Genomic DNA, 72,089 nt, shown 5'->3' with positions numbered 1-72,089 from the left:
GGTGACAAACAGCGAGGTTATTCAATGTCAAGGTTTTCAACTAACAAATAGCAAATTTTCAAACCCCTTTATTTTTAGTTTAAGCGGATGCAGTTTTGCAAATAAATTAAAGTTTTTAACCTCCAAAACATGGGAGCAAAATGATCAAAACGTGAGAGGAGCGCTCGGCGTCGGCGTTTCACGTGTGGTGCGCGCGTCTCACGCACGCTCTGCGCGGTGGAACCGTGTGGTTGACTGGTTGTGAGTATGAGGCTGTCCAGTGGGTCCCACGTTGCCCTGGGGCCCGCTGGCAGTGAGAGGTGTGAGTGTTCTAGAGAAAATCTAAAATATAGCCGTCTGAGACTGTGATTCTATTCCAACTTTGCCCCCCTCTTTCTCTATTTTTTAGGGAGAATTTTCAGAGATGGTCAAAAGAAAAAGGGTAGAGTGATGTTTATTCTGTAGTTTGGACAAGGTGCCAAAGTTGAATTCAGTTTGGGCGAATTTTGGGAGGATGCCAAAGTAGGCTCCAGAGAATCTGTAATTTCCAGTTTTTTGGTCCATTTGAGGAATTTGTTTGGCCTACCAAAGGATGTAATAAAATCTAGCAAAAATTCCAATACGCTATATGTTAATATACATATAGAAACCATCTATAAGTCATAAACATAAAATAATAACGAGTATCAATAAAACAATATGAAACTGACTTCAATCAGGAGCCAGCTGGTTCGACCATCTGGCTGGCCGGTTTTGTTATGAAATTATTGGGTGATCTCATACGTATATCTTACATGAGATTGGCAACCAAAGATTAGGTAAGGGTTAGTGAAAAATTAGCACATGCTAATTGTGCTTGGTTGTGAAGAGACACCTCTTCATAAGGGGACATGTTCACACTATGTTCACATCCTCTCCTAATCTATAAATACTTGTAATCATTCATGTACAAACTACAGGTGAATACAAGAGATTCCTCCTTCGCTCAATCTCTCGCTCTCTCTCGTTTATTCTCAACAGGTTTAACCACATCCACCAATCTGGTCTAACCGGCATATCCTGCCCGTTATTAAAGCTATCTCTATTTTTTTAGATAATGAAAATAGATTACATCTCCGGCTTCTGTTACAAGACACACAGCCATAAGTTTAATAGTAATAAAAAGGTAAAGATAAAAGTAAATTAAAATGAGAAATAAGGTGATGGGACATGTTGTCAAAACGACAACTGCATACGTCGAAAGACGTGGTCACCCAACAATGGTTGGAAAAGATGGAGTGTATTAAATTTTTAATTTCACTTGGGGATCCCCCCATTACATGGCCCTAGGGGACTATTTATAGCCCCATTACAGGTTCTTACTACTAGGGTTTAGGTTGTAAGGGGAATTTACATGATTACTCTTACAAAAGGGACATTTACAGGGGTACATGATGATATAGGGGCTCACGGGTCCCTGATGGGCCGTCTGGCGATCGCCGGCCCTATTGCCCCCAGGCTTGATGGGCCGGAAAGGCTTCCTCGGCCCTCGCGGGGGCGAACTTGTCAAGGCGAAGTCGTCCTCCTTCGGCAGATAGTCTTCGCCTTGCACCCTTCGCCTGAGACGCCCCTGGCCTGGCGCTTGTACGACTCTTCGCCTTGCGCCGTTCTTGCTCCATAGCCTTCGCCATGGGTTTCGGCAGGTTTGGTCGAAGGGCCTCATGCCATCCGCCAACAGGACAAATCCCCAATTCCCTTTTATTATTGACTAGCGTTAAACCATATAAATTTTTTTAGCTAGCAATTCTAATGGAACTACGCCACCCATAGTGGAATAAAAGAACCTTGGCTACCGATTCCAAGAGTGTAGCAGCATTGCGCATAGTATCCTGCTCCTCCTGTGGTAGCATTGTAGATCGAAAGTGGAGCCAGTAGGAAAACATGAAGATAACCTACATAGGGTTAGATAATTAATTGTTTACCATTAAAACTTTATCATTGTGACAACGCCAAATTGATCAATATACAGCACTAGCTCCAATTAGAATCATCTTCTTAATGGACCTAGATTCCCCTCTAAGTCAATTATCAAAAATGTTTTTGGTGTTACAGGGTGGAGGGATATTAAAAGCAAAAAAACACACATCTCTAAACAAACCGAGTGACATGACACATCTCAAAAAAATCACTTCTCTAATTATCAACATCAAAACCATTATAAATCACATGCCAATTGTTCATCACCAAACAAATAAGCTTTACATGCCGTCCATGCATGCCTTGAGAGAGTTTTATTTTTATATGCTTGAAACACAAGTTATATATATAGCAGACGCGATGTATTGCGTTTATTGTTTTCTGCGGAGACACAAGTACAAACGTGTGCATACACATAGGATATATAAGTACATAGTCGGACATACGCTCTGTGGTTCTGGACGTACGGTGTTTGTCGATCGGTCACGGCCAGCGATCCTGATGGCGCTGTATGCCCTTGCGCGGAGCAAAGCGTCTCCACGTCGTTTTTACGATTCCTCGGATTCTTTTGAGTAGCCACTGGCCGGCAGTGTCAAATGCCTCTCTTACAGCGCTGGGACGACGAACTCCTGCAGTGCGGCCTGGACCTGCCTGCACAGGCACAGCCACAGCTTCTTCGTCTGCACAGGCACAGCCACTGAAGACGCAGCTCGGTTTTCTGCACGGCCTACCTCGGAAGCAGAATGGCAGGCAGCCATGTGTTGGCTGCCATTAGTAACAGAGATCGATGTTATATAACAAAATGAGTTCACTATATGTACTGTACATCAGCTAGCTAGATTTTGGACAAATTAACCTTTGCGACTACAAATATAATACATGCTGTGCATGCAGTTCTGACATCAGCTAAATCAAACGAGAACAGGACTTATATATAAAATTTAACCCATATATATGCGTAATACTAACCTTGGGTGTTGGATTGATCAGTTCAGTTCCCATTGCATCACATAAGCGCGCGCCCCTGCACCGATCTTCAGCGGCCTAATAATGCTGATCGCTTTTGGAGTTGGAGAGACGTATATATGAGAAGTATCTAGCTAACTGTACTATTCGTATTTTATAGAATCTCTAAAAAAAATGACTTGCTATAAGCTAGCAACATAAAAGCTAATTAACCATACAAATCTAGACTTAATTCTCCTTAACTAGCTGTCTGTAGCTAGCTAAAGGACGTGATGCTATGCTAAGCAGGCAGCTGTTCACAAAGGCATATCCGTCGCTGCGCCGCGTGGACCTGCTTAGTTTTTGACGATACCACTTTGCAAGTGCTCATCGATCGAGATCGAGGTTACCCACCAAGCGTACGTACGTTAATTTGATCGAGATTGAGGAGTGGTCTGGTGGGTTTCCAGTTGCACTAAAAAAAGTACTAGTGGGTTACTGGGTTTCCAATTTTGTGTTTCAATTTGCTCAACACAATTTTGTTGATCTCCACTAGCGGGCACTGATTGGATGAACATAGTGGATGGTCCTTAAAGCTCTTCCAGCTCTAGGAGAAATGTTTAGTATCGAGCATTAATTGTGGCTTGATATGCTCATGCAACCAACATATGATCAGTTAGTTGTAACTTTTTTTTTAAAGGTAGACTAGTTCGTTTGCAAATACAGTTATCTTAAAAAAAACTTGGTCCTTCTAGTGTATAAAAATAGAGTATATATATAATTAATGCTAGACAACCATTACATAATAGACTCTTAATTGGAGGACACAGCTATTAACTTAGTGGGGGGAACTAATGTTATATTCATCGGTAGCTGGTCATCTGTAACAACTATAGAATCATTTGCAGTGATATAATGTGTAACGGATGAATATTTAGGCCATTATAGATAGATGTAGAGTAAACACCGGTCAGTAATTACTAATTAGTTGTAATGGTTCTTATTATAGGACCGTTATAGTCTTATAGATGTGGTTTCTGATCATATGTAACATCACTTAATATATGAGCTGTTACATATGCTAAGGTTATCTGTAACAGCTTTAAATGTTTGACCCGTTACAGATGACCTAATAGCATCTATAATGGATCAACAGTTAAGACTCGTTACTGACTTTTTAAGTCTCTCGATCCCTTCAATATGAAAAAAGAAGAAAAAAAAGAAGTCTTTGGAGATTTTTTTTCTCCTTCGCCTTTGTCTCCTCCCCTCCTCTTCTTCCCTCCATGACACATTGCTCGCTCATTGCCAGATGCCATCTCCCACCTAGAGCCAAACAACACCTCCCCACAGCTTGTCTGCTAGGATCCAGGTGGATGAGACGATGATACATTACAATTTGTCGGGCAAGGATAACGATGATGTTGAGGTGGCTATACTGGCGTAGCTACGACAACTTCCCTACCACATTCAGCCTAGTGGTCTATTCCATGCATGGCCACTGTGATCATGGGGCTAGGGCAGTCAACGCTGGCGGAGCAAGCACCAACATATATCGGTGATGTCTATGAGTGCTACACACCTCTTAGAGGTGGTGTTGCAATGCCCTTCCCTCACCATCATGCATCAGGGTGGACTTTTTGGTAAAAATATAGTTCTAGATGTCTGGAAGAGAGATGGCGACATCTTAGATGTCGCGACCTTATTCGAAGCATCGCATTAGAGATTTCCTATTAGTGTTGTGTCCTTGATGGCGGATTTCCTGTCAGATCAACTTCGATGGATACGACGGTGGTAACATCTAGACGAATGTATGATTTACATTTTCTTTGACGTCAATCATTATTTAGCGGTGATTTGAGCAACATAATGATTAGCCGTTGATTTTGGATATTCTTTTTTGTTTGAGGAATACAAGTACTGCATATAATTTGTGAGCTGCTAGGAAGAAACAATGATTATGCGGCTTCTAGCCAATCATAGAGAGGGATTTCAATAGTTGTTATATGTTTAGTTTTTAGTTTTCTTGTTTTTAGTTAAGTTAGTGATTTTGTAATGGGTAATTATTCATCTTGCACCCTCTATAATAATTGGTTTAACTTTTTGAAATTGAATGACAAAATAAATTCCATTACTTTAAGAAGTATCGTCTAAATAATAATTCGTTGTAGCACCCTAACTTAGTCAGCCAGTCAGCCCATGTTGCACTTGTCGTCGAAAGGTGAACACTCTATCTAGGTGATAGACTAAAATAGTGAACTTATGTATTGATTTTTTTTAATGTCTTAACCGGGTGCCTCATAGAGGTTATTTATAAGTTTACAAGCTCTCCAGCAAACCCTAGGGTTCCATTTGCATGTTTACAGGAATATTCCGGTATTTAGACCATCTATTAAGCCTATTTGGTCTATGGTGGGATGGACATGGTCCGCCTTCTGGGTTAGCCCTTCTTGAAGGCCTTTCGATGGAAAAGCTTGCCCTAAGCTTCGAGGGTGGCCTCACCGGCTCCATCATGCTCCACCTGGTATCGCCTCGCTTCGCTATGCTTCCCCACACCTCGCCAGCTGGCTTCAACATTCCTCGTCTTTTCCTGCTTCGTAGCCAACCAGAGAGCCTAATTACCAGTCTCCAATAGTGGTATATATGGTAATATTGGAGGTGAGTGATGAATTTGTTGGAAGTGTAGGAAAAAACAAGTCGAAACTGCGGCAAGGTTTTTTAATTCTAGGTGGTATTGTCTTTTGCTTTATATTTCTATTTGAGAAAATTAATTAGGTCAATACCATTCTAAAAGATGTGGCTGTGTACATCAAGATGTGGCTGTGTACATCATTCGGGATGTAGAGGTCGGGTTCTATTTAACCCATTATCTTAAAAAAAGATACTAAAATATGTGTACATTGCAAAATACCAATCACGTACATGAGATGACAACTGGGATTTGGACAAACACCCTAATAGGTTGGCCCGTGTCTGCGTCTGCAAAATCAACCACCATTTCCGTATATGGCTCCTTAAGATACCCACATGCAAAAACCATTTTTTCCAAATAGACCACTTAAGACGTCCACAGAGAAAATAAGGTTATTTTTGCATGCGGGGCTCTTACCTCACCCGGATCCAAAACTACCCCTCCTCTTCCCACTCTTTTTTTATTCTCCCCTCCCTCCCTCCTCTCTCTCTCTCCCTGCCTCACCCACTCCTCCTCTCTCTCCCGCTCCTATACCCACTCCTATCCTCTCTCCCAGCCTCATCCGCTCTTCTTTCTCTCCCAGCTCCTCTTCTCCCCTCTCCTCCCTCCCGACGGCAAGCACTGGCGGCGGAGGTGCACAGCGAGCGAGGGCGGCGGCGAGTGTGGGCAACGGCGCGCGGCGGCCTCCTCCATACTCCCCCACGCATGGCGGTCCCCTCCGGCGTTGAAGGGTGTAGGATCCGGCAGCGGCACCACCCTCGGGAGCGGCTGCTGAGATGGTGGGCGGTGACTGCGGCAAGGGCGGTGGATCTGGCGACTATGGCGATGGCGGGCATGGGCGACGACAGTGGCCCCCTTGGCTCTCCCCCGCGCGGATCCGGCGATAGGCTCGAGCGGGAGGCCGGTGGCGGCTCTCCCCCATGTGGATCTAGCGGTGGGCGGCACAGCGGCGGTAGGCGTGGGCTCTGGCGGCGGCATGGATCTAGCCTCCACGCACGCGGATCCATTGCCGGCGACAACGGGAGGTACAGATCCGGTGACGGGCTCAAGCATGAAGCCGGTGGCAGCTCTCCCCGCGCGGATCCAACGGCGTGTGGCACGGTGGCAGCAGGCACGGACCTTGGCGGCAATGCTGATCTGGCCTCAACGTCGTGGAGATAGGAGAGACTGATCCGCCGGCGACGATGGCGGCGCCGGCCGGCTGTGGTTAGGGTTAGGTTTTTGTATTTTGGAATTATTTTTTTTTATTTTCCATTTCCGCGTGCGGACAGCTTAAGCCACCGCACACAAAACTAGTGATTTTCGTAGACCTTTTGGTGCGTGCAGCTTAGCCATAGCTGCACGCTAAAACCTTTTTGGGCCATCTGCAAAAACTGTTTTTTACTGGTGGCCCGTATATGTTAATGTCACGTAAGATGGTATTTTTCATCTTTTTTGATTTTTTTTCTGTTGTACTAAACAAATTGGCCATTGTTGTTTTTGATCGGCTGTTATACTTGTTGATAGCAAAACTTCTTTGTTTCCTTGATTTCGTCTATATTACTCCTAGACTGTTGTTGCTTGGTGCAACTTTACCAAAGATGTTAGGAGTGTTAAGTGTTTCTTAGAAATTGGGAGTAGACAGTCCCATTGATAAAAACTAAGGATGTGTTCGGGGGAACTCACCTCCCATGCATGTAAAACAGAGTGACGTATTTTTTTATGATTAATTAATTAAATATTTATTTTTTTAAAAAATAGATTAATATGATTGTTTTAAAGCAACTTTCCTATTGAAAATTTTTGCAAAAAAAATGTAGTACCTCCGTCCCGAAATACTTGTATTTTTTTTGAGTCTTTTTAACATTTGACCATTCGCCTTATTAAAAAAAGAAACTATTATTTATTTTATTTGTAACTTGCTTTATTATAAAAAGTATTTTTTTTAATATTTACACTAATTTTTTAAATAAGACGAATGGTCAATTGTTGCATGAAAAAGTCAAAGCGACATCTAATTCAAGACGGAGGGAGTACCGTTTAGCAGTTTAAAAAGCGTGCGCACATAACACAGGGAAGGTGAGTTGGGACCTTTCACTTGAAAGAACAGCCAAGGCCGTGTTTAGTTCCATGCCCAAATGTTCTTTTGACGTATACGACTACATATTTGCAGTATTAAACGTAGTCTAATAGCAAAACAAATTACATAATTCGCCTGTAAACTGCGAGACGAATTTATTAAGCCTAATTAATCCATCACTAGTAAATATTTACTGTAACACTACATTGTCAAATCATAGCGTAATTAGGCTCAAAAGATTCATTCCGCAATTTACATGCAAACTGTGCAATTGGTTTTTTTTTCGTCCATATTTAATACTCTATGCATGTGTCCAAACATTTGATATGACGGAATTTTTGGAAGTTTAAAGGTAACTAAACACAACCCAAGTATTTGGTGTTAAACAAGTGCTGGTCAACTACAGGATAGATACAGATGCAATGGTATATTCTTTTAGTTATACAGATACAGACGCAACGCGGTTTGATTCAGTTATCAATATTGCTGATAAATATTATATAGGCCATAGGCGAGTACTATATTTTTTTTAGATAATGAGGCGAGTACTATATAAGAAGCAGTAGTGTGTTCGAACATACCAGTAGTACTCATTTACACAAAAGAGCTATCTAGCTCTCCCTGAAGCTCTCCTGAGCCTACCTAGCTAACTGTTCTGGGAATAATGCCGTTAATATCAGAACGCCACAGTAAGAAGGTACTCCCGATCAACGCTCTACACACTATCGATCGCAATTGCTCTCTTACTCTAACATTTCTCCATATCGATATCTTCTCCTTTAATTTGACGAACACATTAATCATATTTACGGCGGTTTAATCGTCACCTATTTGCTGGTCACAGGACTGTTGCCTTCCCTACTGTCAGAAGGCCGCCCCGTGCGGCCGGATACACTGCCCATACTTAACAACAACGGCCGCGGCGAAACCCGACGGCGGCACCGATCACAAGAGGACGGCGGTAATTGTAAGCAGCGCGCAGCCGGCGCGGGCGGAAAGGACGACGACCGGCGAAAGCAGCAAGCGGAAAGGACAGGGCGGCGAGGCTCTGAATGTTCACGGAGCAATCGCTAGTAGCGCCGGCGGCGACCATGCAAGGAAGCGCTTCAGGATGTGGGGTCTGTGGTGACCCGCTCCATAGACGGCCGATGGGAATAGCATCATCAATTAACATCTCGATCCGCAGGATTGGCAAGAAGTACCTAACTAAATGCAAATGTATCGATCGAACGAGAAAATTAATTCGTGAAATAGGGGCGGGGGATTGTATTTCTCAATGAACCGAATTAAGTTATAAGTTAGGCATCCATCCCGATTTTTTTTAATCTAAACACATGCAGCCCTTTTATTACGTATTTGAGCACATCATATTCATAATTCCATTTCTAAACATGTATATGTAAAGGACCACGTCAATCCCTCAATCTAATGCCTAAAACAAAATAAATGGACCTTTTGCAACCTTGTTTCTAGCAATAACGTCCACAAGTTAGCAGCCCGTAAATGTAAACTCATTTATTTATGAAATAGTAGCAATTTTTTAGGTCTATTAGCTTGCTATATTCAGATTATACTTAAAAAAATGTGTAACAATGATTTGTAAAAGAAAAATAACATATTTTGAACCATACTTAATATATATCAAACATTAATACAAAGTATCAAAACTCAATTCAATGGCCTATTATTTTGTTGGACATTATGTTATGGAACAACGCTTAGATATTATGTTATGGAACAATGCCTGTACTTGAGCATCTTGTCTACGGATTGAAATATGGGTTTGGCGTGCTTATATTTAGAATTAAACTGATGCATGTGCTTACATGTAAAAAAATCGGGGCATCCAGCTCTATAAACAAGATTCATTCCGTACTTACGAATAAAGGCTACCTTTTTTTTTTCTTATTTACCATGTATTAGTTTTGCCAATTTTCGTTACTCATTTCCGTCAATTCTATTAAAAATCAATCCGTTGTTAACCGTAGGACCCACGCGTTTAATTCTCCCTCCTGCATAGCAGAAGTGGGGTATTGATCATTAAGCGGATTATCTACTTGATAAGGATAAATTAAATATCTTAATAATTAAAGTTAACAAATAACTTAGAATAAGTGATCTAAGTAATATAATAAAAAATGTTTTCATAATAACATATATTTCGAAGCATGGAGAAAATTATTTGCTTTTTTTATAAAAATAGATTCCACAAAACAAAGTGAAACATGTGGAGGAGATCGCACTGCCACGTGTGGGAACAAATGAAACTTGCGGCATGGCTGTCTTCGCCGGAATCAAATTGATTCCGCATAGAGGAGGCCAGTGAGGTGCGACTGCTGGCCATGGGGTGGTGAGGCTGCTAGGGGTGGGGAGATGGAGGAGGCGACAAAGTGCACCGGAATTAGCATGATTTGTTGACTGGATGGCGGTGGCTCAAGCTAGCATGAGGTAGGCACAGTGTGGTCCGAGACATTGCAGCAGCGCGGAGTGGCAACCTTGGCGTGGTTCGTCGAGCTACTGGCAAACAACATTTGTGTGGTCCTGAGACATTGCGGCGGCACGGAGTGGCAAGCCTGGCACGGTCCGTCAAGCTACCGGCAAACAACATCTGTGACGCATGTGGGCACCACACATCTTCCTAAAGTCTATGTCCCCGGCGTCTCTTTGCAACCTTAAGGATGATTCTCAGGTTGTAAACCTAGTTCCAGATGTCTAGAATAGCGACTTGACATCCTAAATGTCGTGAGCTTCTTGAAGATGTCTCATTGAAAGTCCCATGTTGGCATGGCATCATTGATGGTTGTGTTCCTATCGAATCAGCTTCGATGGATAGGCGTTGGCAAGATCTGGGTGACTGATTGTTTACAGGTAAGTTAATTTCCGACATTATCTTTGTTTTAGTTCGATTGTAGTCACCGATTGTGATATGTGCGCAATTCGATCACACAACGATTGGTCAAGGATTTTAGAGATTCTGCATTTGTCTTGTGAAAGACAAGAACCGTATACGCAAGTTGTAAGCCATTGGGAAAATAATGATTACGTAGATTTCCACTTATCGTTGATGGAAACAGTTTGTCTTTGAAGTGTATTTTAGTTAGTTTTCTTGTTCTTAGTTAAAATTTGATTTTATAATTTGCAATCGTTCGTACTATAAACCTGTAATAATAATTGGCTATAACTTTTTGAAGCAGTGGCCAAAATATGTTCTACTGTCAGAAAAAACAAATTTGTTTTGAGAATCAGGTGAAAACGCTGAAAAGGTAATACTTCTTCAGTTTTTCCCAAAATATGGTACCACATTTTGTAAAGCTGATTTCAGTTACTTTTTACATTATGTATGCCTGCTACTTCTTTTTCTATATATATGTGTGTAAAATTATGTTTTAATCTCCATTTTTTCAAATAGGTAATCAATTGATCTAACCCATCATAGTTCTATTATAGTGTGCACTAGAAAAACTACATTATAAGTATTTAAATATTAATAATTATTCTTAGATAACGGATAAAATCCGGTCTCTATATCCAAAGTGGATATACACAGCCAAAATATTAAAAAATATAGTATTAGTTTTTAAAGTTAGAATGTAATTATAGTGTAAATATATATGGCATTGTTCACTACTCCATCTTTTTTAAAAAATAAGGTGCTCGGAAGGGAAGTCATCAACTAGTAATCGCACTTTTCATTTCCTTGCTTAGCTAGATTCCACCATGTGCAGCTTCGATTTGGTCACTAACATGCAGCACACGTCGAGATCACCATAGGAATGAATTAAGCTAATGAATAGAGCAGCAGAGACCACGATAGTGAGCGTTTGTAATTGTTTTGACTTCCTTTTTTTTTCTTCTTCTTAATGCAATGATACTTAATATTCTCTGGTATATTAGAGAAAAAATAGAGCAGCAGAGAAAATAAGTAAGACATACGCATACAACGTGTTAGTAGTAAAATGAGGGTGCAGGGCTGAAGGCAACGATGCTCTCAGGAAGTGGCGTACAATGCGCGTCAACGAGAGTTTAACTAGATCATATCCTTTAATTCGCATTGTCGATCTATCGATCCCATATATTAAGATCTCGTATGTTATGACTGATCACCTCAACGACACAGTACACACTTGAACAAATGCGTCCATCGATGAAGACAAGAAATCCTAGCTAGGATCGGAGGAAGTAGAGGAACAGATTCAGAGTTCACAGAGCGACAGCTCTAGCTATCTCGCAGCGCATGACATACGTTACGCTCGCCGGCCGATGTCATTGATCAACAAGGTACGTCGTCATTGATCACTGTGTGTTTTTGGCCTAAAAAATGAGTTAGCTATCCAAGTCTTTCCCTTTTTTTTTAATCCTTACATATACATTGACGTAGCCATTAGAAGTTTGTTTATAATTTCTTTTTCACTGCAACATAACCGGAAAATAGGCAATTACTGCCGGTTCGTTGTTACTTCCTTTTCACTGCTGGTTTCAAAACCGACAGTCTAGAAATACATACTTATTTTCAGGCAATAAAAGTAATAATAATGTTGCTTTCTATACATACTTGCGCACATACACTTCCACTTCAACAAGCAACTGATTTGGGGCAAAGACAGCGTTTAAACTTCCATGCAGTATGCATATATATACACGATTCGAAACAAATTCAACCTGCATGGAGAAGTATATACATATATTTCAACTTGCAACTGATTTGCATACATATACAATCTATCAAAAAGAAAAAGCGAGACAGAGAGAAGATAAAAAGAACAAACATACTCCCTCCGTTTCAAAATATTTGACACCGTTGATTTTTTAAGTACGTGTTTAACCATTCGTCTTATTCAAAAAAATTAAGTAATTATTTATTCTTTTCATGCCATTTGATTCATTGTTAAATATACTTTTATGTACACATATAGTTTTACATATTTCACAAATTTTTTTGAATAAGACGAACGGTCAAACATGTGCTAAAAAGTCAATGATGTCAAACATTTTGAAATGGAGGGTGTACATCAGATAAAAAGAACTCACGCAAATGCAGCCGACGACTGAGCAAGCACGCCTATCGCCGTCACCCCTCCGCTTGCATCTTTCATCTTGTGATCGCTGCCCTCTGTGAGATTTGGTCCCTGCCTTCGGGATCTAGCAGGGTGACATCATCTTCGGTGGAGTGGCCGTTGGTGGCATATCGATCGTTGGGGTGCTGCGGTAGCTAGTCACCATCAGATGCAGGGTGGACCAATAGAACAAAATGAAAGAGGAGTATCACTCGCTTCATGTTAACGTGAGAGTGGATTCTAATCCCTCGACGAAATATCCCTTCGTGTAACTTTTTCTTGCCAATTTAATACAAATAGTTTTGAAAAATTCTGAACGTAGAGTATATATAGTGGTATCTATCGGTCTATCGATCAAAAATCAAGTTCAAATTTAACTACACATTGGGGAGTGGGGCTTTCATCTGGGAAGCAGATGGGCCCAGGCATGGATGCAGCCTCTAAGGAGGAAATTTGGCACCTCCATGTGCTCCTATATATTTGGCATATTCAGTAGCCCAGACTCTCAGTCCCTACTCCTTGAGCTATCCAGCTGTAAGTCAAATATAATGGATCCGGTAACTCTAAGACTGAACGACCTTCCTATGTCTTAAAATTTTAACTAAATCTTATATTTGAGAGCAATTTTACCATCCAACATTTGGTACCTCAGGATAGCACAAATTTTTGATAACTCAAGGTACTTTCTAGTGTAAAATGTGGTACCTTAAGGTAGTAAATGTTGGATGGTATATATAATTGCTCTATATTTGAACATCAAATATTTGTGACCGATGATGGGATTAGTTTATAAGCCCTTGCTAAACTATATGCCCAGAATAATATTATGTTACACAGAAGTCAATGGCATATATATTACCAAATTCAAGAAGCTAGGTCACACTGCATCACGCATTTTCCTAGCTAGCTACTCGCTATATATTGCGATATTTGCATATAATAATCAAAATTTCCCTTTGACTCTGAATAAACTTACCAACTACACTGTACATGGGATGTCCCTTTCAAAAAATGTTTGTCAACAGAGCAGAATACTGGAGAGGATTGCTCAGCTCAATTGGCCAATAATGCCACGCGGAGCGTCAACAAGAGATGTTTGCATAGACATAAATCATGGACTCAGCAACATCTCGACAACATTAAGTTTGAACCGCAAGTGTTCAGTCTACCGTATCCCTGCCCATGTACGTGAGTTGGACAAGGCTTATTATGAGCCAAGGATGGTATCTATCGGTCCATATCATCGAAAAGAGAAGCATCTCCAAGCTATGGAAGAGCACAAATGGCGCTACTTGAGAGATTTCCTCTCCCGGGGATTGGTGAACGAAACTGCCGATCATCGTATGAGGAGGTACACGGACATGATAAGGAGATTGGAGCCTGAAGTTCGTGAGTGCTACTTTGAGAGCACTGACCTGGACTCGAACGAGTTCGTGGCAATGCTTCTTCTCGATGCATCTTTCATCATCGAGTTCTTCGTGAAATGGTTTAGCAGCGAGGACGACCCACTGTTTTCGGTCAGCTGGAGCTTGCCTCTCCTCTTGAATGACATGCTGATGCTCGAGAACCAAATACCTTTCTTCGTGATAGAAAGATTGTATGATATCTCTACATTTGATCCAGATCGTCCAGAAGACGCTCAACCAAAGCCTTCTCTCATTGGGATCATCACGGATTACTTACGAGGGATTGAAGATGCAGAAGTGCGGCACGACCGAGAAAATGTGCATCACATGCTCCATCTCTATCACTGTTGCTTTGTTCAGCCACTCGAACTGCCAAGAAATGCAAACGAAGAAGGTGGAAATGCGAATAATATTGGTAATCCCTTCCTGTTCTTGCCCAAGATGATCCCATGCGCAACACAGCTCCGCGAATTTGGTGTTCACATAAAAAAGAACAAGCATGCAAGGAGCATGTTTGATATCTCCTTCCGGAACGGCACACTCGAAATCCCTCGCGTCGCCATTGAGGAGATGACAAGGTCCAGGTACATGAATCTCATTGCATTCGAGCAGTGCCATGACAACGGCAAGTATCTGACCAGCTATGCGGTCTTCATGGCTTACCTCATCAACACTGCTCAAGATGCTATCCTCCTGCAGCGCTACGATGTCATCGACAACAAGCTAGCAAATGAGGAGGAGGCCGCCAAGTTCTTCAGCCAGCTCCATGCCTGTTCCTACATTAACTATGACGAGCATTACCTGGCCCCTGTGTTCAGAGACATCAATACATATTGCCGGCGATGGTGGCCCAAGCGGAGAGCCAGGCTACGCCACGACTACTTCGCCAGCCCATGGGCAGTTATCTCGTTCTTGGCAGCACTGATCTTTATGGGCTTCTCAATCTTTAAGATAGTCGTCATGATTTTGAGTGTCTTCTTTCATTTCCACGAAAGAAAGTGAGTTCATGCCTTGAATTGTACTGAAAGGATGGTTATATATATATGTGAAATCAATGTTTTGATTGACTTGTTTTGTGATCAATATTTGGCATATGAATTATATTGGTTTTAATATTTAGTAGATAATTGGCGAAGTGGTTTTTTCTCTCCATGTGGGACTAGCCGGACCATGAAATGGGTGTCAAACAGACTGGTGGTATGGCTGCAGTTGGACCGGCTAGCTCCCGATTGGAGTCAATTTTGGGTAGTTTGTTTGGATACTAGTGATTGTTTCATGTTTATGACTTCTAAATGATTTATATACTTATAACATACTATTGTGTGCTAATGTTGAGTCAAGATTGGAAAAAAACTTGTGCTCTAATATGGTTTCCTGTTTGTTCATCTGTAGGTGTATCTTGATGCCTTGAGTGTTATCAGTAATGGATTGGGAGTCTTCTTGGGAGAAGTTGATGTCCAGACAATCAGGAGATTATATAGGATGCTTAGGCTAAAAAGCAATGCATGTGGTGGTGAAGATTTTATATGGCATACAAGAGTAATTGTGTGCAGGAGTTAAATTTGGAAGCAATACAACTTTGGAAAGATTGAAGTTTGAATTGTACAGGGATAAGTTTTGTCTTGCAAGAGTAGGTTTCTATGGGTTAGAACTACTTATCCAGCATGTTGTATTCGTAGCTTTTGGGCTGCTACCTCAAGGTATAAATAGAAGAGGGGTTGAGATCTCTCGGTATCGATTTTGTAATAGACTGGTTTTGAGAAAAATTAGAGTTTAGCCTAGGTTTTAAGTTTAGTCAAAAGTTAAGAGAGAAGTGTCATTATTGCACTTTATAAACACAATTAGAAGCAATTAAGTTCATCCACTTTCAAGAGTTTATTTATTTGTGTTTTTTTTCTGTCTCACCGATCAGATCGGCTACGCGGCAGCGATAATTAGGACATGTTAGTGAGAAGCCATATTAGTAGGGTAAACTAACAAACTATCTCTATCAAAGTGATTTAATATGCAAGTAAGGATCCACTTGTAGGTGAGATAAAATATATTAATTTTCATAGATTGTATTTGGACTAAATATTCCAACTGGACTAACCTGTCATACTATGGGTCTATACTACATGGAAAAGTATTACATACCAAAAGTATGACACTGAAAATACTACTTGAGCCTACTTGTCATACTCTAAACCTTAAAAAAAACTAGAAAAACTAAATTAAACTATGTAGCCTTATCAGAAAAGTTTTCAACCAATTCTGATTTCAGATGTATAGTAGCCTTATCATATTTTTCTGTTTTCGAGGAAAATAAAATCCAAATTTATTTATGGTTCCGAAAAATTCCAACTGCCATTTTTCTTTTCTGGGCTTTTCAAGTAGGGAAGAAGCTATATAAGTTCTACGTATGATTATTCTCATCAGGGAAGAAGCTATATATGTACGGAGTACAAAACATTCCTTCCATTATAATTGCTACTCTCTCCATTATAAATCGCTTCGACTTTTTCCTAGTCAAACTTATTTAAATTTAATCAAATTTATAGAAAAAAATCTATAACATCAAACTAGTTTTATTAAAATTAAAATTTAATATAGTTTGATAGTTTGTTTGTTTTGTGTTGAAAATATTGCTATATTTTTCTATAAACTTGATAAAACTTAAAAAAGTTTGACTATGACAAAAATCAAAACGACTTCAAACTTAAAACGGAACGAGTACTAGCGAAATGTCCAAACATATACTTTTTCTCCCTCACCGATGAGAACCCTCCCCCACAGCTCGCACATAATATATAGTACCACATCTCCAAACAGTTGCCACCCCTGGAATGCCTGGATCCATATATATATTGTGCCGTTTCTAACTGGCCTAAGGAGTTCTCATCCAGCACAACCCAAGTTATTATCCAACCTCTTCCATTCCACCCTCGGACCTGTGGCATCGCAGATATCTCATCTCCACCTCTGACTGTTTTCTTCTTCGGCAGAGCAGCCTTTTTAGGCTGCTTGCTGGCCGACTCATTATCACTGTCATCGTCATCATCGCATATCATTTTCCTCTTCCGAGAGCCCGCTTGTTCAGTCGGGGCAGCACTGCTTTTTTGGGCGCCGGGTTGGATTTTTGGACCACCGGAAGCCTGGCCTTGATGACGCTGGGCAGTTGGAGGATCAGACTTCATTAGAGCATTTTCCTAAGGATAATGATTCGAAGTTTATTTTCAGGAACAGCAAGCATGATAGAAATTCAAGCATTTTGTTACTTACTGCTGGAGGTGGATTGAAGGCGTTGTATGGCACGACCGGGAGCAGATGTGAGAAGTCAACCACGATACCGGATGAGAAAATTTTATACATCCTCTCCTTTATGATTTTGAATTCGAGGGAGTCGGGATCCTCTCGGTTGGGGTCAGTCTTTCCATCATACTCAAAGGTCGTGTAGTATCTTTCTTTGATTGGAACCAGTCGGCACTTTATGAAGTGCCGAGTGATCTGCTCCCCTTGAAGACCCTATTCCTTTATCTTCAATAGTTTGTTCAGCAGCTCGAGGGCTTGAGAAGATTCTTCGCCCATAGGAAGGGAGTTCCAGATATCTTGGTACTTGGGTGGGCAGCACGAGTACTCGGGCAAAGCAGGATCTGGGTTTTGGATGTAAAACCAGCTAGCATGCCAGCCTTTGTTAGAGGTTTTGAAAGGAAGAGCAAAATATTTTTGGCATAGGGTTTCGCGGAGCTGGAAGTCGGATCCCCCAACAATGCAAGGCTTGTTTTTGTTTGGCTGGGGTTTCAAGAAGAAGATTCAGCGAAACAAGGCGAAGTGAGGCCGAATGCCCAGAAAAGCTTCACAAAGATGGACAAAACTCACAATATGAACAATGGAGTTGGGGGTTGAGATGATAGATATTAATCCTATAAAATTCAAGAATTCCCTTAAAGAATTTAGAGGTTGGAGGAGCAAAGCCGCCATAGAAGAAATGGATGAAGACCACAATCTCATGGGTATCAGGGGTTGGAAAGGCCTCACCAAATGCTGGACGCCACCCGATGATCTTCTTGCTTGGCAACACGCCGTGCGCCACCATTTCCTTGAGGGTTTCCTCCTTGACATCGGAAGGCGCCCACTAGCTCTGGAAGTTTTGTCTCTCTTCCGCCATGGATGAAAATTGTGTGGGGGAGATTGAGGACGTGGGCTGTGAGGATGGATGGGAAAATTGAGGGCGGTGGTTGCGTGGAGATTTTTAGCCAAGGCAAGCAGATTGGGAAAGATGGATTGCGGTGCAGCATCGAACCCTAGCTTTTGGTGGAACGAATCTGTTACTATAGCGCAGAATGGGGAATGAGCAGCTGCTGAGGCGAGGAAGACGAAGGGTTTCCTTCGGCGCAATTTTAATCGCTGGGTATCGGGAAATGCTAATGGGCCTGGGCCCATACATTGTTTTCATCCCAAATACACCTTCAGTGTGGCTGATTGTAGTCTCTTGGGGCTTGGGCGTATTTTTTTCTTAGGCAAAATTGCCCACAATAAATAAAGCCTGATACTACTAAAATCCTTTTTCTGCAGTTAGTAAATTCCTTATAATTACTACGATGCACACAAAAAGGTGCCCAACAGTTAAAAACGTCATGTTATTTTTGTTGACTTTTCTGGTCACGAAGCTGTTAGGGTTTGATCAGGACAACTGGTTTTTAAAAATTGTTGTTCCTTTTTGAGCATTTATATGCTTTATTCTCCCAATAACAGACTAAAGTTACGGCTTAGGCTGGTTAAACTTGTTAGCCGTTATCTATTGAGCAGCTAATTTTTTATCACAAATGTTGTATTCAGCTTCGAAATAGATGATAGATCTCTAAGAGTGCTTTTATCACTCAGATCTTTATATATCCTCTATGTTTCATAGTGAGCTTAATAATTTAATTAAAGTAGTCGGCAAACTCTTCGAACAGAGTCGCATATGCTTTAATATTTAATTACTTCGGTAATATTATTTATAAAACCACGGCTAGTTATTTATTTCAACCTTGACTATATGTTTAGTTTTTTTTCAACTAATCACATAGTCGGGGGCTATACCTATTAGGTGCATCTAATCGATGCACCTAAATTTTTTATTTTTTAGCCCTTCACAGCCTTTGATTCAAGCACTCGGGAGGCCAAGGCAGAGATAATTGAAGCACTTGGGATTTTTGTTTAATTACTCGGGAGAAGATTATTTCGTCGACTGTGAAGGTCTCAGGGGCTACTGTGGAGATTATGGAAACCCATACCCACACGGCATGTATATCCGACTGGGTATAGGGGTACCATATACAAATAGAATATATTTAGTAAAGGACTCGGTTGTTATGTTAACTTGTATATCAAGGAAACATCAGATAGTCCTAATCGGCTACGATTGTAATTTATCTTTAAATGCTTGGTCCGTTAGGAACACAGGCTGCATCTTGTAATACCAGCTCCTCACCCTTTATATAGGGGGTCCGGGTGCCTCTAGTGGCATAACTTTTCTCTCTAATCATACGATCAATAATACACTCGGCGGATCAATCCCCGGACAAGAGTAGGGTATTACTTCTCATCGAGAAGGCCTGAACCTATATAAACCTCGTGTCTCCTAACCCACCCACTTCTTTAGCTTGATAGCCACCCCTTTTAGTATTGCCGAAATATTGTTTCGACAATTACACATGTTACTTGATTATTAATTTTTGTCAAAACTATTTGGTAAATAAAAAACATACAATATGGCCATAAATCTCAAGATGGACTAAGGGGTTGTATTATAGCAAGATAATTGGCTAGAATATTTTTGATAATTTTTCACATCTATGTAACATTTGTGTTGGCCACTTCTCAAATACCAATCAAATAGTTAATAATAAATTCAAAAATAACTTTGAGAATCTTAATTCAAATAAATTAGAATTAAATTAGATCTACTTGAAAAACAAAACTAAGTGTCTAAGTTGCATTGCTTTTTTACATATCTAGATTAAAATTAATGCTGTATATTCGTCAAGTGATATTTGACACCCTAAATATGATGTGAAATTATTTAAAATTATCATAATATTAGTTATTATATGCCAGCCTCACGCGTTGTGATGTATTTAGGATCATAAACATCAATAATTTATTTAATTAAAGGAATACAATAGGATCACAATTTGGATATATAATTTTAGAATAATTTAAAAGATAGAACATTCACAGAGCATTGATTGGATATATTTGCATAAATTCGCATAAATTTGTAGCGTAATATATTTTATCTCTGAATTGTAGAAAATCATATTTTAAAGACGATCTTTTTTTCAATGGTTCTACATACATATTATTTTTGTCTTTATATTTTTTTATTGCAAGTCCGTGCGTTGGTTTTTTTCCTTCCCATGAACCGTAGGCAGGCTTTATTGTTTTCTCAATCTTACCTATGAAGTACTTATTTTTTTCTTTTGGCTGCCAACAATTATTAATTTTTTAATAATACATCTAATCTAATGGTCTAAAAATATTGGTTTATCAATTTAAATGAAAATCGACGATGAGATTGGATAGTATGGTTTAAATTCTAGAAGTGTTTGTAATAGTCCTTCTTTGCAGCTTAAGAACACTTGTAGGTTGTTTAATAGACTTCTTAGTTCTTATATAATACTACATCCGTCCCAAAATATAGCCACTTTTGGCTGTCCAGATTCATAGCTAAAAATGCTTATATTTTGGGATGGAGTGAGTATATAGTATAAGATTTGTTTGAAAAAAGTCCATCATTTAATTTGGCATAGCTAATTCTCAAACTAAGACTTAAGCGTAAAATCTAGAATTCCCATGCTTTCCCATGCATAGTGCCCTTGAATACTGTAATGACTTGTTTGGTTACTAATTATTTGTAGATATATCAATATTTTCATCACCTCTTTTTATAAAAATTTCATATGAAAACTCTATAATTCAGCAGAAACATGCACCAGTGCACTTTAGAAAAAAAACATGTACCGGTGAACTCAATTTTTTTTCTTGCGAAGAAAAAAATTGAGTAATATGCTTGATTTGGTTACAGTACAAAACGTTGTATTTATGATCCATGATTCATTAACACCCAAATTAATGACACGAATTATGTACGTCTGTCGAACAATGGATCGTTTTGTACCGTATACATGAAGTTATTTTTTTAATTAATAATAGATCTAATCTGATGGTGTGAAATATCGGGTCCACTATAATTTAAGTGATGAAAATCAATGGTGAGATTAGACAGTGCCACGTGACAGCCTAACAGTGTTTATATAAGTGCCACGTGGTGGCTTGAGAGTGATTATAGGAAAGTTAATGGACTTTTAGTATATAATGTGTGGAAATGATAATAACAAGTTAAATGAGCTATTTGCCAATTATATTAGTTGTATAGGAATTAAAAGATGCAATCCTTTGCTGTCATATCACCGAACTTCCTTTTCCCACATGGCAGGAGATCGTGGACAAACAAGCTCCAGGGTTGATGAAGGAAGCTGAGAGGTTTCTTAGTCTAAGCAACATTGATAGGCTCTGGAAGGAACACTTGCAGGCGTAGAACGGTAGAAGTTTGTGCAACAAAGCTGTTAGTTTGAGAGGTTACACCCAACGAGATCCTCTTATTGAATATAAATTGGAGGGATATAATCTTTTCTTGGATATGATGTCTCAAGTTCGGTGGAATGTAATTTATTATGTTTATCAGGTTAGTCCGCCCTCTGACTCACAAGGTTGTCTGCCTGGTCCTTTCAGTGTTCCTCTAGAGAATAAAATGCACATTAATACATTACAGAGTATTAGAAGAGTGTTGTGGTTGCAACCCAGATGAGTCGTCTTTTTTAAAATCAGGAAATATATTTCTCCTTTGTGCACTGGTTACAATTTTGTCATTCATAAAACCTTGCTAGTCACTTAATAGCAGTATTTGAACAGTTTTAATCACAAGACCAGGTTACAGCTTGTGGACTCTCTTGCACTACTGTGACATGTACATGCAGTGTCATTGTTTTGGCTCTGATCCATTTGTTTCTTTGCATAGATATTATTTAGCTCTCACATGTTTGTTCTTATTCTTCCTATCAGTGGTATACTCATTCTGTGCAACCCACATAGCTATCTAGCGATTTTACTGACTTTGTCGTTTATATTACCGATGACAGATTAAGCCAATCATGAAGAACCAAAAAGAGGATAAATCTGAAAAGAAGGGGACAAAGAAGAAAGCCGACAAGGGTGCTAACAAACTTGGTGCTGCTCAAGCTGCATCTAGAGGCAGGGTTGTGACTAAATAGGGATGTTTGTTAGAGTAGAAAACAGTAAGTAATGAGATAATGTTGGAATATAGTTTCTTAATATAAATTTATCTTTGACATGTACCAATTAGCTAGCTACGCCCGTGCCTGGTATATTGTTTATATATAGCACCTGAAACCAATCTTACAATTGTAAAAAGTGAACTTGCCAATGGAGTTTTTTTTTACCGCAATCCGCAGTTTCGTATAACTATTTGTTCAGTGCTTCATCGGAATGCTGAATGCACCATATTTTGTAGTGTTGTACATGTTGTTGAATTGACACCTCCATCTTCAAAAGCCTCCCACTACACTTCTAAACAGCAGTACAAAATATTTTACTTTTACTCAAATATACTAACTACTACTAAACCAGATGTGTTGTTGGAACTTACGCCTTCTCCATCTGCAAAAGATTTTCCATGTACTTTAAACTTAAAAACAATTATATGGACGGTTTTACTTTCATATTCAAAAAAACTAAACTGATGATAGTTTTATTCAAATAAACTAAACCAGATGGTACGACATGAGTTCACATAAGTATAATTTCTCCTACATATAATAGAACCTCTCTTAATATAAAGGTTTCAACCTCACTTAGGGTTTTTTATCCAAACAACCTTAAACTAGATATGAGTTAAGCTAAGCTCTCCCACACTGCTAATATTAATTAAAGTAGCATAAGCAATATGCTTTCTTCAACTAACGACATAATATTTTTAAGATAGAAGCACCAACTTTCAGCACTCAAAGGTGCATATCCACACCTATCATAACTTGCAATCCATAAAGGTATACGCCAGAATCAATCTCAACTATGGCCAAAGGATGCTAATCATATCTGCTCGTGAATTCTTCCTTCCAACATGGTAATTATTCTACAAAAGACATAGATGATTGTAAAAATACATTAGCAAATAAAAGGAACAAAACAAACAAAAATTATAGTAAAAAACTTCCCATTCCAATATAAAAAATGCAAAATATGATATCATTCTTTCAAAGCTTACATTTTTCATATATGCTATTTGTATTATTAGAAGAATCATCAGGTGTTGTTTCATAATCTTGTTGGTGTAGTTGAGATATGGGGTGCATATCTTTCGTCATTGTTACTCTCCGGCTTGCTTGTGCTACAACAAATTATTAAAAAGAAACTATGACAGAGTGTAAAATTAATTTTGGAATGTCATGGGATAATATCATGGATATAGAATTTAACAATTTGGATTATATATATTGATTAAAATATTAATACAAATAAGTACCTTTTGCAATAGCATGACTAGCTGAAACTCGACGTGTTGTTAGTTGGTTCTGATATATGGCTTCAATGACCTCTTCCTTGTTAAAGGACATATTGAATCCCTTTGCTTTGATCAAGTAGTACATTCGAAGGTTGCATGTTGTTGGTGTTTTTGTGATGATGATGCATGTTTCTAGGCCCATGATAATTGGCTGTCAACAACTTTGGTTGCTTGTTACTATGTTCATTGTAGCGGGTTTGTGATAGAATTATTGATTGATTGTCCATGCTATCATTTTCACCGTAATTCATAATTTGCTGTTGAAGAGATGCAGATCCTCGTTGACTTTTGATTGAAATAGTATTGGTATTGTCATCAACAGGTAATTGTTGGTCTTTTTGTTCTTGTTTAAGAAGATACGCCTTATATTTCTGCAGTACACAAAATGGTTGTTAGATAATTAACAACAAAATAAAAGGAGTAGATGCTTTTTTTCCTAACCAGCAAGATAAGTTTGATCTAATTACCTGGAGATAACTAGAAACACTGTTACGTGTTAGTTCTGGATCATTCATTGGACCAATCCTCAATTTCATCAGATCAAGTATTTTTGTTGGCACTGGGTCTAATCAAACAATAGAAACTAGTTTATTATTAAGTACTAATATTTGGTATGCATGAAAAATTAATGATTATAAACACTATCATCTAGAACAATTTAAACTAATAACATTTGGATCAATTTAAATTACAGACACTTTATACACAATGCTCTTGTTCAAATCAAAATATTTTATCATACCAATATGTTGTTTAAAAACTAATATATGATAACATCATCAAATAGAAACTATACATATAACACATGAAAGAATCATTATTATAAGAACTAGCATTTTAAAAGTTTAAATTGAGCCTCTAATATTGCTCCACCTCCTTTCTAAATAAACTTGTGCATGGAATTAATTGATCCCTCCATTTAAATTTTTAGGCAATATATGTTTTAAAATTTCTAAACTTGTTAGGCACATTCCAAAAATTAGGGGTATATATTTAGAATGGACCAAATGTTAATTATGATTAATTTTTTTATTATTTAGCTCAAGTTGTCGACGTTTGATGTCACGACTACGGTATTTGGATATACGCGAGACTGAGGTAAAAGAGATGGGGACGAGGATTTTTATACAGGTTCGGGCCCCTGAATTGTCAAGTAATAACCCTACATCCTGTTGGCCGAAGCCGATATTGCTCTTATTCACCATAATCACACCAGTACAATATTTGGGGTAGCCTATCTAACTGTTGTCGACATGGTGGTCTGAAGATCTGACTCGTAGTCGACAACAGGGTAGCCTTCCTCCTCGAATCCATGCCCGGCGAGATCAGAAATAGCACTTTCGTCTCTCCTAACAGTATCCGGAGACACCGTAGGGTACTAGCCGTGCTTATCCCTGAAGTCGATATCCGGCGGCGTGTCTTGGCGTATGTAGGCTTCTATGTTGATTGTGTTGGGTGTTGATCCTTTCATGGTGGGTGTTGATCGTCTGTGTCCTCCCTCTCCTCCTAGGGGGCCTTGTATTTATACCTATAGGTGTCCCCTTGTCCAAGTAGAACTAGGGAAACCAACATGGATATAATCCGAGTAGTCCTTGTCGTTTCCATGTAGAACTCTGGTTGTCTTTCCTTATCCGAAACTCCTCCTATATCCGCAGGTTGATTCCGTATAGGACATGGTATGTAGTGGGTCCTGCCGAGATGTAGTCGACTACTATTAGGTATGTGGTATCTATAACCCTGACACAAGTCATAAATGAAAGTATGCAAAAATTTTCAATTCAAGCGTGTATAATTTAATTCATCAAAAGTAATTTTATTCACACATGTAATTTTTCAAATATTTAAAAATAGGATGTGCAAAAAAAATGTAAACTGTGGCACTGATATTTTTTTCATAGGCCACTCAGATCTTCATACTATCGAAATTGAGTAATAAAATTTCAAATCCTAGCATGAATACCGTTATACATACTGATTTGAAATTTGAATACTGTGAGGATATAATCTAATTATGGATATTGAAATTATCATTTAAGACATAAATACACAAGACATTGGAAATTTAAAAGATTTATAAATTATAATTTGAATATGAAAACATGGTAAGTAAGATTATTTCATCATCAATGATATAGAATACGGTAAACCTCTATGCATACCGTGTCTGATCGCCTGACGATGGGCACGAAACTGTACTCGTTGCCTCCCTCATTCCTCAGCACTGGATCGATCGCGAGTGTATGAAAAAAAAATAAAACAGAATAGTTAATTGCCATTCTATGTATGCAATGCAACTTTGCACAATCATCACCAAAATATTATAGTAGTATATATTTTTTCACATAGCAATTAGAAAACTAATTAGTGCACCAGCTTTTACAATCACGCAAGTATATATGCATCAATGCATGTCATCAATCTATGTATTTTTTTTATTTTTTTATTTTTCTTTTATTGAAGGGTATTCTTTCTGAGCTTTTATATGCAACCAGATATATGCAACATTTTAAATCGGGAACTTAGCCTCTTAAACAACCTAATCTGAAATTCGCTTTATGGAGATTTGAACTCAGAACTTGTGGTGCAACTCAGGTCACTGCACTAGGCTATATCTCTTTCGCATCAATCTATGCATTTGACGTATATGTTTATATTTATGGCTAGAAAACTATACTTGCTGCTACATTGGTTTCGTGCTCTCCCATGCCTTGTTTTTAAAAATTTAACCTCAAGTTATTGTTCTCTATCCCTAAAACCATTTTAATTATCTCTTAAGATTTCCCTAAAAAATTAAATTTATCTCTTAAGATAAGACTTACTTTTAAAAAGGAGAAAAAGGTTCATATCCATAAAATTTTGGCTATATATATAATAATGTACCTAGACAGGATTTTGGCATACTAGTGTTTGTCCTATCACATAGCCAAATTAAATCGATCTCCTATATTTATGGGCGGAGGGAGTATCTCTATCTAACAAAGTAGCTTAAAACTTAACGTTTAAAACTAGAGCATTAACGTACTCAATTCAAACACTTCGATCAACCTGCAGATTGATTTTTTAGCCTTTCCGTTGATTAATTAGCACAAGTATATATCTTAGTAGAACTCATCATCGATCTCTTCGAAGGACGCCGTCGGAGGAGTGAGAAAATTAAAATAAGATAGCAGGGTTGAACTTAAACACTAAACCCTAAATTAACATACGACACAAAACAGTTACTACGTCGAAAAAAAGACATATACCGAGTAGCCTCAGTCCTGTCTCCTCGCGTAATAATTTCATGATCTCTGGCCTTGAGCTTCCAATGATCAACTCTTCTGAAATCACCATGAAATCGAATTCTTTCATTCTCTGAAGCAGCATCTCCACGGCGGCGTTGATATCCGAGCAAACCGTCGCTGCAACCAGCAGCAGCATATACACATCGATCATCATCAACAAAAATTAGGTTAATTAATTAATCAGTTAAAACCGGTCAGGCGGTCACCGATCGTCAATGCAAAAGAAGATGAGAAAGCAATTGATTAATCTGCAACCTATAGCTACTACTAGTAGTAGTACATATATATTCGTGGAAGCAAATTTAGTTAAGCTCAAGTACACCTCGGAAGTTCACTCCAAGCCTGAGCACGACGGCTCGCTGCACGGCCTCGTCTCCGACGACCACCATCCCGTGCGGGAGCGCGACGTTGGGCGGCGCCCCGCTGCTCATGATCGAGCGCGAGGTCAGCTAGGGTTCTGTCCTAGTAGAGAGAGAGAGACAGGCTGGCTACCTCATGGCGTTAATTTGGTTGATTTGGGAGTAACTGCCTATTACCTGGCGCTAAAAGATAAAAAATAATTAAACCTGAGGCGAATGGCATTGAGGAGATTAAGACCCTGTTTAGATGGGACTAAAATTTTTTAAGTTCCTATCACATCGGATGTTTGAATACTAATTATAAATATTAAACATAGACTATTAATAAAACCCATCTATAATCTTGGACTAATTCGCAAGACGAATCTATTGAGCCTAATTAATCCATGATTAGCTTGTGTGATGCTACAGTAAACATTCTCTAATTATAGATTAATTAGGCTTAAAAAATTTGTCTCGCGAATTAGCTTTCATTTATATAATTAGTTTTATAAATAGTCTATATTTAATACTCTAAATTAGTGGTCTAAATACAGGAACTCCCTGAATCCAAACACCACCTAATACAGCAAGGGGTTTTCTTCTATCGGGATAAGGAGGGAGAAACGCGAGAAAATCTCTTGCCAAGTTTGTTTTGATGTTTTACGGAGATGACTTCCGGTCGGGCGCCCGATCGGGAGGGGGTAAAATCGAGCGCTCGATTTACGTGCAAAATTACTTTAAACTGATTTATCTCTTAAATTACTTATCCAATTCATGATCCGATTGCACCATTAAATTCGTTGCAATTAAATCTTCAAAACAAGACCACACATGGATATATTCCGATGAAAATAAATTAGCTTATTATTGAATTATTTTTAAATATTGCACGATGTTCCACCAGGTATATCGGAATTGTTTCACTAAGTAGATCGAAAATGTTTCACTCGTTTAAATCGGGTGTTGTTTCACCCTATATAAAAACAATGTTTCAGCAAATAGCGAAAGAATGTTTCAGTTCACTGCAATATTAGATCTATACATAGTGAAACATTGTGAGTACACTATGTGAAACATTTTTCGGTGGAACAAAAAATAAATCAAATTCCCTTAATAGGGGGTTTCCAAAATATGTGGATTTTTTGTTGCAATGGAATGTTTCGTTCATTGCAACATTAGATCTATATATAGTAAAACATTGTGAGTACACTAGGTGAAACATTTTTGGTGGAACAAAAAATAAACCAAATTCCCATAATAGAGAGTTTCCAAAATATGTGGGTTTTTTATTGCAAAAGAATATTTTAATTCACTCAAACATTAGATGTATAAATAGTGAAACATTGTAAATATACTAGATGAAACATCTTTTGTGTAAAAAAGAGAGGGAGAAGTAGGTGGGTCTAGCAGAAACGCACGTGGGGGGAAGGGTGCGCGGGGGGAGCGCCCGATCCGGCTCCCCCCGTGCCGGTCGCCCGGAGTAGAGCATTTTCGATGTTTTACACGTGTATGCTAAGTAAATTAATTGTGGTTTATATATCTGTATCGCTTCGCGCTTGGCCAGTGCGCATATGACGCGTCACCCTGCAGGCGCTTACGTCAAATCGATGTGTGTGGAATAATTAATGAATTTAACTGGGGAATGAAAACGGTCGGCATAATATTTTACGGTATATTTTTTTTTAAAAAATAGAAAGTTAGCCTCTGCACATGCGCGGCACCTTCTTATGTAATGTGAGTGAAATTTTATTATAAATATTTATGTGCAGGGTTCTTTATTAAAATATTTTTATTATATTCTAAATTAAAATTAAACTTATTTTGCATTCTTTGAATGCTGGTATTTTATTATAATTACTCTTTCAACATATAAATTATAAAATAAAATTATTTGAGATCATGCGGTTTTGAATTGATAAGAACATATTGTATCGAAACTATGGAGGTGGTCCATTATCTCGAAAAAAAAGGAGGTTGTTGCTATCAGAAAATTTAGGGTATTTTAACTCGCCAGATTGATACCTTACAACTCAAAACAAATCCAATAATATATATTTTTTATTGTATTTTAAAATTTTATATTTTTCATTCTATCAGTCCTCAAAAATATATTTGAATTTTTATATTAAGTATGTGTTTTAAATCCAATAACAAAGTATCATGGTCAATTTGTATAGGTACGTAGCCCTCATATGTATGTTAAGAGAAATTAATTAAGTTGGTAGAAAGTCGTTAGATGCCTAACGTGATATAAGTAATAGATGGAGATCCATTTGTGTTTTTTCCCATATAGATAAGTTTAATTTTAATTGTCTAGGAGATAAAAAAAACAGAGAGAAAAGAATAGCGCACGCTGTACACGGGCAGGGAGGGAGGGAGGTTTGGGATGTTTTTCTAAATGATTAATCTAACAACCTAAAATAATGTGTCAAATGTTTATGTCGAAACCTATGGTTGGATGCTAGGTATCAGAATTTTTAGGATTTTCTCTGATTTAAGAGAACGACGTAACATCTTAAGAGCGTTTATAAGATGTGTAAAGGAGGAGGGTGGGGATTTGGGGTGTTCCTTTTTTTTAAAAAAAAGATCTAATGACCTAAAATAATGTTTCATTCGATTGAAAATAATGTGTCCATCGATTTATGTCTAATCCGATGGTTGGATGTTGTTACACAAAATTTCTAAGAATTTTCTATAATTTAAGAATTTCATATAGCAGCTTAGAGTTTTTTCTTATTAGAAAAACTAACAAATCGATAGTCTAATGCTTTGTTCATTTTCAAGATTTTCTAGTATTTTATTTAATTTAATAGCACCATATAGTAGCTTAAAAGTGTTTATAGCATGTTTAGAATGATAGATCGAGAGCTGCTAGACCTACTGGGTGGAGATCTGTGGTATTCTTATGTAAAACTAATATTGATTTTAATTTCTCATGAAGAAAGCTTGTTGGTACGTATTTGACAGGGAGGTTCTGGATGTGTGTATTTTAAAAGAAAAAAGATCTAACCTTCGAAAATGAAATAATAGATTCACCAATTTTATTGAAAATCGATGGTTGAATTAGAGTGTCACTTGGCGATTTAGGTGCGTTTGTAAGGTGTTACTTGGCAGCTTAGAAATATTTATAGGATTTTTAATGGACTTTTAGTATATAATAGTATTTTTTATGAAATTTCTAAGATTTTCTTCAATTTAAGAATGCCATATAGTAGCTTAGAGGTGTTTATAAAATGTTTAATGGATTTTACCACCGCACGGGGGGTGGGGAGGGAGGGAGGGAGGGAGAGAGGTTAGGGATTTTTTTAATTAAAAAATATATAACAACCTAAATGCATCAATTTAAGTAGAAACTAATGGTCGGTTGCTTTGTATTTTTTTAGTACCTTCTCTAATTTAATAGCACCACGTAGCGATTTAGAAGCATTCATAGGATTTTTAAAGAGACAAGGGAGAGCTGCTAGACCTAGTAGTTGGTCTATTTGTGATTTTCTTTTTGCTTGTAAAAGTAATTTTTATTTTAGTCTTCTTAAAATAGAATGATTTTAATTTCTCATGAAGAAAGCTTGTTGGTACGCACTTGACAGAGAGGTTTTAGATGTGCGTGTTTTAAAAGAAAAAACGATCTAACCTTCGAAAATGAAATAATTGATCCACCAATATAATTGAAAATCGTTGGTCGAATTAGAGTGTCACTTGGCGATTTAGGACCGTTTGTAAGGTGTTACTTGGTGGCTTAGAAATATATATAGGATATTTAATGGTCTTTTACTATATAATAGTATTTTTTTCTGAAATTTCTAAGATTTTCTTTAATTTAAGAATGTCATATAGTAGCTTAGAGGTGTTTATAAAATGTTTAATGGATTTTACCACCGCACGGGGATGGGGAGGGAGGGAGGAAGAGAGGATAGGGATTTTTTTTAAAATTAAAAAATATATAACAACCTAAATGCATCAATTTAAGTCGAAATTGATGGTCGATTGCTTTGTATTTTTCTCTAGTACATTCTCTAATTTAATAGCACCACGTAACAATTTAGAAGCTTTCATAGGATTTTTAAAGTGACGTAGGGAGAGCTGCTAGACCTAGTAGTTGGTCTATTTGCTTGTGATCAGAGCTTCCTCCGGTTCATCCAAGGACACCAAGCAAATGATAGGCCAGGATAGAGAGGATTTACTAGTGAGAAACAGTGTCTAGGGAAAGCTTAATTTTAATCCTAACACAATACTTCAGACACTGGCAACCCGCTGTTCCCAGATGTCGCTCTACTACGTAGCCGGACAGGGAGGACTTCAGTGATCTTGAGGGCTGTCACCACCTCAACACCCACCTCTACGAACTGTGGCATACGCAGCAATTACTTGATAATAATTACCTAAACACCATGTCTAAGCAATTAATATCTACTTTAGTGTTTATAACTCACCAAAGCAATCACTATATTTTAGTTTATTATAGTGAACAATAATCCCGTATGCTAATTAGGAACTAACCAAGAGGTAATTCTCACAAGATAAATCTAAATTACTCAAGAAGAATATTATATTGAATTCAGAGTAGTAAACAGAATAAAAGAAATAGGAGAAGATTACCGACAACTCCGGAATTCTTCCGACTCCTTCTACTCTACTCTCTTCCTATTCTAGTATACAATATAGTACAATAGAGCTTCTTATAATTCAACTCAAGCTTGGAAGGGTGTGTATGAAGTGAGGAGGTGAAGCCTTTATATAGAGGTAGGTATGACGGTTATACTATGCAAATTGTCGGAAATGGCCCGCAACCGCCATCAGGAACGCATCAGGACCGTCCACGCCAAAACATGGGATCAACGGCGATTACCAAGGTTCAGCCGAACCAGGGGGTTCGGCCGAACCTGGGCTGGGCCCTCCTGGCCTGGCCTTCGGTCGGTGGACTCTCTGGGCTCTCCTCTGTCCATTTCTCAGAGTTTTGGGTTGATTCACTGATGTTTTGATGAAGTTCACAACCCTTCTGTGTATGGATGCATAATTCTCCTCACTTTAGTCTGATTTTCCTCCCAACACCGGGGTTTATCTGTTGAGATTATAGGCATATAATGATTTAATCTATTCCATAAATAAATCATGACATTACAGATGAAAACTAGCATGAACGCATCATTAGATCTATACATGTAAACTACACAGTATAACATGAACAGATCAAATATGCGCAACATATTGAACACGTACCGAGGTGACGGAAAGACCGGCTGCTTGGTCGAAACTTTTCGCAGGCGTCTACGAAGGCACGAAACACGCGAGCGAAGAGGAAGGCGAGCTGTCGCGAACGAACAGGGAGCAGTCGCGCGAAGCGCTTCCCAAAAACCTTATTGCCGCCTTCTCCCGGTGAAGGACGTCGAAGGCAGAGGTTCCGGAGACCTGCTCTCCCGATCGCCGGTGCACGCCGGCGAGCGAGATGGAGTAGTCTACGAGCGATGGTGCAGTACAGAGTAGGAGGCAAACCCTAGATTGATTCGCGTGTTTCCGTGAAGACGACAGGTCGGTTTATATAAAGAAGGGTCGCTTGATCAGGGCGCCCGCACGATCTCTACTGCACGTAACCGAACCGGATAAGTCGCGCGTAACTTATCCGGACTCCACGCCGTTTGCACGCACCGAATTTTTCGGAACGTTTCCAAAACAAAAACGAATCCAAATTTGCAGCAAAACAAAACTGCAAAAGGAGGCTGCATTTGCGCAAGGGTGAGAAGCCAATTTTTCGGACCATTCGACGCGTACGTCGTGCACGCGCGCCGCCTGCCCTGCCCTGCCCAGCCGAGGCGAGGCGAGCGAGCGCGCGCGTGTGTTTCCCCTCTTCTCTCCACCACACATGCTTTAAGTGGCTAGGAGGGTATCCTCCCTTTTAAGGAGGTCCCCCTCTCCTAGAATAAGCAAGGTGGTACTAAACTCCACATGCATGCCATCCCATGAGGTGGGCTTTTGTGATTTTCCAAAGAATTAATCTTCGAGTGGGCTAAGGCCCATTCATTAATTCCAACAATCCCCCACCAAATCTCAAAATCCCACTGAGATTTGCCTTTTCCAATGTACTGTTTATATACCAGCGGTTCGATGGAGACCGATTAAGGTTGAACATCCACCTAGAACTCCAAGCTACACTTACTCACAACTTGAACAATGGACTACGCCTTGAATTGCAAGTCTTGTGCAAGCAAGTTTCACTCAAAGTCTTATCTGGTACTAGACCGTCTGTAGACTACCCCTCGGGTGGAGCGTATAAGTCATACTCCTAGGTCTTTAGTAAGCTTCCTAGAAGATTCACCCAAAATCTTCATAGACTGCGACCAACAGTCAAGCTCACAAAGGTGAGTTCTTTCAAGAATGCTCTGCAGGACAATATCTTCGCTAATTAAAGCCAACAGAACTCATTAAGGCATAGCCAACCTGCCTTGCAGCTCACGAGAGTACATGCATCTTCACTTGGAGAGGATATATATTGGTACTCTCCTCTAGTTTACTAATGATTTGTTCTTCCTAGGATCTAATTCACGGGATCTCCGATCACATAGACTGGGTTACCACCATAGTATAACTCACATAGGTCTCAAACCCATCTCCTTCGATGCATTGTCTATCACATTTCGTGATAGTCCCTTCGTGAAGGGATCTGCTAGGTTTCTCGCTGTCTGGATGTAATCCAACGTTATAATTCCGGAGTTTCTTAATTTCCTGACAGACTTCAATCGTCTTTTCACATGTCTAGACGATTTCATATTATCCTTAGAACTATTCACTTTGACAATTACCGTTTGATTGTCATAGTTCATAAGGATAGCCGATACCGGTTTTTCAACAATAGGCAGATCCATTAATAGATCACGCAGCCATTCTGCCTCAACAGTAGCAGTATCCAGTGCCGTCAGCTCTGCTTCCATGGTTGACCTCGTCAAAATGGTCTGTTTGCAAGACCTCCATGAAACAGCACCACCACCCAGTGTGAAGATATATCCACTAGTGGCTTTGATCTCATCCACATCAGAGATCCAGTTAGAATCACTATAACCCTCCAGTACCGCAGGATACCCAGTATAGTGAAGCCCTAATTCCACAGTATCTTTCAGATAGCGCATTACTCGCTCAAGCGCACGCCAGTGATCATCTCCTGGATTAGAGGTAAATCGGCTCAACTTGCTCACAGCAAAGGAGATAACAGGCCTAGTTGCACTAGCCAGGTACATCAACGAGCCAATGATTTGGGAGTATTCCAGTTGATTCCTAGCAATTCTCTTGTTCTTGCGAAGCAACAAGCTAGGATCATAAGGTGTTGGAGAAGGCTTACTATCAATGTAGCCAAAGCGATTCAAAATCTTCTCCACATAATGAGACTGCAAGAGTGTAATCCCATTCTCATCTCTAATTAACTTAATGTTTAAGATAACATCAGCTACTCCCAAATCCTTCATATCAAAATTTTGAGACAAGAATAATTTAACCTCATTTATCACCTCAAGGTTTGTCCCAAATATCAGTATGTCGTCAACATACAAGCACAAAATAACTCCCTCACCCCCACCATGGCGATAGTACACACATTTATCTGCCTCATTGACTGCAAAGCCTGCAGATGTCAATGTTTTGTCAAATTTCTCGTGCCATTGCTTAGGAGCTTGTTTCAGACCATACAAAGACTTCAACAATTTGCACACTTTGCCTTCTTGACCTTCAACTACAAACCCATCAAGTTGATCCATATAGATCTCCTCATCCAGCTCTCCATTAAGAAAAGCTGTCTTAACGTCCATTTGATGAACGAGAAGACCATGTGAGGCTGCTAGGGAAAGTAGCACACAAATTGTGGTCAATCTAGCAACAGGTGAGTAAGTGTCAAAGAAATCTTCGCCTTCTTTCTGAGTATAGCCCTTAGCAACAAGCCGAGCCTTGTACTTTTCAATAGTACCGTCAGGCCTAAGCTTCTTCTTGAACTCCCACTTGCACCCCACAGGTTTACACCCATAGGGTCGCTCTGTCACCTCCCAAGTCCCGTTAGCGATAATGGAATCCATTTCACTACGGACAGCCTCCTTCCAGTAGTCTGCATCAGGAGATGCATATGCTTCTGAAATTGACTTAGGAGTGTCATCCACGAGGTACACAGTGAAATCATCACCAAAAGACTTAGCCGTCCTTTGTCTCTTACTCCTTCGAGGAGCTTCACTGACATCCTCCTCAGAGACATGTTCATGTGTATGTTCAGTTTGTTCTGGTGGTGTGATTGAACTGGGAATTATTTCAGAGGGTTGGTTCGAACCACTATGTGTATCCTTCATTGGGAAAAAGCTCTCAAAGAAGGTAGCATCACGAGATTCCATAATTGTACCAACATGCATGTCCGGTTCCTCGGATTTAACTATTAAAAATCTATAGGCAATGCTATGATGAGCATATCCCAGAAAGACACAGTCCACAGTCTTGGGTCCAAGTTTGCGCTTTTTCGTTATTGGTACATTGACTTTCGCCAAGCACCCCCATGTGCGCAAATAAGAAAGTGATGGTTTTCTCCCAATCCATATCTCATATGGTGTTTTGTCGTTATTTCTGTTAGGAACTCTGTTTAACACATGATTTGAGGTCAACAATGCCTCCCCCCACCATGCCTTAGGCAGTCCCGCGGTGTACAACATGGCATTCACCAAGTCAGTCAGTGTGCGGTTCTTCCTTTCAGCAATCCCATTAGACTCGGGAGAATAGGGAGGCGTCCTCTCATGTATGATGCCATGTTCCTCACAGAATAAGTCAAACTCGTTCGAGAAAAACTCTCCACCACGATCAGACCTAAGCCTTTTTATCTTTCTGTCAAGTTGATTTTCAACTTCTGCCTTATAAATTTTAAAATAGTCTAGAGCCTCGTCTTTCGTTTTCAACAAATACACATAGCAAAATTTAGTAGCATCATCAATCAACGTCATGAAATATCGTTTTCCACCCTTCGTCAACACCCCATTCATTTCACAAAGATCTGAATGTAGGAGTTCTAGTGGTGCCAAATTTCTCTCCTCGGCAGCCTTGTGAGGCTTGCGAGGTTGCTTCGATTGCACACAACTATGGCACTTAGAACCTTTGACAATGGAAAACTTAGGAATTAAACACATGCTGGAAAGCCGAGACATCAAGCCAAAATTAATATGACATAAACGTGAGTGCCAAACATTAGCCTCATCATCCACACTGCCACAAATATGGTTCACAGACTTATTGCAGAAATCAGAAAGGGAAAAGCGAAACAGGCCTCCGCACTCATAACCTTTACCAATAAAATATCCATGTTTAGACACGACTACTTTATTAGACTCAAAAACCAACTTAAATCCGTCTCTAGTCAGACGGGAGCCACTAACAAGATTCCTGTCGATAGAAGGGACATGCTGCACGTTCTTCAGCTGCACGATCTTTCCCGAAGTAAACTTCAGATCTACCGTGCCAACACCATGAACAGAAGCATGTGACCCATACCCCATTAGGACGGTGGAACCCCGTGCGACCTGATAAGAAGAAAACAATGAGATGTCAGCACAAACATGTACATTGGCCCCAGTGTCAACCCACCAATTAGTAGACTGATTAACTGAAAAAACAGTAGGTAGATTACCATACCCGCTTCCATCTCCAGTGTTGCCAATAGTCACATTAGCAGACTTAGAAGTCTGCCCTGCAGGTGCCTTCATCCCCTTGCGCTGTGGAAACTTCCTAGCCAGATGACCAACTTGGCCACACACAAAGCAAGTCCTCTCATCCTGATTAGGATTGTTGTTGTTCTTCTTCTGCTTCTTGAAGTTGGTGGTCTGCTGAGCTTTGTATTTTCACTTGCTCTTGTTCTGGGCCTTGTGCACAACATTGGCACTGGATTGCCCACCATCGCCCTTAGACGCGGCATCCTTTTCCCGAGCTTTCTCCTCAACATCAAGAGGCGCTATCAACCCCTCAACGGAGTATTCCTGTCTCTTGTGTTTTAGTGCAGTACCGAAACTTCTCCAAGATGGAGGTAATTTCGCAATAATGCACCCGGCCACAAATTTGTCGGGTAAGACACACTTAAGGAGTTCGAGTTCCTTAGCCATGGTTTGTATCTCATGAGCCTGTTCGACTACAGAACGGTTGTCAGCCATCTTGTAGTCATGAAACTGCTCCATGATATACAGATCATTGCTAGCATCAGTAGCACCGAATTTAGTATTCAGTGCATCGCACAACTCCTTAGCGTCGGTCATATGCATATACACCTTGACCAAACGATCGCCAAGAACGCTAAGAATGCATCCCACAAAGAGAGTAGTGGCTTCCTCGAATTGCTTCTGCTGTTCAGCAGTAAGAACTCCTTCAGGTTTGCCAGTACTCACCCAGAAGCATTTCATAGCTGTCAGCCACCGAGTGACCTTGATCTGCCATCTCTTAAAATGCACACCGGTGAATTTATCCGGCCTCAGTGCATCGGCAAAACCAGCCATAGTAAAATTACAGTGCCTATAGTAAGGTTTTTGGATTGTTGAGATTATAGGCATATAATGATTTAATCTATTCCATAAATAAATCATGACATTACAGATGAAAACTAGCATGAACGCATCATTAGATCTACACATGTAAACTACACAGTATAACATGAACAGATCAAATATGCGCAACATATTGAACACGTACCGAGGTGACGGAAAGACCGGCTGCTTGGTCGAAACTTTTCGCAGGCGTCTACGAAGGCACGAAACACGCGAGCGAAGAGGAAGGCGAGCCGTCGCGAACGAACAGGGAGCAGTCGCGCGAAGCGCTTCCCAAAAACCTTATTGCCGCCTTCTCCCGGTGCAGGACGTCGAAGGCAGAGGTTCCGGAGACCTGCTCTCCCGATCTCCGGTGCACGCCGGCGAGCGAGATGGAGTAGTCTATGAGCGATGGTGCAGTACAGAGTAGGAGGCAAACCCTAAATTGATTTCGCGTGTTTCCGTGAAGACGGCAGGTCGGTTTATATAGAGAAGGGTCGCTTGATTAGGGCGCTCGCACGATCTCTACTGCGCGTAACCGAACCGGATAAGTCGCGCGTAACTTATCCGGACTCCACGCCTTTTGCACGCACCGAATTTTTCGGAACGTTTCCAAAACAAAAACGAATCCGAATTTGCAGCAAAACAAAACTGCAAAAGGAGGCTGCATCTGTGCAAGGGTGAGAAGCCAATTTTTCGGACCATTCGACGCGTACGTCGTGCACGCGCGCCGCCTGCCCTGCCCTGCCCTGCCCAGGCGAGGCGAGGCGAGCGAGCGCGCGCGTGTGTTTCCCCTCTTCTCTCCACCACACATGCTTCAAGTGGCTAGGAGGGCATCCTCCCTTTTAAGGAGGTCCCCCTCTCCTAGAATAAGCAAGGTGGTACTAAACTCCACATGCATGCCATCCCATGAGGTGGGCTTTTGTGATTTTCCAAAGAATTAATCTTCGAGTGGGCTAAGGCCCATTCATTAATTCCAACATTATCATCTGCATACAAATATACACCAACACTTGTGGAATATGTGAGATTAAGCACCTATCACTATGTTGGATGTTTTATTATCTGAGCTTTATGCCCACGTTGGCGGTATAGAATCGACATTTAACAGCCGCCAACAAAACCCCCCACACTTAGCCCTTTGCTAGTCCCTGAGAAAAGGTTAGTGTAGAATGAATTTCTTCATGAGATGAATCAAGCATACAAATCATTCACAACCATACCTGTACTTGTGAATTTTGTCAGTGGCTATCTTACCATCTTGAGTAATTGATAAATGGAACGATCTTGATTCCAGTCCTTCTTGCTTCTCTGTCAGACTCATGGGATTTTTATGAATTTTCGCAAACTAGTTCTGTTCCTTATATTTGACTTTCTCTCTTGTCTCTCAAAGATGTATATTTTCTTTTTGGATTTTCACCAAGGCAAAGTGTGCCAGAATTTACCCCTATTCTAAGGCTGATATGTGGAGCTTGGTAGGGATAAACTGGTGGTATATATATTGCAAAGCCAAAAATATGGACTCAAGAAGATCATCAATCATACTCCTAGATCAAGGGTCTTTATTTATGGTGGAAAGTGAGAAAGTAAAATATTTTGTGGAATTATGGAATAAAGAAATGATCCTCCTTTTTTCTACACTTTCTCTCCAAATTGGTTCTCTTTGCATGATTGTAGAGGGGGCATGGCTATATTTTCTTTTCTCAATGTTTTGAGAGCAAACTTTATTTCCATGAGTCTCTTTCTTTTTTTTTCATAGCCATGCCTTTCCCTCCTTTTCTCATTTTCTTTTTGCCAAGAACTTTTCCAGGAGAAGAAAGCATAGTTCATTGTAGGAGTTTATTTGGATGGATAATTTTGTGAAAAGCCAACTTCCAGTGTAGAAGTTTAGCTCAATTTTATATTGTGGAAATGGAAAGTGGAAATGAAAATGACCCCTTGATCATGAGAGTATGAAAGATATCTAACATAAGTCACACAGATTTGGCAAAGCTCAATATAATGTCAAGCAGTCATATGCATGTTAAGGTTGATCAATGATATACTTGCATATGGCCTTGGTAGGTATAAGGTAAAGTCAATTGGAGGATAGAACTTTTAAAACAGTTTTATTTTTGAAAACAAATTCCCAAGAGTCATAAGAGTTGCAAGAATTCATTTCATGTTAATCATCTCACATAAAGCAATTACCTAGATGCATAAGGTTCCCTAAACATGGATGGTTGTTCACAAGCACAAGTTCAGCTGAGAATAATGAATATACAAGATCAATCACATGAAGAATTTCATTAGTTGGAAATTTTATCTTTCATTTATGCTTGAACTAATTGTTCCTGAATTTTCAGCTCTAGTACTATACCATGGTGGAGATATACAGATAAAGGACGTGCTCACCTACTTACCTGTGAAAGTTGAGAGGGGTCGGGGCCAACACTGGTTCGGCCGAACCACTCTGGCACCTGATCCCTCTGCAACTTTCTGTAGAGTTCAGTGCCTTCCAGGTGTTCAGATATTCAGCAATTTTCAAAGTATATGCACGTCAGAAGCCGGGATATCTCCCCCACACTTATTCAAAACCTGAATTTTATTAAACATAGAACAAAAAACAAACTTTGGCAAACATTGGGTTAACACCAATGAGCCACATTATTTATAGCAAGTGCTTACATGATTAGAAAAAATAAAACCAAGCACCTACTACTATTTTATTCATGGGAAAGGAAACATCTAATTAGCATAATACTTATTTTCCTTTCCCATCTCTATGAATGCACGCTTGATCTTAGCGCACAAACCGCAACTAAGGGTATCAAAATTATTCCTAAGTTCAGCGAGTTCTACCCCTAGCTCCGCATTGCGATTCCTTAAGCTCTATGTTTTCCTTGCGGAGTTTCTTCACTTTTGCGGCGAGCTTGTGGATCGAGGGCTCCGGCGATTTTACCTCATCCTCTTGGAATTGGCAGGGAGCCCTCACAATTGGAGGGGGCGTCAAATGACGCTTCACCTTCACAGGTGGAGGGCTACGGGACTCCGCTGCCCCCTCCTACTCCAATGCCGTCAAAGGCCGAAGTAGACCCTTACTATACCCACCGCCGGGAGTTCGCACTCCCTGAATGCGGAAAGGCTTCCCTTTTGGGGTGGATGGAGTAGCGGTGGGTGTGGTATACTTGTGGAGCAGCTCATCCCCTGCCTTGGTGAAGAGGGTGCCCACACAGCAATCGGCGGGAGGCGGTGTGGCCTTCCCGTCATCTTGGAAAAGGCATCGTGCCTTTAACAAGCCGAGCTCTCCCGTAGTTGGCCGTCGTGTAGGCGAATCCCCCTGGATTTTTGTTCTTGTAACATGGCGAGGGGAGAGGGATCGCGCTGCCGAACGGGGGGCCGATTGGGGCCGAGAGGGGTTCGGCCGAACCAGGGAGCTCGCCGATCGACTCCAGAATTGTAGGGGAGCCTGGTACAATGCAACAGGTTGAGCCCATACAGCGTTCACCCCTTCCATGGTGTAGTGTTCCACCGAGATCAATTGATTTGCCGGTGTGGGCTCTCTGGTGAGATCATAGGTGGAATTGGAGGAAGAGCCGATGAATGGGATATGAGTAGGAATTCGTGGAATTGGGTTGAATTGGAGAGGAGAGTGTGCAAAGGTGGAGAAAAGGAGGAAGAAGAAGTGTTCTGGTGTGATCCGAACGTTCTACCTTCAAACGCGCATCTAAACGGACTAAAGATGAGCGGGGGAGACCATCATTCAAAATTGGGGCCAATCGGGCGCCGCCCTGGTTCGGCCGAACCATCAGGTTCGGCCGAACCCTGGTGGGTCCAACTAACCACCAACTTTTCTCCTATGCCCACAAAAACCTATTCTAAGCACAATAATGACAACTATACAGGGTTTTAGGCATGCACTAGATGAGATCATCATGGTTCATAGTCAATTAATTCAATAACATCCACTTCTTCATCTAAAGTTTCATTTGGCTCAAGGAAAATCTTTAAACGTTGATCGTTTACCTTAAATATGTTACTAGATTCGTCGCGGAGTGTGATTGCCCCGTGCGAAGAGGTGTCGATGACATCGAACGGTCCTTCCCATTTGCTGCGCAGTTTTCCGTGGCCGAAAAGCTTAACCCTAGAGTTGAACATTAGTACTTTGTCTCCTGGCTTGAATTTCTTGATCTTTATCCTTTTTTCATGCCAGCGCTTTGTCCTTTCTTTGTATATCTTTGCGTTGTGGTAAGCCTTTTCACTCCATTCCTCAAGTTCAGCGATCTGCATTTTTCTCCATTCTCCTGCTCCCCTGAAATCCATGTTCCAATTCCTGATGGCCTAGTATGCTCTGTGTTCAAGTTCTACGGGTAGTCGACTTGGCTTCCCGTAGACTATCTGATATGGGGACATCCCAATGGGTGTCTTGTACGCTGTCCGGTATGCCCACAGTGCGTCCGGCAATCTATCCTTCCATCTTGTTCCTATTTTGTTGACCGTCTTTTGCAGAATATTCTTGATTTGTTTGTTTGATGTTTTTGCTTGACCATTGGTCTGTGGATGGTAAGGAGTGGCCACATTGTGTTTGGCTCCCATTTCTCGTAGGAGGTCTCGGAAGGTTTTGTCAATGAAATGAGAACCTCAATCACTTAGGACCATTCTGGGGGTACCAAATCTTAGGAAGATGATTTCTGTGAACATCCGCGGCACTGCACGACATAGCCTCAACCCATGGCGCTGCACGACATAGCCTCAACCCACTTGGAGACATAGTCGACTGCCACCAGAATGTACTCGCAGCTGCGAGACTTAGGGAAAGGTCCCATGAAGTCTATACCCCAAACATCGAATATCTCGACTTGCAAATTGTATGTGAGGGGCATTGCATCGCGAGCAGTGATTCCTCCTTGCCTCTGGCAACTGGTGCATCTTCTGACGAATTCTCTTGAGTCGTCGTACATTATTGGCCAGAAGAAACCACTTTGCCAAATCTTGGCCTGGGTGCGGAATGCACCGTAATGGCCACCATAAGGTGAGGCATGGCATCATTCTACAATCTTTAGTCCTTCTTCAGTTGGCACACATCTTCTTAGTAGGCCATCGGAGCAGACCCGATATAGGTATGGCTTATCCCATATGTGACGGCGACTTTCACACTTCAATTTTCGTTGATTTTCCCTGGCGGTAAGTAATTGGATACCATGTAGTTCACTATGTTGGCATACCACGGGTTGGAGTCGCGAACCATCATCAGCATGTCATCTCTTAAGAAATCATTGATCGGCTGTTCCTGCATGTTAGTGATCTGCAGCCTGGACAAATGATCTGCTACAGAATTTTCTACTCCTTTTTTATCTTTAATTTCTAAGTCAAATTCTTGGAGCAGCAAAATCCATCTTTAGAGACGAGGTTTAGCATCTTTCTTAGTGAGCTGGTATTTCAAAGCAGCATGATCAGTATAAATTATCACCTTGGCTCCTACTAAGTAAGATCTAAACTTATCGATAGCATAAACAACCGCGAGCAGCTCTTTTTCAGTAGTTGCATAATTCAATTAGGCTCCGGTCAGAGTTTTGCTAGCGCAACAGATTGCATGATGCTTTTTATCTTTGGTCTGACCCAAGACCGCACCAACAACGAAGTCACTTGCATCACACATAATCTCGAAGGGTAGAGTCCAATCAGGAGGTTGAATGATTGTAGCAGAAACGAGTGCCTTTTTGAGAATTTCAAAAGATTTTAGGCACGCGTCATCGAACTCAAAGGGCGCATCCTTGGCTAGCAAATTGGTCAAAGGTCTGGCGATTGTAGAGAAGTCCTTGATGAACCTTCTATAAAAGCCGGCGTGACCCAAGAAGCTGCGGATTCCTTTGATGTTCACGGGAGGAGGAAGCTGATCTATCACATCAATTTTGGCACGATCAACTTCAATTCCTCGTTTGGACACCCGATACCCAAGAACTATCCCTTCACGGACCATGAAATGGTACTTTTCCCAGTTAAGCACTAGGTCCTTTTCTCGGCATCGTTGTAAGACTTTGTCTAGATTCTGCAGACAATGACTGAAAGTCTTTCCATAGACCGAGAAATCATCCATGAAGACTTCCATGATATCCTCGATCATGTCCGAGAAAATAGACATCATACACCTTTGGAAAGATGCAGGGGCGTTGCACAGTCCAAAGGACATCCTACGATACGCATAGGTGCCATATGGACATGTGAACGTAGTCTTACTCTGGTCCTCCAGATGGATGGGAATTTGATGGTATACGGAATACCCATCAAGGAAACAGAAGAAGGAATGATTTGCTAGCCGTTCCAACATTTCATCAATGAAGGTAGCGGGAAATGATCCTTTTTTGTAGCCTTGTTGAGTTTCCTGTAATCGATACACATCCTCCATTCGGTTATGGTTCGTTGCGGAATTAATTCATTCTGAGCATTTGCAACGACCGTCATTCCTCCCTTCTTCGGCACAACCTGGACTGGGCTAACCCACTCAATGTATGGTACGGGATAGATAATTCCGGCATGCAGGAGTTTCAAGACTTCTTTCTTTACAACCTCTCGCATTGCATTATTGAGCCGTCGTTGAGGTTCCCTAGAGGGAGTACTCTCGGGGTCAATAGGAATACGATGGGTGCAAAGTGCAGGATTAATCCCCCTAAGGTCCTGAAGCGAGTAGCCACGAACAGAACGATGCTTCTCTAACACGGTGAGAAGATGTTGAGTCTCGTCTATAGAGAGCTTGTCACTGATTATGACAGGGGCTTCTCTGTCATTGTGTAAGAAGGCATATCGTAGGCCTGGAGGTAAAAGTTTAAGCTCGAGCGGAAGTCGAGGTGGTGGTTCCATGATTGGCAGGTCGAGAGTCTCACCGGGATCTGCTTCTTCCTTGATGAAGTCGGGGACCTCATCTTCCAGAAGGGCCTCGGGAGACTCATGAGGAGGAACTGTGGTAACCTCTTCCGCTGACTCAATTTCTGGGAGAGGATCAGTCAAGTTGATCCTTGCTAGTGAGAATGGAATTGAGAATTCATTCTCTCCTAGTGTTATTTTGAGGCTACCTAATCGGGGTGTGTTGATGAGAAGTTGCTCAATGGGCAGCCCGATTAGGATATCAAAGTCTTGGATTTCAAAGACGTGGAAATCCAAGATCGCCTCCCTGTCTTCAAAGCAGACAGGCACATCTTGCACAATCCCAAATCGTTCGATGATATTTCCGTTCGGATGCTTGAATAATTTGTTTGTCGGGGTCACTGCCTTATCACTTAAATAAGCGAATGCAAAAGACTCAGAGACGAGATTGGCCCCGACAGTTGGATTGTAAAGAATACCGACATCGTTCCCTTCCAGATGGCAAGGAATGATTCGGGGAGCGGTATTTATCCGAATTACTTCGAATGAAAGCTCTGCCTCCCTTAGCCATTCGTCACTTGTTATGGATGTCAACTCCCGGATAGTTTCTCATAGGAACCCAAGTTCCATAGGATCGGGAGGTGACAAAGGAATGGGTGGTTTCCTCTTGCTAAAGTAGTTCACGGTATTACCGTAGTCTTCGTCAAAACCTTCCCTGAATATTATTGCGGCACAATCCGGAGTCTGAATTTCTTCATTCTCGACGGATGGCTGCTCAGGAACATTCTCATCAATCGAGCTAGCAGAAGTAGATGGTTCAGCAAGTGGCTCGATCGTTAGAGGTTCCTCTATCTTGGACACGGATGCCTCCGGCTGGGGTTCATTGGACTACGTCATGAAGGAAGTGTTTTCTAGGATGTGATCCAAAATCGTTTTCCCTTCTAACGACGTTTTATGCATGAACGATCCTCCAGTGGTTATGTCCAGATAGAATGCAGACTCCTTATCCAAACCCGTATGGAAATGTTGGAGAAGCACATACTCGGGTAAGAACAGGGTTAGTCCGGACTGCTAAATTAGTGAATCTGGACCAAGCTGCACCGATTGATTCGTTTTCGATCTGCTTGAAACTAAGAATTTCTACTCGAAGGACAGTAATACGGGTAACTGGGAAGAAGGCAAGACAGAATCTGTCTCGCAGCTTTTCCCAGCTACCGTTTACACATCCAACGGTAGAGGTGTACCATTGCTTTGCTCTCTTGAAGAGAGAACGGAAACAATTTCCACCACACAGTTTCTTGTCTCATGCCACGAATCTTAAGGCATAAGCAGACTTGTTCAAAGTCTCGTAGATGATGGTAGGGATTTTCTAGATCGAACCCAAAAAAAAGGATTTTCCCTAACCATACTAATTTGTTCGGGACGAATTTCATAGCCAGTTGTATAAATGGGCTCCGATGAAGGAGGTGGCTCATAGAATTCACCCCGAGGAGCAGACAGCTCAAACAGAGGTTGCTCCATGGTCGAGAAGAGTTGACAGGAATACTTCTCTAGGATAGCAGGGGTGAAGGTAGAATAAAAAATGAAAAATGATACGAGGATGAACTGGGTTCGGAAATGATCAGCAACCGTTCCCCGACAACGGTGCCAGAAATGCTTGTTGGTATTTGATACGGTTACAGATAAAATCCGCAAGCGCATGGATATACCGATGTAGCACTTCCCCTACGGAGTATTCCAAGGGAACGTGTGTGATCAGAGCTTCCTCCGTTTCATCCAAGGACACCAAGTAAATGATAGGCCAGGATAGAGAGGATTTACTAGTGAGAAACAGTGTCTAGGGAAAGCTTAATTTTAATCCTAACGCAATACTTCACGCACTGGCAACCCGCTGTTCCCAGATGTCGCTCTACTATGTACCTGGACATGGAGAACTTCAGTGATCTTGTGGGCTATCACCACCTCTTCACCCACCTCTACAAACTGTGGGATACACAGCAATTACTTGATAATAATTACCTAAACACCACGTCTAAGCAATTAATATCTACTTTAGTGTTTATAACTCACCAAAGCAATCACTATATTTTAGTTGATTATAGTGAACATTAATCCCGTATGCTAATTAGGAACTAACCAAGAGGTAATTCTCACAAGATAAATCTAAATTACTAAAGAATAATATTATATTGAATTCAGAGTAATAAACAGAATAAAAGAAATAGGAGAAGATTACCGACAACTCCGGAATTCTTCCGACTCCTTCTACTCTACTCTCTTCCTATTCTAGTATACAATATAGTACAATAGAGCCTCTTATAATTCAGCTCAAGCTTGGAAGCATGTGTATGAAGTGAGGAGGTGAAGGCTTTATATAGAGGTAGGTATGACGGTTATACTATGCGAGTTGTCGGAAATGCCCCGCAACTGCCATCAGGAATGCATCTGTACCGTCCACGCCAAAACATGGGATCAACAGCGATCATCAAGGTTCGGCCGAACCAGGGGGTTCGGCCGAACCTGGGCTGGGCCCTCCTGGCCTGGCCTACGGTCGGTGGACTCCCTGGGCTCTCTTCTGTCCATTTCTCGGAGTTTTGGGTTGATTCACTGATATTTTAATGAAGTTCACAACCCCTCCTTGTATGGATGCATAATTCTCCTCACTTTAGTCTGATTTCCCTCCCAACACCGGGGTTCATCATCTGCATACAAATATACACCAACATTTGTGGAATATGTGAGATTAAGCACCGATCACTATGTTGGTTGTTTTATTATATGATCTTTATGCAGATGTTGGCGGTATATAATCGACATTTAACAGCCGCCAACAACGGGGGTGGGGAGGGAGGGAGGGAGAGAGGATAGGGATTTTTTTATTAAAAAATATACAACAACCTAAATGTATCAATTTAAGTAGAAACTGCTGTCGGTTGCTTTGTTTTTTTTAAGTACTTTGTCTAATTTAATAGCACCACGTAGCGATTTAGAAGCGTTCATAGGATCTTTAAAGTGACGGAGGAAGAGCTGCTAGACCTAGTAGTTGGTCTATTTGTGATTTTCTTTTCTTTTTTCTTGTAAAAGTACTCCCTCCGTTTCACAATGTAAGTCATTATAGCATTTTCCACATTCATATTGATGTTAATGAATCTAGGCATATATATCTATCTAGATTCATTAACATCAATATAAATGTGGTAAATATTAGAATGACTTACATTGTGAAACGAAGGAAGTAATTTTTATTTTAGTCTTCTTAAAATAGAAAATAAGGAAGGAACAGATGGATGTACATATAGTAAGTACGTTCGTCAGTATGATCTAAAATTATTACTTACTTTTGTACATTGGTTCAGATGTTGGCTCCGGTTGTTTTTTCTTTTTACAAAATAGATCTAACCATCTAAAATAATGGGCCCACCAATTTAAGTAAAAATAGATTGTTGGATTTCTCTTATTTATTAGGTGCCACTTGGCGACTTGTGAGTGTTTATAGGATGCCACTTGACGGTTTGGAAGCGTTTGAAGGGAGTTTAATGGACTTTTAGTATATAATAGATAGATACCTATGAAAACGGTATGCAGCTAAAACACGGTAGAACAAATCTATATCATTTCCCTTTTATTTTTTAGACACTATTGCAGAAATGATTTTAGCAGGAAATTAAGCCTCCCCCCAACAACTAGGTGGACAGTAATATCATTCACCTGCGATAAATGTCGGTGCCGAAAAGAGACAAGATCTATTTTCGCAGGCTCGCTGGCCGCTTGCAAAAATAAATCTATTTTTGCAGATGGGCCTATTAAGAGACCCGTTTGCCACCATAGGCCAGCTGCTCTCTCTCTTAATAAAAATCTAAGTGTTCTCTTCTCATTCTCTCTCTCCCTATCCTCTTCTCAACTCATCCTCTCTGCTCATCTCACCCCCCACCCGCTCCACCTCCCTCCGCTTCATGCCCTAGGCGGTGGTGGTGCTTCGGCTGGCTAAGGCAGTGGCGGCGGCCAGTGCTTCGGATGGTGAAGGAGAAGGCGAAGGCGATGGCATCGGGCGCACTAGGAGGTCTCTCATCCCGTCTTCTCTCCTCTGCTCCACCCCCTCCAGCCCCGCATCAAGGGATTCGCCGCCTCCGGCCCTACGTCGTACCTCGGCTCCTTCTTTGGTGACGACGGCGGACCCGCGACTACTGGAACCAACGACGGTGGACCTGGGACGAGCAGATCCAACAATGGTAGGCCCTAGCTATGGTGGATCAGGTGGAGTCAAGGAGTGGTGGCGTCGGAGTTGCGGCGGGCTTTGGGTAGAGTCAAGGAGCTCAGGACAATAGATCTATTAGCGACGAGAACGTGAGTGGCGGATTCGCCGCTTCAGGGCTCCAACGACAGTGGTGGTGGGGGCGTAGGATCCGCTGCCATCGGTGAAGGGGTGGCGAGGGGCGGCGGTGGCTTCTGGTGCGGCGGGAATTGGAACTTCTAGGTTTATGGATTTTTCTATATTTTTATTTTTGCCAATTTTTTTTCATAGGGGAGACATAAGGCGCCGCATGTGAAAATTCATTTTCGCATGTGGTTTGGTTGCCTGCCTGGAAAATTTCTAATTTTCCCAAACACGGTGGGCGAAGTGCCTGCCTGCAAAAATGTGTTTTGGCCGTATTAAAAAAAGCATGTATAGTAGTGAGAGATTTTATAATCACAATATGCTGGTATGGTTGAAAATTTCCGTATCGTTTTCATCCATAGTAATTAACCCACGGTGTCTACGGTACACAGCGAAACTCACATTATTAGGGTTAAAATGGTTGATAACAATCATGAAGTAGTCTTGATTGGATGCTTGTCTAAAACAAATGATTAGCATATGTACATATAACATTAATTTTTGTTTGATATTATGTGACATTTGCATTAATAATTGTATGACTTCTTTTAAATTTTAACTAAACCACAAGTTGCGACGGTTTCATTTTTATAGACGCATGGGCGGTTTGTTATGTTCTTGAGACTGCAATTTCTAATTTTGTATGTATTGGAGACTTGTTGGAATATATGTGTTTGTGATTATGGATGTGCATATTTGAAGTGTACAAAATGGATGCATGTAATTGTTCATTCTGGGGTGTTTCTGGAAATGTGTACCTGTCTATTCATATTCATATTTATAAGAGGACATGACTAGCAATTGCATGAGGCCCAAGAAAACGATTTTTTTTTAGAAAGCCACGTTAATGACGGGTGCTAACAAAAACCCGTAAAGACTTCACCCGTGTCGAGTGGATTTTTTTTTAAGAAAATGCAATAAGATTGCCTTATATATTGATAGAGTAGGAGATCATCAAATATTTACATCAAGTGGGAGTTAATGTCATCCATGGCCAAAGATGGAAAAGAGTTAATCGCACAACATGTAAAGCTCTACTAGGTTTTTTGTCCCTACCATTATCCACATATACGCTTCCTCCTTAATTCTTACCAATGATGGATGCCAGAGTGTTAGCAAGACTCCCAAATACTTGAGTTTCTCTCCTTACACAACTCCTAGGAGACTAGGATAACCATCGACTTGAGAGTGCTTTCTTGGGCATGTTTTGCACTGAGGTGGTTTTCACCAGCAAGCTAGCTAGTCTAGCCTATCAACTAATCTCGACGGGACGAATCCAATGACTTGAAGTCGGCGGCTAGATGAATAGTTTCCTACTTGCATGCTCTTGATGTGGAATTTGTCTATGGCTTATGATTCGATGTCCTCCCCTCCTAGAGTCTTTGCATATATATCCGTAGCACAGACACAAATATACAAACTTTCAACTATAAAATTGTTGTAGATGTGAATGTGCTATACAATTTTAATATAGAACATGTCACCATCCAAGGTTGCTTGAAAAACTGAAAAGGTATATTTTCAAAAATAAATATGAGAAGTTCTAATGAATATTCCAAACAATCTCAAATGAAAAGAACTTTCAACCAGAAAGTTGTAGATCTTTATAGAGTTATAAATTCCATATGAAGTTTGTCATCATCGACTTTATTTGAAAGAGGCAAGGCCTTATATATATATATATATATATATATATATATACACTACTCCCAGGAGTAGCTACTCCTATTGTAACCAACGGACACCTGTCCACCTCACATGAATGTTTCGGGTCTCAACCCCCAACGGTTGGAGAGAAAATATCCACTAAGCCACCGATGTAGAAAATGGATTTTTTTTTTTTGAAAATTCGGATCACTGCGCTTTATGTTCTGCATGCTGAGGCATTTGAATGTTCTGCATGCATGGTTTGTTGATCCACGCGCATGCAAGGCCGTGCGACCAGGAGATTAGTTAGTGTGGAGGTTGCTACGAAGACTCGATATAAGTTGACGGTGATATAGGGCAGAAGAGGAGGGAGCATAAACATCTTTTGGAGTTGTGAGCAAGCAGATCAGGTCTGTAGATATTTGATGGAGCAGAAACCCTCTGGTGGAAAGTGCAGAACATTGTCGGCGAGTTCTGTTCTGTCGCCTTCCGCGGAACCAGAAGACATCGATGCGTGATGTCGAGCAGCAGAAGCGGGTGGTGGCTGTAGGCCCATCGTTGCCGGTGAGTTCTAGCAAGCAACACAATCCGTCGGAGGCAGAAGACGGAACCGCTTCAGCTAATGGTGTCATGCAGCAGAAGCCTACCGCAGATTGGTACACATCAGAGATTAATTTTTGTTTATGCTCCGTTGAAAATTTTTCTCTTGTTTCTTTCTTTGGTTCTGATTGTTTGTCGCGTTCTTTGGTCAGGGATGGTTTTGTGCGTTGCATGGATACTGTTGCCCGGAGTGAAGAGATGAATCACTCTCTCCAGAAATATGACATTCATTTGGATGGATGTCATCCACTTCCAACGAGAAATCCTAGGAAGAGATGCGCTTGGTGTTCACTTCGTGATATTCGCATAGCTTGCAACATGAATTTCAGAAGCAGCGAAACACCCCGGTGGCCGGCGCAACAGTAATGGTTGCGAACATGTGTCCAAGGAGAACATGTAGCCAGTAGTGAAATGATCAGAAAATTTGTAATGTACCTCAAAAAAAAATAGCAGAGAACATCAATTGAAAGAAATTCCCAGGAAAAAATTGCATCTCCACAAGAAAATCTTCTGCTTCTGGCCGGCATAAAATATATGTTAGCCGGTCAATTTAAAAAACTGGCAGAACGTCAGCTAAAGAAATTGGCAGAACATCATCTCCGGTAAAAAAATGTTGGTAGAACAACCACCTAAATTTTCTCTATACCCAGTTTTTTACAGCAGCACATAGGCTAATAGAAGTACATATTCTGCTATTTGAAAGCTAATGGAAGAAAATCTTCCGCTCAGAATTTAATCGCATCCACATAAAAGAAGTATGCAAGTTCGTGTAACAGAAAGCTAATTAATCTTCCGTTCCAAAATCAACGGATAGGATAATAGAATAGAGTCTGTGAGCTGTGAAAGGAGCAGAACATCGGTTGGAAATGGAGCAGAAGATTAATTTCAAAGAACCACCTTCTGCTCCTGCTGCTGTAACTGAATCCCATCGTGTAAAATGAAGCTGACTAGCAACAATATAGCTAGAGCAGTTTCTGATCGTCAGTGTATGCGTACCATATATACTATGCATCACCGTAGGACAGAAGCTCAAGTCTGGAATGTGTGCAGAAAACAAACCATCAAATTAGCAAGCTTCTGCTCTTTCTCAAACGATTCGATCTACTGTTAGACCTAGGCCCCAGCAGAAAGCCAGAAACAAGGGCAATTCATTTTCTGGTCTCTAGCTCCCCAGCTCAACTTCTGCTCGTATAATTGAATCTCATCATCGATATGTTCTGCTCCTCAAAAAGTTTTGAAAAATGAGCAGAAAGTATAAAAGGTAGACAGTAGGTAAACCGGAAAAGGAGCAGAATATCAGTTAGGAAGGCAGCAGAAAATCGGAACAAAACAAACAAAAAAAGCGGTGGCTTGTGCTCTGCCGTTGCCATTCGATCAGGTCATAAAAAAAGGTGCAGAATATCTTCTGCCCCTATAACTAAATCTCATCACCTAATATGAAGCCTGGCAAGAATATGGCAGAGTAGTTTCTATTCGTCCAATGTGTATGTGTACCCAATAGTATATACATCATCGTATGACAGAAACTTGGATTTGAATGCATGCAGAAAACAGACCTTCAAATCACAGTTGCTCATTTTTTTTAAAAAAAATAATGAACCTTTTAATCTATCCCCGCTATAGGACAGAATATAGATGCAATAAAGCTAAGGCAGAATATATCTACCTAAAAACCTCATCTACTCATTTTTATTAGCTGGTTGAATTGACATGCATACAAAACAATTTGTATACCGTGAAAAGAGCAGCCGGCTTCCTTAATGGATTGGATTTCAAATCTGATTAGTCATTAACCCGTTAATAAGGACTCCACATTAGCACCAAACTGCACATATCTTGGAACAAACCGCATGGTGGATGAGACGGGAGTAACTGCTCCCGGTAGTAGTATATAATTTTCCTATATATATATATATTAGTGGTGCTCCCAAGGAAAATTGATCTGACAGTATTCTTTCCTTAAGAGATTGCCCGCAAAAATCACCATATTTTCAAAACAGCCTAAAAACCATGTTTAGCATGGACCTATTTCTATAGGTGGATTTTTAGGGACTCACCCGTAAAAACAGGTTTTCACTGGTGAAAATCACCATTTTCACAGGTTTGTATTTTTTTTTACCGCATGTGAAAATAAAAGCGTAACGCCTGAAAAATTGATTTTTTAGAAGTTTATATCTCCAAACTTGACATTCTGAAGTAGTCAATGTATGACTCTATATGTGTACAAAATACTTCTTCCATTATATATATTGCTAGCAAAATCTCCACACCTATACTTTTTCTTCCTCGCCAATGAGATCCCTGCCCCAAGCTAGCACGCACGCAAGCTAGGCCTTTCTACCACATCTCTCCAACAGTTACCGCCCCATGGATCCATAGCCAGTTAGCCACGACCCATATATTGTGTCTTCCTAAAGGAGTTCTCATCCGACCTGTGGTATCGCAGAAACCTCATCTCCACCTTCCATCGCCATAGCCAGAGTCGCCGGAGGAGTTGGAGGAGGAGGAGAAGAAGAAGAAGAAGAAGAAGAAAAAGGTAAACCCCTTCTAAACGCAAATCCTATATATGTAGTTATCTTTATTGAGTTAGCACTTAGCACATCCCTATAATGTTTTACAAATCTCTAAGTCGAAATATTGTAAACAATTATTACACAGGTGCGAACTGTTGGATCGATATATATAATTTAATCTTTATTTAATCAATTAGTTGTTGCAATGTGATGTATAATACATATATGGGCAATATAATACATCTGAGTCTCACACGTATAGTTAGAATTTATAGCTAGATGAGATCGTTCTTGCATTGATTTGCATGGTGTGCGTGGCATGCTTGGAGCCATTTGGATGGGCAGCTGCTGGAACGAGTCTAGTGCATTTGTATTATTATACATTTTATTATTATTTTGCAAGCTGCTTGCAGATCCATGCATTTGCACGCAGAACGCTAACTGTGAGTTAGTGGCGTGAGAATAGGTCGTGCATGAGTGTAGTTGTATGGCGCGAGTGCAGGCAGGCACGGAGATATCGTTGATTGTTGATTGTGTATAAATACCGAACAGATCGAGATGGGTGAAAATGGGTGCCCGCCCGGGCAAGAATGCGATAGGCAGAGATTGTTTGGTTGATGCCTTAAACAAGGCGCCCGAGAAAAATGCTAAGCCAAGGAAAACTTATGGTGTGGTACTTGTCTACTCCCTCCGTATTTTAATGTATAACACTGTTGACTTTTTGACCAACATTTAATCATTCGTTTTATTTAAAAATTTTGTACAAATATAAAAATATTTATGTTATGCTTTAAGAACATTTAACGATGAATCAAATCACAATAAAATAAATGATATTACATAAATCTTTTAAATAAGACGAATAGTCAAACGTTGAATAAAAAATCAACGGTGTCATACAATAAAAGGAGGTACTATGTTGTTTGGGTGGTGACTTTGACCTTAGAAATTAAATCACGTGAAAGCAAACAAAGAAAGAATAAAGTATTCTGAACACAAACAGAGCTTCAGTACTCCAGGCAATTTGTTTCCAGGACAACAACCAAGCCCCCTTGTTTAGTTCCAAAATTTTTCTTCAAACTTCCAATTTTTCCATCACATCAAAACTTTCCTACAAACACAAACTTCTAGCTTTTTCTTCACATCATTCCAATTTCAACCAAACTTCCAATTTTAGCGTGAACTAAACACACCCCAAATAGGCTTGTAGTCCTGTCTCCTTTTTTCTCCTTAATATAGTAATCATTCATTTTTAGTATATTATATAATGTCATTCACTTTTAGATATAATTTTGATTATTTATCTTATTAATTTTTAAAAGAATATATCAAAGGGACGGATTGTCAAGTTTTCAGGTGGCTGAAAATATCACAATTTCAGTTAAATTTTTGCAAGGCTAGGATTACATTGAGATTTGATTTGTGTGCAACAATAACATTATCCTTTCTTTCCTTCCCTTTCTCTCTCCCCTCTTATTGGGACAAGACACCAGATCGAGTCGATCGAGCAAGACTCCTCGTGCACTACCCTCGGGCTCACCAGCTAGCTGGAAGCCGTAAACGGCGCGGGCAGGCCCCCGTCAAACCAGCCTCGTCCTCTCGTCCTCCCTATGCCAGCGGTGGCTCCATTCCCCCGCATCACCATCTTCCTCGTCTTTGATGGCTCGCGCTGCTGGATTCATCGCCGCCGACCGCTACCTCTTAACCCCACGGCCCCTATCGTCCCCACGCCGGTACTGCCCACCACCAACCTCCATCCTCGCAGCTCCAAAAATGCCCCCACAGTCTTACCGCCTACCTGTCACCGCCACCCACCACCAATTTGGCTGCTACCCAAGACCATCCCACTAGGGAAATTTCCCCCCTCTTCCCCCTCCAACCTCGGCCCCTACCCAAAACCCTAAGCTTCAACTTCACCACCACCGCCACACCATTGCTGCCACCACCACCGCGTAGTTGCCATCTTTGGTGAGTTCATTCCCTCCTCTCTCCCTCCCTAAGTCCAGTACTAGGATGGAGGTAACTGAAAGTCCTAGCAATTTCCGTCACCTAAAAGTAACAATTCCCTATGTCAAAATATAAGTTATATTTAAAATACCTTTAACTAAAGATGTCACGATAGTTACTAACTTTTTCAATAAGACGAATGGCCCTCATATATATTTAGAAATAAAGAGAGTAGTTTTTTCTGTGCGCATGTATGTTTTGGAGACCGTTTAAGAGAGAGCTAGTGACTGTAATGCCCAGTGGATCGATCAGTGGCAAAATGTTCTTACTCAAGCTGGTTCTTACAATTTTATCCTTCTCAGCCTCTCTAGATAACCTCTAATGATATGCTGTGATACTGTTGTTCATATTGATGTAAGCTATTATATGGATTGATTCTAAATTTCCAATTTCTAATGATCGAGTAGTTGTTGTCAGTTTGTCACCTAAGGGGTGATCTGATCAGAGGAGATCGACGACGACGACGACGACGATGACGGCGAGGCAGGAGGACACGGTGCGCGTGAACATCGAGACGATGCTGGAGCAGCTGACCACGCCGGCGGCGAGGCTGGGCGACGGCTACTCCATCTACCGTGTCCCGGCGAACGTCGACAGGAAGCACTACGAGCCGAGGCTGGTCTCCGTCGGCCCGTACCACCGGAGCAAGCACCACCTCAGCGCCATGGAGGACCGGAAGCGCCTCTACCTCCTCCGGTTCCTCGACGACGGTGGCGAGAGCGGCCACCGCCGCGGACTTCTGCTCCAGGACTGCATCGACAGGGTGCGCGAGCTCGAGCCGCGGGCGCGCGCGTGCTACTTCGAGAGCCCGGCCACCGGTGACGACGGGGAAGACGACGACAGCGACATGTTCGTCGAAATGCTCCTCCTCGACGGCTGCTTCGTGGTCCAGTTCTTCATCCAGTGGTTCTCCGGCGTCGCCGACCCCATCTTCAACGTCGGCTGGAACCTCCCGCTGCTGCACACCGACCTGCTCATGCTCGAGAACCAGATCCCCTACTTCATCCTCCTCGCGCTCTACGACGCCTACACGCATGACGGCGACGGCGACCTCGACCGGCCGGCGCGGCGGCCCAAGCCGTCGCTGACGAGCATCATCACCGCCTACTTCAGCCAGAAGGAAGGCCGGCAGCCGGCGGCGACAGAGACGGCGCAGCTGCAGGAGGAGGACGACATCGACCACCTCCTCCACCTCTACCACTCCACCTTCGTCAAGCCACCCGATCACCTAGCGGCGCGGCGGCACCACCACGGCGGCGGCGGCGGCAAACCGCTGAGGACGATCTGCTGCGCCAAGGAGCTTGAAAGCCAAGACCAAGATTTGTGTAAACTCACTATCTCTCTCTCACGCGAATTCTCTGATCTCAGAAGAACGATGAACACAAACAGAGTTTTGGTGCCGCAAAAACCAACTGCGACTTTTCTGATGCTCATATATATAGCCAATTTGTACATACTCAAACTGACACCACTACGCCATCATTCACGACGACGCGACCACGACGCTGAAACCCGGATGACTCGCACACGACGGACGACCCGGAAGACTCGGCCTACTGGAAAAAGAAACAGAGAAACAGACTCTGACAAAACTGAAGAAAACTCTGACGAAACTGAAGAAACGACAACACTAGACGCGTTACAGTAACCGATACAACGGCACAGGATTATAGCTGAAGCTAACAAACTCCCCCTAATCCTGTCGCCGGGTGACAATCTGCACGACGCCCGCTATACTGCGAAACTCTTGAAACTTGATTTGTCCGAGTGGCTTCGTGAGAATGTCAGCAACCTGCTCGTCCGAAGGAACGAACTCCACCTCAACCTTTTTTTCCTCAATGCATTGCCTGATAAAATGATACCTTGTATCGATGTGTTTACTCCAGTCATGGAAAATCGGATTCTTGCACAGGGAGATAGCCGACTTGTTGTCGACCTTGAGGAGAGCCTTCCCCGGATCACTTCCTAGCACTTCAGCCAGCAACCGAGCTAGCCATATGCCGAGGCACGCTGCTCCAGTGGCGGCAATGTATTCAGCTTCACAGGAGGAAAGAGCGACCACTTTCTGCTTCTGGGACTGCCATGCAACCGGGCTTGAGCCGAGGAAGAAGAGAGCACCAGAGGTACTCTTCCGATCGTCCACATCTCCCCCCAAATCACTGTTGGAAAATCCCAGCAAATGGATCCCCTCTTCTCCTGAATGTGCAAACTTGCAACCATAGTTCACAGTACCTGCAACATAGCGCAGAATGTGCTTCACCGCCGTGAGATGATCATCGCGCGGTGACTCCATGAAACGACAACACTGTGTGTCGGCTGACGTAGCCCACGGCGAAAGCAATGTCCGGCCGTGAATGCACCAAGTACCGCAGACTCCCCACTAAGTTGCGATAAAAGGTTGAATCAACACGGGCGTTTCCGCAGGCGGCGACATCAGGCGTTTCCGCAGGCGGCGACACGAACTCCACTGCTGGGACACCCGGTGACGCAGAGATTGATGGCGCCGGTGTTCCCAAGTGAGCTGGAGACGACATGGAGTCAGAGTGGCGGGACGGCACTTCCACCGCCGCTACCTCGTAGCGAACGGTGAAGGTTTCCTAAGAAGATGCCCCCCCATCCTCCTCCCCGGGTGACGCCCATGGCCACGACGCTGCCTCGTCAAACACGGCATCGCGGCTCACGACGATGCGCTTGGCCACCGGGTCGTAGATACGATACGCCTTGGAACCCGGCTCGTAGCCGAGAAAAACCATCGCCTTGCTCCGATCATCAAGTTTCTTGATGTGTGGTTTCACCTCCTTGATGTAGACGACGCAGCCAAATGTGCGAAAGTAGTGCACAGTAGGTGTACGGCCGTGCCACGCCTCGAATGGTGTTTTGTCACGGACGCTCTTCGTCGGCGCCCGGTTGAGGATGTAGACGGCAGTTGTGACCGCCTCGCCCCAGAACTCCCCCGGCATGTTCTTGGCCTTCATCATGCATCTGGCCATTGCCACAACCGTCTGGTTGCGGCGCTCGACGACGCCGTTTTGCTGTGGAGAGTATGGCGCCATCAGCTGCCTCCCTGGCGACGCCTTCGTTCGCGCAGTATAGCCCGAACTCGACAGAGGTGAATTCGCCTCCTCGATCAGTGCGGAGAACATGCAGCTTGCAGCCGGTCTCCACCTCCACTCCTGCCTTGAACCGCTTGACTGTAGCGGGAGCCTCACTTTTTGATGTTAGCAGAAACAGCCACATGTAGCGAGTTAGATCATCAATCAGAAGAAGGAAGTATTTTTTACCGCCATGTGTCGACGGCGTGATGGGTCCGCAGATGTCCCCGTGCACCAGATCAAGATGGCCAGTGGCGCGATGCAACGCCGCTGTTGGGAACGGTGCTCGTCGTTGTTTGCCTATTAGACAGCCATCGCAGACCTGGGTGACCCGCTCCAGAGTGGGAATGCCGCGCGCCATGCCGCGACTCGCCAGTGAGCGAAGTGCGTCGAAGTTGAGGTGCCCGTATCTGGCGTGCCAGACCCAGGCTTGATCGTTCCCCTTTGCGAGAAGGGAAACCGGTTGCGCCAGCTCGACGTGGAGAACATAGAGGCGCCCAGTTCCTTGGCGCACCCTACACAGCAGCCGTCGCTGTGAATCACGCAGAGTAAGAACGCCATCCTCGATCACCGTCTTGCAATGTGCCTCATCAAGCTGGCCAAGGCTGACCATGTTACTCCAAAGCTTAGGGATGTAATAGACACCTGTGAGTGCGCAGTGATCGCCGTTCTTGCAGGCGAACAGCACCGTGCCTTGTCCTTCAATCCGGACTCTCGACGCATCACCAAACTTGACAGTGCCGTGCACGGTGGTGTCAAGCTTGGAGAAGGCATCACGGGAGCCCGTCATGTGATTTGAAGCGCCCGTGTCAAGGATCCAGTCTGGATCAACGGGCTCTCCTTCATCACGAAGAGAAACATGAGCACGTTCCTCGTTCAGTGTCACCTCCCCATCAGTAATGACAGGATCGGTAGCAGGGGCAAGCTCGCACACTTGCGCCATCAGCAGTGTCGGCTCCCCTTCGTCGCGGGCTGAGCTGGCTCAGCGATGAGAAGATTTGCCTGAGCTAGCTTCTCGCGGTCTCGCTTCGCCTTGCGACAGTCCTTGGCCTAGTGACCAAGTTTGCCACAGTATCGGCATTTGTCCTTGGACACATTGCGGCTCGCCGCTTGGGACGAGCCCGACTTGCCGTCGGAGCCGTTGCCGTCGCGCCTGCGCCCACTGCGGTGTGGTTGCCACGAGCTGGAAGCGCCCCCCCTCCCCGGCTGAGTTATGCCCAGCTTCCTTGTTTGAGTGAGAAGAGGCCTCCTTTTCGCTGAAGAGCGCCTGACCCGTGTCCTCGCCGTCAAAGTCGGGGTGATCGTCGACGGTGAGAAGCCGACCAGTCAGATCCTCAATAGAAAGCGAGGTCAGATCAATCAAGGTTTCAATCGATAGAGCCATTTGGCGATACCTCCGGGGAACGACGCGAAGCAATTTTCGAACAACCTTCTCTTCAGACAGATCATCTCCAAGGAGACGAAGATCGCTGATAACACCTTGGAGACGAAGGCTGAAATCCTCCAGGTGTTCGCCATTCTTGAATCGCATGGACTCAAAAGTTTGGCGCAGCTTCTGTGCTCGAGACTCCTTAACACGATCTGCACCCACTCGCATGGATTTGAGCGCGTCCCAGGCGTCTTTGGCACTGTCCTTCTCGGCGAGCGGCCGGACCATCTCAGCCAACACCGCTCGCAAGATGGCCGAAAGTGCCTGGCGATCCTCCTGATACGGGACATCGCCGGTGTCGACAGCATCCCACAGACCTTGAGCCTTCAGATTGACTCGCATCAACACCGCCCAATCGGAGTAATTTGAGCGTGTGAGCGTTGGATAGGAGACTGAGCCGCCTTCCTTAACGATCCGCTGCACGACGAGCTATCGCCCGCGCGGCCGTGGCGGAGACGGCGAGAGCCGGCGGCCTGTTCGCCGGGGAGTGCGAGACGCGCTGCCGGTGGGAGCGGACATGGTTCTGATACCAAATGAAAGCCAAGACCAAGATTTGTGTAAACTCACTATCTCTCTCCCACGCGAATTCTCTGATCTTGGAAGAACGATGAACACAAACAGAGTTTTGGTGCCGCAAAAACCAACTGCGACTTTTTTGATGCTCATATATATAGCCAATTTGTACAGACTCAAACTGACACCACTACGCCATCATTCACGACGACGCGACCACGACGCTGAAACCCGGATGACTCGCACACGACGGACGACCCGGAAGACTCGGCCTACTGGAAAAAGAAACAGAGAAACAGACTCTGACGAAACTGAAGAAAACTCTGACGAAACTGAAGAAACGACAACACTAGACGCGTTACAGTAACCGATACTACGGCACAGGATTATAGCTGAAGCTAACAGAGCTGGCCATGCACGGGGTGAGGTTCGTGCCCAAGGTCGGGACGAGCAACATCCTCGACGTCGCGTTCCACGACGGCGTGTTCGAGATCCCGCGCGTCGCCATCGACGACTCCACCTGCACCCGCTTCATGAACCTCGCCGCCTTCGAGCAGTGCCGCGGCGGCGACGCCGCGACACCGGTGGCGGGGAAGCACCTGACCAGCTACGTGGTGCTGATGGACTACCTGATCAACACGGCGGAGGACGTGGTGATCCTGGAGCGCGCCGACGTGATGGAGAACAATCTGGCGAACGAGGAGGCGGCGGCGGCGTTCTTTAACCAGCTCCGCGTCTGCTCCTACATCGACTACGACGACCACTACCTGGCGCCGGTGTACCGCGACGTCGACGCCTTCTGCCGCCGCAAGTGGCCCAAGTACAAGGCCAAATTCCGCCGGGACTACCTCAACAGCCCGTGGGCGATCGTCGGCTTCTACTTCGCCACCACCTTCGCCGTCGTCACCTTCTTCAACACCATCGTCAACATACTCAAGACGTTCTTCCATGTCTTGCATTGATCATCCAATGATCGATATGTGCAGTGCCTTGCTCACTGCAGAGAATTATTATCTTTGTTTTAAATCTATCTATCGATTTGTTCTTCTACCGCCATAAGTAAAAAAACATAAGACATGTATTGAAGACGTTAATCATAGACATGTCTACATATTGCTTATTGGAGACATCTTTGCTGTAAATCTATCGATCGATCTGTCTACAGCTACAACTAACTCTCTCTTCATTTCTGCTTTCATAATTAATTCTTAATGTTTTAAACAATACTAAGATCAAACAATTAGAATTTTGACTATAACTTCTAAAATATTTAGTGTAGACACTAAAACATGACATATAAATTAATATTAAAAATATTTTTATAAAATCAAATGTTTACTTATTTTTTGAGAAAATTCCTTTTGTGTCACTGAAATTTTCCCTATTTTCTTATGTGCCACTCGAAATTGACTATTTTCCTATATGCCATTGCTTTATATTTGCACATCCTCGCAAATGACACTTTGACTTCTACTCAACAAAGAAAAACTTCTCAAATGCGTTGTTCCTAAAAAGAAAAGATATTTGTATGTTTCCCTGAAAACATACTATTGCAACATTACTTATTGTATTTTGTAAACTTATTTTAATATAAATTGATGATCAAAGTTTTAAAGTTTTGATGCCATCTAGCTCACTACTGATGCTTGATACATGTGTCATTGATTTGATCATCCCACTCTAAGCAACCTTATGCACCGCAGTAAATATGAGGGCAAAATTTGATTGGTAGGTCAGAGGCAATGACTGAGTTGGCGGTGGCCATGATGGAACTAGATGTTCCACTGCCTCGGAAAAATTGAATCCCGGCCATGGTGAAGGCCTCAAGCCCTCAACTCCCTGCCTCTAATCACTCTACCTGACCAAGGATGTGGCCATGGATTCCTCTTGAGGGTGCTCCATCAGCTGTGTCCTATTACCATTGGGGCATTTCAACAAACATCTGGTGGGGCAGGTTTGTGTCCTACTTAAGATCAGTCATCGCCCTTGGCAAGAAGATGACAATTGGTTCAATAGATGTTGGAACAACCTTGAATTCACCATCCGTGGTTAGGAACACGATCATAGCCTAGTCGGCACCATACTTGATGCTAAGGCCCAACAACAGTCTCCTTGGGATGGTCAGGGACGTCGATGTTGGTGGTGCAGGTAGTGTCCGCACCAACGTCCAACTCCTTGAGGACTAGAGAAGTGGATGCACACGACCACACATAACCATTGTAGCCATGGAAAGGCTAGGTCAGGGCTAGAGCAATTCGTTGAACAGCCGGATTGTCGACATAGGTTGTGCTTAATGCGTCATCAACAGCCACTAGCTCTACAAAGGTCGTGTCAGTGGCGGCGCACGTAACCACCACACCCACAAGGGGATCGGCTCAATGCTGGGGGCTAGAGCATTTTATCGAATACATGGTAGGCGTCACCTTTGGTCTGCTTTTTCTCAACCGAAATTTGCAAGTCTTTAGCATTCTTTTGGATTTGGGTATCCATGATGCTACCACCATCTTGAGAGAGCGATTCATCACTCCTTCCCTTATCTACCTCTACCTGCGTCCACTCGAACTCCTCGATCCGCCTCAAAAGGTTGTTGAACTTGTCCTCACTTGCCATGGCATAGTACTTGGTTAAGACCCTACACTTGATTGTTAAGGCCCTCTTCTCCCAAATCAGTAATCGCACGTTTCAATACAACTCACAAGTATTTTGGGGACGAGAAGAGAAGTAAGGGGATACAAAGTTATGGAAGTTTCTAGAAGCTAGGAAAGGAGGCTAAAGGTAGGAGGGAGATAGGGAGGAAGAAAATCGACAAGGGTGCCCACTGGCTGCCACCTCCGCCAAGAGCCTCATCTCGCCAATTTGATCAATTGATGATCTCCCTAGATAATGCTTGTTCTTTTGTATTACCATTTTTCCAGCCAGATAGGCCACAGTAGGCTAGTAGCTTTGGTTGAAGGCCTAGCAACATGAGTTACTAACACAAAGATACACAATGGAAATCATAGTAGAAACCATAGTTATTTATCCAGCATTATCTGATATAAGCTTAGCATACCTGCATGCATCCATGGATATCAAGGCATTGTGTTGATAGTCAAATTTGGCACTATGGTCAAGTTATAGCAAGTTTGAACTAAACTTAGAAAATACCAAAACTTTCTCGTGAAGGCCGACCTGACCGTCGTTATGTGGCCGGTTAGGCCATTGTTGTGTGGCGGGTTAGACCGGACAATGAACTATGGTCAGACCGTAGGTGTCCGGGCAGTCAAACCTTTAGTCCAGAGTCCGAGTCCAATTTCGACATTTCTCGTGTTTCCTTATTTTATACTAGGATTTTCTGAGTCCTAGTTAATTTCTAAGCCTAGTAGGATGTGGAAAAGACCCTCCAAAGCAAGTCCGTCCCTCCTATAAATATAGTGGACAAAGACCGATTGAAACAACAACAAATCAATTGTAAAAATCAATTTATTACCACCTATCCTCTATATTTCACATCTCCTTCCTTCTTGCTACATATCCCTGAAGTATATTCTCCTCCAATCCCTCAATTGCTTGTCACTAGTTCAGAAACAGTCTTTGGTGCCGGTGGGAAACTAATCATAGGTACGTGCCGGTTTCGTTTTTGGCACCTATTCCTGAGATTATAGGTGTTGGTTTTAGAACCGATACCTATAGTGATTATAGGTGTCGGTTCATCACTAACAGCCGGCACGTATGAGTCATATGGGAAAAAAAGGCTCGACGGCTCGATCAATGCATCGGCTTGATCGAGCCATCAACATACCATCATCCACATCAACATCCCCAAAGCATCAACACAGAGAAGATATCCCAAGCCATCAACATCCCCAAAGCATCCTGAGCACCACATCCAAGAACATATTATTCATCAACATCCACATACCATCATCCATTCATTGAACAACACAGAGACATCAAACATGCACCAAATCAGCATCCAAGAACTGAAAAACACACAGATCTGGAAAGAAGAGAACGAAACCAATGAGGAGGACGCACGGATCTGTGCGACCGGCGAGCCGTCGTTTGGAGGTCTTCTGCCGCACCGTTGTGGAGGCCGCCCGCACGCGCCCCGCCACCGGTGAGGCCACCAGCCACCCACCGAGCCCCACCAGAGGGCCGCCCACCACTAATCTGGCCCCGCGGAGGGGAGGCCGCACCTCGCCACCATGGAGGCTTCCTACGGTTGAAGGGAGGCTGCCAACGCTCGTCGCCGTGGAGACCACCCACCGTCTGCGAGCCTCCTCCACCGCTGCCGCCACCGGCAATAGCACCACCACCGCTGATCTGGAGGGGGGATGCAGAGGAGGAGGGGGAGGGGGCCGGGGATGTGTGAGAGAGAGAGAGCGAGAGAGGTCAGAGAGAGTGAGAGGGAGAGCGAAGGGGGTAGCGGGGTGAGAGCAAAGGGATAAGAACGATCTGACTCGAGTTATATTCGTACCTTCTTTTTCCAAAACCAGCACCTATAATATATTATAGGTTCCGTTTCTAATAAACCAACACCTATATTATATTATAGGTGCTGGTTCTTTTTAAAAAACCAGTATTTCTTTAGAGTCGGCACCTATAGTTGTTCAAAGGTGACGGTTCTCTCTTTTTTTTATACGTGGAGGTTGAAAAAGGTTAATAGGTGTTGGTTTTAAATAAACTGACACCTACAAGCCGGTCCCTCGTATCTACAGCGTTAAAGGATGTCCTAGCTGGCTTGCCAAGTCTAGGACACACCAGCGCATGTTCATCCTGGCGGGGTCCCTCCGAGATGTTTGTTTGGTAGCATCAACCACTTTCTACGGTGGAGCATTTTCGGGTGCTACTGTGGTTGCACATAACATGTTCAAGGTGTTGTGGGCACGATTTGGTGCCAACACAATTTTTTGGTGACTCCGGTGGGGATGATTTTTTTTGCTATAGCTAAAACACTAGTTCTCCACAATGGGCTCTCACACCGATCTTGATCAAGACAATATCATGACCACAAATTATGGAGAGTTGCTGAAAGCTTGTCAGCAGGAACTTGAAGCTCACTTTGAAGAATTGTGGCGAAAGATGGCTTCATACTAACGGAAAATGAGGCAAGGCATCATCAAGCAAGAAAATATCATAGTGCCCGTCGAGGACAAATCAAAAGGTTAACAGCTGACTCTAGCAATGTCCCTGTTCTTGCATCTAATATTGCTCAAATACTAGATGGTGTTGTTATAGCTAGTTTAAAGAATCAGTTTACTTCTTTTTTAGTACCTTTGAGAAAACCCTTGATGCTCATATGAGTGAATTAGAGAATCGGCTAAGTAGCCGGTTCTTAGGTGGTGTGTCTACTTCATACCATAGCGAACATATGTATGATATTCCATCGGATTTTCTTATACCAAATTTTCATGTACAACACGGTTAGCCAATAAAAAGAATACCTACAATTCCCTCGAGACAATAGGTTCCAGATTTAGTCCCACGGCACACTATTCTAGTCCAACCGGTGTGTTACTGCCAGTCAGGCCGGTAGCATTAGCTGGTCCGACTGGTTAATACCGCCGGTCCAACTAGAGGTAGTAGCCGATCAGACCAGACAATAAACTGCGGTCAGAACTTTAGTCTAGAGTCCGAGTCCAATATAGGTATTTCTCGTGTTTTCTTATTTTAGACCGGGATTTCTCGAGTCCTAATTAATTTCTAAGCCTAATAGGATGTGGGAAAGACCTTGGAGAGCAAGTCCACCCCTCCAATAAATATAGGGGGACGAAGACCAATTAAAACAACTAATCAATCATCAAAATCAATTTATTACCCCTATGCTCTATATTCCACATATCTCCCTCCTTCTTGCGATCTATCCCAAGTCTATTATCCTCCAATCCCTCAATTGCTTATCATTTCTCGTGTCTACGGTATTAGAGGACTTCCTAACTGACCTGCCGATGTAGGACATACCGGCACAAGTTAATTTTGATAGGGTCCCTCCCGAGTGTTTAGTTGGCGGCATGTACAACTCTCTCTGACGGTGCGCCTTTGGGTGTCACTGTGGGATGCACATACATGATTAAGGTGTGGCGGTGTGATTGGTGCCGACAAATCGCAATAGGGTCGCTAAACCTAAGATAGCCTAATGCGTTGCTCAGCGCCCTCGCTAATCGCGTTAGAGGCAAAGGCATCGCTACATAGACAAAGTGCTTTGGGCAGGAAAAATGCAACGCTGGCTGGAGTTGAGCCGCCAAGTCCAGTCGCGCAGCCCGTGCGGCCCTAATGTTTGAGACCCAATTCTCCACCCAATCTGATTGCAACGGTAAACAATATAGAATTAGGTGTTTGTGGAAAAGGAGAAGAGACGAGGTAATACAATGTTTCGGAAACTTTAAAAATGAACTAGAGCTTGAGGTAGAAGGGAGATAGGGGGAGTGGAAGAAGATCACCAAGTTGCCAAACCTGGCCACCGGGACGCCACCACAGCACCACTGTTCGCTGCCTTGGCCGATTGATCGATCCTTCGATGGATGCAGGTGCTTGCTGTTGTTGCTGATAGATATGCTGCAATTTGTGCTTGCTTGGGCCTGGGTTGGAACGTGTGGCTAACTCAGCCCATCCGCAGCCCAACCGTGCTCCTGACTGCAACTTCGTCACGTCATCGCCTCTTCTTTTCTACTCTGAATCTGAATCCCTTCTTTGTGTAGGCCACCCTAGGCATCCAGCTCTGCTTTTGAAGTTTTTATAACTAAAGTTGTCACGAAATCTGAATATTACACTATGGATTCCTGTGTCTCCATGATGCGATTATAAAAATGCTACGATTATTATACTCTATGCGTTCATGTTCCTTGCTTATATCGCTAAAATGGCTGATATGCTGCTCTGCTAGTGGCTGTTTTCAGTGGATTATTCTATCACTTGATGGTCCTGTTTCTTTTTGCAGCACAAATGTCAACTGCAGCTTCAGGAGACTCAGTGGCCACCTATAATCATCCCATGGAAGAAGATCTTAAATGGAGACCAAATTCAAAGGATCCCGGCTGATAAGATAGCTACCGGACTGTTATTGGCAATCAAGAGTTCGTGGCAGGTGATACTCAAGGAGTCAACCTCCTATAAAAATGCTACGGATGTGCTCTATTCCAAACTGATAATTCGGATGTCATCTCAAAATATATATGTCATTAAATTAAAATTGTATATACTGTACTGCGAATCCAAAAAAACACATCTAAAGGTTCGTCACACATACAGGGAAGTGATTATTTTCCTGGACACAGTGCTAGAACTCTCTTATCAAACACACTAGGCGGTCGAATCATGCATATACAGAGAACTGGAGGGTGAAATTGTCTTAGAAATCATTTCACCTTGAGAGATCTGCTGTGCATGCGTCAACAATACAAGCAATCAACACCAGAATCTTTTTCTGACATAATTAAGATGATACAATACTCCACACTGAATTAATGGAAAGATCACAGGATCACCAACAACCAAAACTAGAATTAAGCAGATGTATAGGCACAAACCGAATCTATGACGACGAACTGGTATGCATGGTATCTGAACGATCGAGTTGAGACTTGAGACGAGATCAATAATTATTACGAGGCGTATGTAGAGCTTTTGCTAGAGGAGACGGCGTGCCTTCTGTTTGACAGCGGCGAACTGGACCATCAGCGGCGCATCCAGCAATGTCTTGTACACCAGCAAAAACAGCAGCAACGAAAGTAGCAAGCCGATCGCTATCAGAGGCCAAGGGCTGTTGCTGTTGCTCCTATCTTGATCTGTGTTTTTCTCCTGCGAGCTCAAGATTTGCGGGAATCGTGTGAAAAAAAAAATTTATACAATGATGCAGAAAGAAACGAGAAAAGAGAAGGGAATAAGATGAGAAATTCAGAGGCCTGGAAGAGTAAAACCTGACCTTATTCTTTTGTTTCCGGGGATTTGTTATGGGCAGAATCTGCGAGTGCTGCAAACCACTTGTGATCAGACCGGTAGTATAGTATAGTTCTGTTTCTTTTTTTTTTTCTTCAGATAATAATGGAAGTAAAATTCCTGGCCTTTTGTAGCATAGCTAAGCAGCTACTGAACCGAACGACGGAAGAAGAAGAGAGATCTTATATCTTACCCGGCCGAGGTTAGGGATCCCTTCCATGATATTCTGCTAATTGGAGGGGAACGATGCAATCAAGTAATCAACCGGCCGGCCTGCAGGGGGATACACTGCAGTCTGCAGGCACAGACGCCTCCCCTCTCTGCGCCCTCTTACCTGCGTCTCTATTTATGCTGCCCTGCTTGCTTAGCTACTGACCGCACGCCACTAACGCCGTTGGATTTAGGATAAGTACGTGCTTCCTCCCTCCCTCGGTCCACAAATATGAAAACTTTACATACTTTTGAAGAGATTATTAAGAATTAATAATAAAGAAAAGGGTATGATGCCCCTTATTAAACTATTAAACAAGATTTGATGAAGAGGGCAAGTGCTTAAAAGTTGAATGTCGTAATCTTGAGACATCGGTTATGTAACTGTTTACGAATTTTGGATGGAGATTCACAAACAGAATTTAATAATTGTGTAATCCTTATCTTGGGTTGGTAGTCTTTAGTTTTAGTTTGCTTTTTCTTCATAGTTGGTGTCTTCTTTTTTTTGTGTGAACCTTTTTATTTTCACGTGTTACGTTGTAATAATTGGTTGTAGCTCGTTGAGTAAAAGCTAGGATATCCTATTCCATTATCAAAAAATTAAATGAGATTTGATAAGAGGCAAGAGGATTGTTGGGGTAAGAAGTGAAAGAAATTTAAACGGCATTCAGCATCTAACCTCAACGCCGTGGAGGCTGGTGTTAAGGACACGGTTTTTTTTTAATAATTTTTGGGCGTGGTTCAATCTCGAAAATACTTCTTCCGTCCCAACTATAATAAGATTTAGCTCCCTGGTCCTACTACTAAGAAGATAGGTAGAAAGACTTATTTGTCTTTTCGGGGTAGGTGAGGTATTGGTCTGGACAATAATAAAGACACGAGATGGTTGGAGTGGTATAGAAAGTTTAGTGGTAAAATCACCTATTACCATTATTACAGACAAATTTTAAATTATAAGTTGTTGTATTTAGGATGGAGAGAATAAGTTTTTTCATTATTCAGATTGTCAATTTTTTGGTGAATCAGGCAAAGTTGTTGCAATTACTTCTATTCACTTCTAGGTTGTTACATTTTTCCGTAAATATTCGGCGAAGTAGTTTGAAATCTCATATTTATGAAAGAGATAAGTGAATGGGATAATTTCTAAACTTATGTGGGTGTTTTATCGAGGTCCATGAGTGTCTAGACTTATCTTGGGTGTCATACAGATTGAAATGGGCTCCAACCCACTTCGGATAATGACGTGACATACCATAGTGGTGCAGTGTCAGCGGGACCCACATATCAGTCACATAAAAAAACAAAATAAGAAAATATCGTTTCTCCTCCCCCCCACCCCCTAATTTACCGGTGCATTCTAGTAGGTTATGCAAATAAATTCGAATCCTTGTGAACTTATTAGCTTAGCAAAATTTTATCAAAAATAAATAAATTTGATATTTTTCTAAATTTTTTGAAGATTTTGAAAGTTTGGTGCCTGAAATGAGGCATGTCAATTCGAGAGAGAAGAAAATATGTTTTTAAATATTTTTTATGTGACAAATATGTGGATCCCATTGATATGTACGCGTCAACATGACATGCCACCACTGGTGGAGAAACCATCTTTGGTCGGTCGGCCAAAATCCACAATAGTCCCGGTTGCAATAAAAACCGAGACTAAAAATGATCTTTAGTCCCGGTTAAAAACACCATAGCTATTTTATGATCTTTAGTCCCGGTTGGTAACACCAACCGGAATTAAAAATCATCTTTACTCACGGTTCATCCCGTGTCAGTAGTCTGTTAGGGGGCCGAGGATATTTAGTCCCGGTTGGTGACTAAAGATCATCTTTATAATCCCGGTTACTAAAACTAAATCGGGACTAAAAATTATATTGATCTTTAGTCTCGGTTAGTATTACCAACCGAGACTACAATTTAATACGTAGTATATAATCCCTAACCCTTACCCTCTCCTACACTTCATAGATCCCTTCCCCTTCCTCTTCACAGATCTAACTCCTCCTCCCCCTCCTCCCCTTCCTCACCCCTCTCCTCCCCCTCCTCACTTCCCATCCGGTGGCCGGCGGCGGCCGTGGCGGGCGGCGGCGGTGGCCATGGCGGGCGGCGGTGCCACGCACGGCGGCGGCCGGCGGGGCCGCGCCCGGCGGCGGCCATGGCGGGCGGCGGCGGTGCCACGCGGGGCGGCGGCCATGGCGGGCGGCCGGAGGTGCCGCGCGCGGCGGCGGCTGGCGGGGGCACGCCCGGCGACGGCCATGCCCTCTCGTCTGCCGGCCGGCCTCTTTTCTTTTTTTTTTTGATAATTTGTGATTGATTGAGATGGGTAATTTTGTGATTCATTGCATGGATATGAGATATATAATCCGTGATGTATTTGATTTGTGTGTATTTTTTAGGATTTGTGATGTATTTGATTTATGTTTATAAGTAACTTAAGATCTGGGATGTTACTTTGAATTAGGGATTTGGGGATTGGTTTAGGGATATACATGGCACTAGATTCGGGAGAAAGTATAGAGATTAAATCTGGCAAAAGAAAAAAAAAGGGCACCATCTGAACTGATGCTACTCTCTCTTTAGTCCTGGTTGGTGTTATCAACCGGGACTAAAGATTCCTCTCTTTTTTCCCGGTTGGTAACACCAACCGGAACTAAAGATCGATGTTTAGTCCCGGGTATTTGAATAGGGACTAAAGATAGCGATCTTTAGTCCCTGATTCGTACTCCTGGTTTGAAAACCGGGACTAAGGGGGTTACCAACCGGGAGTAAAAATGATTTTTTCACCAGTGCACGATAGCACATGAAGCGGGTTAGAATTCGTTTAGGCCTATATGATACCTAGAACAAGTTCAAGGTCTCGAAAATATATTTCGAGAGTTCAGTACCCTGAATGACACAATCCCATAAGTTGAAAGACAGCTAGTTTACTCCACTTTTCCCTAATATTTAAGCAGAGAGAGAGAGAGAGAGAGTACAATCCGTTGGTAATGAATATGCGCGTGAAATAATAAGGTAGAATTAGTAAAGATGTATTAGAGTATACTTTTATATGTCAAAAAAGTATTACTTAAAAACAGAAATATGATAAAAATGAAAATTACATTAA

The 72,089-nt window shown here is 42.2% G+C and overlaps 2 protein-coding genes, 1 long non-coding RNA gene and 1 pseudogene across 3 annotated transcripts; 2 read left to right on the top strand and 2 right to left on the bottom strand.

Moving 5' to 3' along the window:
• Nucleotides 1-13,902: 13,902 nt before the first annotated feature.
• Nucleotides 13,903-15,090, top strand: LOC127769707 (UPF0481 protein At3g47200-like). Its single transcript, XM_052295366.1, has one exon. It carries the CDS (start codon nucleotides 13,903-13,905, stop codon nucleotides 15,088-15,090), a length of 1,188 nt encoding a protein of 395 aa, XP_052151326.1.
• Nucleotides 15,091-23,158: 8,068 nt separating this feature from the next.
• LOC127769617 (uncharacterized) lies at nucleotides 23,159-24,231 on the bottom strand (annotated as a pseudogene).
• A 32,039-nt stretch (nucleotides 24,232-56,270) lies between these two features.
• LOC127760643 (UPF0481 protein At3g47200-like) lies at nucleotides 56,271-61,911 on the top strand. The gene is made up of 2 exons (XM_052284932.1): nucleotides 56,271-57,110; nucleotides 61,252-61,911. Exons 1-2 carry the CDS (start codon nucleotides 56,292-56,294, stop codon nucleotides 61,813-61,815), a joined length of 1,383 nt encoding a protein of 460 aa, XP_052140892.1. The 5' UTR covers nucleotides 56,271-56,291; the 3' UTR covers nucleotides 61,816-61,911.
• A 6,102-nt stretch (nucleotides 61,912-68,013) lies between these two features.
• On the bottom strand, nucleotides 68,014-69,113 carry LOC127759916 (uncharacterized). Its single transcript, XR_008015027.1, has 3 exons — nucleotides 68,964-69,113; nucleotides 68,757-68,804; nucleotides 68,014-68,632 (listed from the first exon to the last, which is right to left on the bottom strand). It is a non-coding gene; the product is annotated as an uncharacterized LOC127759916 (long non-coding RNA).
• Nucleotides 69,114-72,089: the final 2,976 nt, after the last annotated feature.

This window comes from Oryza glaberrima, chromosome 1 (assembly GCF_000147395.1).
Source record: "Oryza glaberrima chromosome 1, OglaRS2, whole genome shotgun sequence".
Classification (NCBI taxonomy): Eukaryota; Viridiplantae; Streptophyta; class Magnoliopsida; order Poales; family Poaceae; genus Oryza; species Oryza glaberrima.
The sequence above is the reverse complement of the archived record's forward strand: the minus strand, read 5'-3'. Positions and strand labels throughout refer to the sequence as shown.

Coding starts and splice junctions, on each gene's coding strand:
- LOC127769707 (XM_052295366.1), top strand. CDS start 13,903: ATGGTATCTATCGGTCCATATCATCGAAAAGAGAAGCATCTCCAAGCT.
- LOC127760643 (XM_052284932.1), top strand. CDS start 56,292: ATGACGGCGAGGCAGGAGGACACGGTGCGCGTGAACATCGAGACGATG. Junction 57,111..61,251: donor CGCTGAGGACGATCTGCTGC/GCCAAGGAGCTT, acceptor TTATAGCTGAAG/CTAACAGAGCTGGCCATGCA.